Raw genomic sequence first — 72,089 nt, forward strand, 5'->3', positions numbered from 1 at the left:
CAACTTTTCCTATTTCCAAATGTTTGACAAACATCTCTCCAGTTGAAAACTGATTTGAAACAGCTTCAAAATTAGTTTGGAGTAAAAAAACCACTGAAGATGATGGGATTTATACAAAGTTTAAATATAGATAAGCTATCCTAAAATTCAACTTTAAGGAAATTGAACAAAGTTAGGTCCCACCAAGAATTGAAATCAGATTACTGGATTCAAAGTCCAAAGTGCTCACCATTACACCATGGAACCCATTATTAGAGAGTCTTCCTCTACTCAATATTGCTGATCTTTGAAATACTGAATGTTCTCCTGTTTTAGGTACATTTTGCATTTTTGTGTTTGCTGATGCTTTTATGTTTGGCCGGTTAGCTCAGTTGGTTAGAGCGTGGTGCTAATAACGTCAAGGTCATGTGTTCGATCCCCATACGGGCCATGTGATTTTTTATTTTTGTCCTACAAGAAATGCCAAGAAGGGATTTTATCCAGCGGCAAAGTGCATGAAGTGTGGGATGAATGCATTGGCTACAGTTAGCAGCCCTTGAAACTTGCTAGAGAACATCATAGACACATACAAAACAGAGAATTTTTAAATCCATGTTAGGAATAAACAAAAATGTCATCCTTTGGCTGATGCAGCATTTCTCTATATGGCATACATAGAAAACTTTTTCTCAAATATAGCAATATGGCAAATCTAAGAAATGCTAAGGCAAATTAATCAATCAGGACATTTATTTGGTGATTGAATCTACTATGGGGACTAAGTTTTAAGACGAGAAGAAGAACAGACCTTTACTCTCATTAGTGCACACTGAAGAAGAAAATTCTTAAAACCAGAATATCTTAAAACCATAGCACAAGTGATGGATCACTGCATTCTTATTGCAACTTTTCCTATTTCCAAATGTTTGACAAACATCTCTCCAGTTGAAAACTGATTTGAAACAGCTTCAAAATTAGTTTGGAGTAAAAAAACCACTGAAGATGATGGGATTTATACAAAGTTTAAATATAGATAAGCTATCCTAAAATTCAACTTTAAGGAAATTGAACAAAGTTAGGTCCCACCAAGATTTGAAATCAGATTACTGGATTCAAAGTCCAAAGTGCTCACCATTACACCATGGAACCCATTATTAGAGAGTCTTCCTCTACTCAATATTGCTGATCTTTGAAATACTGAATGTTCTCCTGTTTTAGGTACATTTGGCATTTTTGTGTTTGCTGATGCTTTTATGTTTGGCCGGTTAGCTCAGTTGTTTAGAGCACGGTGCTAATAACACCAAGGTCATGTGTTCGATCCCCATACGGGCCATGTGATTTTTATTGTTGTCCTACAAGAAATGCCAAGAAGGGATTTTATCCAGCGGCAAAGTGCATGAAGTGTGGGATGAATGCATTGGCTACAGTTAGCAGCCCTTGAAACTTGCTAGAGAACATCATAGACACATACAAAACAGAGAATTTTTAAATCCATGTTAGGAATAAACAAAAATGTCATCCTTTGGCTGATGCAGCATTTCTCTATATGGCATACATAGAAAACTTTTTCTCAAATATAGCAATATGGCAAATCTAAGAAATGCTAAGGCAAATTAATCAATCAGGACATTTATTTGGTGATTGAATCTACTATGGGGGACTAAGTTTTAAGACGAGAAGAAGAACAGACCTTTACTCTCATTGGTGCACACTGAAGAAGAAAATTCTTAAAACCAGAATATCTTAAAACCATAGCACAAGTGATGGATCATTGCATTCTTATTGCAACTTTTCCTATTTCCAAATGTTTGACAAACATCTCTCCAGTTGAAAACTGATTTGAAACAGCTTCAAAATTAGTTTGGAGTAAAAAAACCACTGAAGATGATGGGATTTATACAAAGTTTAAATATAGATAAGCTATCCTAAAATTCAACTTTAAGGAAATTGAACAAAGTTAGGTCCCACCAAGAATTGAAATCAGATTACTGGATTCAAAGTCCAAAGTGCTCACCATTACACCATGGAACCCATTATTAGAGAGTCTTCCTCTATTCAATATTGCTGATCTTTGAAATACTGAATGTTCTCCTGTTTTAGGTACATTTGGCATTTTTGTGTTTGCTGATGTGTTTATGTTTGGCCGGTTAGCTCAGTTGGTTAGAGCGTGGTGCTAATAACGCCAAGGTCATGTGTTTGATCCCCATACGGGCCATGTGCTTTTTATTGTTGTCTTACAAGAAATGCCAAGAAGGGATTTTATCCAGCGGCAAAGTGCATGAAGTGTTGGATGAATGCATTGGCTACAGTTAGCAGCCCTTGAAACTTGCTAGAGAACATCATAGACACATACAAAACAGAGAATTTTTAAATCCATGTTAGGAATAAACAAAAATGTAATCCTTTGGCTGATGCAGCATTTCTCTATATGGCATACATAGAAAACTTTTTCTCAAATATAGCAATATGGCAAATCTAAGAAATGCTAAGGCAAATTAATCAATCAGGACATTTATTTGGTGATTGAATCTACTATGGGGGACTAAGTTTTAAGACGAGAAGAAGAACAGACCTTTACTCTCATTGGTGCACACTGAAGAAGAAAATTCTTAAAACCAGAATATCTTAAAACCATAGCACAAGTGATGGATCATTGCATTCTTATTGCAACTTTTCCTATTTCCAAATGTTTGACAAACATCTCTCCAGTTGAAAACTGATTTGAAACAGTTTCAAAATTAGTTTGGAGTAAAGAAACCACTGAAGATGATGGGATTTATTCAAAGTTTAAATATAGATAAGCTATCCTAAAATTCAACTTTAAGGAAATTGAACAAAGTTAGGTCCCACCAAGATTTGAAATCAGATTACTGGATTCAAAGTCCAAAGTGCTCACCATTACACCATGGAACCCATTATTAGAGAGTCTTCCTCTACTCAATATTGCTGATCTTTGAAATACTGAATGTTCTCCTGTTTTAGGTACATTTGGCATTTTTGTGTTTGCTGATGCCTTTATGTTTGGCCGGTTAGCTCAGTTGTTTAGAGCGCGGTGCTAATAACGCCAAGGTCATGTGTTCGATCCCCATACGGGCCATGTGATTTTTATTGTTGTCCTACAAGAAATGCCAAGAAGGGATTTTATCCAGCGGCAAAGTGCATGAAGTGTGGGATGAATGCATTGGCTACAGTTAGCAGCCCTTGAAACTTGCTAGAGAACATCATAGACACATACAAAACAGAGAATTTTTAAATCCATGTTAGGAATAAACAAAAATGTCATCCTTTGGCTGATGCAGCATTTCTCTATATGGCATACATAGAAAACTTTTTCTCAAATATAGCAATATGGCAAATCTAAGAAATGCTAAGGCAAATTAATCAATCAGGACATTTATTTTGGTGATTGAATCTACTATGGGGGACTAAGTTTTAAGACGAGAAGAAGAACAGACCTTTACTCTCATTGGTGCACACTGAAGAAGAAAATTCTTAAAACCAGAATATCTTAAAACCATAGCACAAGTGATGGATCATTGCATTCTTATTGCAACTTTTCCTATTTCCAAATGTTTGACAAACATCTCTCCAGTTGAAAACTGATTTGAAACAGTTTCAAAATTAGTTTGGAGTAAAGAAACCACTGAAGATGATGGGATTTATACAAAGTTTAAATATAGATAAGCTATCCTAAAATTCAACTTTAAGGAAATTGAACAAAGTTAGGTCCCACCAAGATTTGAAATCAGATTACTGGATTCAAAGTCCAAAGTGCTCACCATTACACCATGGAACCCATTATTAGAGAGTCTTCCTCTACTCAATATTGCTGATCTTTGAAATACTGAATGTTCTCCTGTTTTAGGTACATTTTGCATTTTTGTGTTTGCTGATGCTTTTATGTTTGGCCGGTTAGCTCAGTTGGTTAGAGCGTGGTGCTAATAACGTCAAGGTCATGTGTTCGATCCCCATACGGGCCATGTGATTTTTTATTTTTGTCCTACAAGAAATGCCAAGAAGGGATTTTATCCAGCGGCAAAGTGCATGAAGTGTGGGATGAATGCATTGGCTACAGTTAGCAGCCCTTGAAACTTGCTAGAGAACATCATAGACACATACAAAACAGAGAATTTTTAAATCCATGTTAGGAATAAACAAAAATGTCATCCTTTGGCTGATGCAGCATTTCTCTATATGGCATACATAGAAAACTTTTTCTCAAATATAGCAATATGGCAAATCTAAGAAATGCTAAGGCAAATTAATCAATCAGGACATTTATTTGGTGATTGAATCTACTATGGGGACTAAGTTTTAAGACGAGAAGAAGAACAGACCTTTACTCTCATTAGTGCACACTGAAGAAGAAAATTCTTAAAACCAGAATATCTTAAAACCATAGCACAAGTGATGGATCACTGCATTCTTATTGCAACTTTTCCTATTTCCAAATGTTTGACAAACATCTCTCCAGTTGAAAACTGATTTGAAACAGCTTCAAAATTAGTTTGGAGTAAAAAAACCACTGAAGATGATGGGATTTATACAAAGTTTAAATATAGATAAGCTATCCTAAAATTCAACTTTAAGGAAATTGAACAAAGTTAGGTCCCACCAAGATTTGAAATCAGATTACTGGATTCAAAGTCCAAAGTGCTCACCATTACACCATGGAACCCATTATTAGAGAGTCTTCCTCTACTCAATATTGCTGATCTTTGAAATACTGAATGTTCTCCTGTTTTAGGTACATTTGGCATTTTTGTGTTTGCTGATGCTTTTATGTTTGGCCGGTTAGCTCAGTTGTTTAGAGCACGGTGCTAATAACACCAAGGTCATGTGTTCGATCCCCATACGGGCCATGTGATTTTTATTGTTGTCCTACAAGAAATGCCAAGAAGGGATTTTATCCAGCGGCAAAGTGCATGAAGTGTGGGATGAATGCATTGGCTACAGTTAGCAGCCCTTGAAACTTGCTAGAGAACATCATAGACACATACAAAACAGAGAATTTTTAAATCCATGTTAGGAATAAACAAAAATGTCATCCTTTGGCTAATGCAGCATTTCTCTATATGGCATACATAGAAAACTTTTTCTCAAATATAGCAATATGGCAAATCTAAGAAATGCTAAGGCAAATTAATCAATCAGGACATTTATTTGGTGATTGAATCTACTATGGGGGACTAAGTTTTAAGACGAGAAGAAGAACAGACCTTTACTCTCATTGGTGCACACTGAAGAAGAAAATTCTTAAAACCAGAATATCTTAAAACCATAGCACAAGTGATGGATCATTGCATTCTTATTGCAACTTTTCCTATTTCCAAATGTTTGACAAACATCTCTCCAGTTGAAAACTGATTTGAAACAGCTTCAAAATTAGTTTGGAGTAAAAAAACCACTGAAGATGATGGGATTTATACAAAGTTTAAATATAGATAAGCTATCCTAAAATTCAACTTTAAGGAAATTGAACAAAGTTAGGTCCCACCAAGAATTGAAATCAGATTACTGGATTCAAAGTCCAAAGTGCTCACCATTACACCATGGAACCCATTATTAGAGAGTCTTCCTCTATTCAATATTGCTGATCTTTGAAATACTGAATGTTCTCCTGTTTTAGGTACATTTGGCATTTTTGTGTTTGCTGATGTGTTTATGTTTGGCCGGTTAGCTCAGTTGGTTAGAGCGTGGTGCTAATAACGCCAAGGTCATGTGTTTGATCCCCATACGGGCCATGTGCTTTTTATTGTTGTCTTACAAGAAATGCCAAGAAGGGATTTTATCCAGCGGCAAAGTGCATGAAGTGTTGGATGAATGCATTGGCTACAGTTAGCAGCCCTTGAAACTTGCTAGAGAACATCATAGACACATACAAAACAGAGAATTTTTAAATCCATGTTAGGAATAAACAAAAATGTCATCCTTTGGCTGATGCAGCATTTCTCTATATGGCATACATAGAAAACTTTTTCTCAAATATAGCAATATGGCAAATCTAAGAAATGCTAAGGCAAATTAATCAATCAGGACATTTATTTGGTGATTGAATCTACTATGGGGGACTAAGTTTTAAGACGAGAAGAAGAACAGACCTTTACTCTCATTGGTGCACACTGAAGAAGAAAATTCTTAAAACCAGAATATCTTAAAACCATAGCACAAGTGATGGATCATTGCATTCTTATTGCAACTTTTCCTATTTCCAAATGTTTGACAAACATCTCTCCAGTTGAAAACTGATTTGAAACAGTTTCAAAATTAGTTTGGAGTAAAGAAACCACTGAAGATGATGGGATTTATTCAAAGTTTAAATATAGATAAGCTATCCTAAAATTCAACTTTAAGGAAATTGAACAAAGTTAGGTCCCACCAAGATTTGAAATCAGATTACTGGATTCAAAGTCCAAAGTGCTCACCATTACACCATGGAACCCATTATTAGAGAGTCTTCCTCTACTCAATATTGCTGATCTTTGAAATACTGAATGTTCTCCTGTTTTAGGTACATTTGGCATTTTTGTGTTTGCTGATGCTTTTATGTTTGGCCGGTTAGCTCAGTTGTTTAGAGCGCGGTGCTAATAACGCCAAGGTCATGTGTTCGATCCCCATACGGGCCATGTGATTTTTATTGTTGTCCTACAAGAAATGCCAAGAAGGGATTTTATCCAGCGGCAAAGTGCATGAAGTGTGGGATGAATGCATTGGCTACAGTTAGCAGCCCTTGAAACTTGCTAGAGAACATCATAGACACATACAAAACAGAGAATTTTTAAATCCATGTTAGGAATAAACAAAAATGTCATCCTTTGGCTGATGCAGCATTTCTCTATATGGCATACATAGAAAACTTTTTCTCAAATATAGCAATATGGCAAATCTAAGAAATGCTAAGGCAAATTAATCAATCAGGACATTTATTTTGGTGATTGAATCTACTATGGGGGACTAAGTTTTAAGACGAGAAGAAGAACAGACCTTTACTCTCATTGGTGCACACTGAAGAAGAAAATTCTTAAAACCAGAATATCTTAAAACCATAGCACAAGTGATGGATCATTGCATTCTTATTGCAACTTTTCCTATTTCCAAATGTTTGACAAACATCTCTCCAGTTGAAAACTGATTTGAAACAGTTTCAAAATTAGTTTGGAGTAAAGAAACCACTGAAGATGATGGGATTTATACAAAGTTTAAATATAGATAAGCTATCCTAAAATTCAACTTTAAGGAAATTGAACAAAGTTAGGTCCCACCAAGATTTGAAATCAGATTACTGGATTCAAAGTCCAAAGTGCTCACCATTACACCATGGAACCCATTATTAGAGAGTCTTCCTCTACTCAATATTGCTGATCTTTGAAATACTGAATGTTCTCCTGTTTTAGGTACATTTGGCATTTTTGTGTTTGCTGATGCTTTTATGTTTGGCTGGTTAGCTCAGTTGGTTAGAGCGTGGTGCTAATAACGCCAAGGTCATGTGTACGATCCCCATATGGGCCATGTGCTTTTTCTTGTTGTCCTACAAGAAATGCCAAGAAGGGATTTTATCCAGCGGCAAAGTGCATTAAGTGTGGGATGAATGCATTGGCTACAGTTAGCAGCCCTTGAAACTTGCTAGAGAACATCATAGACACATACAAAACAGAGAATTTTTAAATCCATGTTAGGAATAAACAAAAATGTCATGCTTTGGCTGATGCAGCATTTCGCTATATGGCATACATAGAAAACTTTTCTCAAATATAGCAATATGGCAAATCTAAGAAATGCTAAGGCAAATTAATCAATCAGGACATTTATTTGGTGATTGAATCTACTATGGGGGACTAAGTTTTAAGAAGAGAAGAAGAACAGACCTTTACTCTCATTAGTGCACACTGAAGAAGAAAATTCTTAAAACCAGAATATCTTAAAACCACAGCACAAGTGATGGATCACTGCATTCTTATTGCAACTTTTCCTATTTCCAAATGTTTGACAAACATCTCTCCAGTTGAAAACTGATTTGAAACAGCTTCAAAATTAGTTTGGAGTAAAAAAACCACTGAAGATGATGGGATTTATACAAAGTTTAAATATAGATAAGCTATCCTAAAATTCAACTTTAAGGAAATTGAACAAAGTTAGGTCCCACCAAGAATTGAAATCAGATTACTGGATTCAAAGTCCAAAGTGCTCACCATTACACCATGGAACCCATTATTAGAGAGTCTTCCTCTATTCAATATTGCTGATCTTTGAAATACTGAATGTTCTCCTGTTTTAGGTACATTTGGCATTTTTGTGTTTGCTGATGTGTTTATGTTTGGCCGGTTAGCTCAGTTGGTTAGAGCGTGGTGCTAATAACGCCAAGGTCATGTGTTTGATCCCCATACGGGCCATGTGCTTTTTATTGTTGTCTTACAAGAAATGCCAAGAAGGGATTTTATCCAGCGGCAAAGTGCATGAAGTGTGGGATGAATGCATTGGCTACAGTTAGCAGCCCTTGAAACTTGCTAGAGAACATCATAGACACATACAAAACAGAGAATTTTTAAATCCATGTTAGGACTAAACAAAAATGTCATCCTTTGGCTGATGCAGCATTTCTCTATATGGCATACATAGAAAACTTTTTCTCAAATATAGCAATATGGCAAATCTAAGAAATGCTAAGGCAAATTAATCAATCAGGACATTTATTTGGTGATTGAATCTACTATGGGGGACTAAGTTTTAAGAAGAGAAGAAGAACAGACCTTTACTCTCATTAGTGCACACTGAAGAAGAAAATTCTTAAAACCAGAATATCTTAAAACCACAGCACAAGTGATGGATCACTGCATTCTTATTGCAACTTTTCCTATTTCCAAATGTTTGACAAACATCTCTCCAGTTGAAAACTGATTTGAAACAGTTTCAAAATTAGTTTGGAGTAAAGAAACCACTGAAGATGATGGGATTTATACAAAGTTTAAATATAGATAAGCTATCCTAAAATTCAACTTTAAGGAAATTGAACAAAGTTAGGTCCCACCAAGATTTGAAATCAGATTACTGGATTCAAAGTCCAAAGTGCTCACCATTACACCATGGAACCCATTATTAGAGAGTCTTCCTCTACTCAATATTGCTGATCTTTGAAATACTGAATGTTCTCCTGTTTTAGGTACATTTTGCATTTTTGTGTTTGCTGATGCTTTTATGTTTGGCCGGTTAGCTCAGTTGGTTAGAGCGTGGTGCTAATAACGTCAAGGTCATGTGTTTGATCCCCATACGGGCCATGTGATTTTTTATTTTTGTCCTACAAGAAATGCCAAGAAGGGATTTTATCCAGCGGCAAAGTGCATGAAGTGTGGGATGAATGCATTGGCTACAGTTAGCAGCCCTTGAAACTTGCTAGAGAACATCATAGACACATACAAAACAGAGAATTTTTAAATCCATGTTAGGAATAAACAAAAATGTCATCCTTTGGCTGATGCAGCATTTCTCTATATGGCATACATAGAAAACTTTTTCTCAAATATAGCAATATGGCAAATCTAAGAAATGCTAAGGCAAATTAATCAATCAGGACATTTATTTGGTGATTGAATCTACTATGGGGACTAAGTTTTAAGACGAGAAGAAGAACAGACCTTTACTCTCATTAGTGCACACTGAAGAAGAAAATTCTTAAAACCAGAATATCTTAAAACCATAGCACAAGTGATGGATCACTGCATTCTTATTGCAACTTTTCCTATTTCCAAATGTTTGACAAACATCTCTCCAGTTGAAAACTGATTTGAAACAGCTTCAAAATTAGTTTGGAGTAAAAAAACCACTGAAGATGATGGGATTTATACAAAGTTTAAATATAGATAAGCTATCCTAAAATTCAACTTTAAGGAAATTGAACAAAGTTAGGTCCCACCAAGATTTGAAATCAGATTACTGGATTCAAAGTCCAAAGTGCTCACCATTACACCATGGAACCCATTATTAGAGAGTCTTCCTCTACTCAATATTGCTGATCTTTGAAATACTGAATGTTCTCCTGTTTTAGGTACATTTGGCATTTTTGTGTTTGCTGATGCTTTTATGTTTGGCCGGTTAGCTCAGTTGTTTAGAGCACGGTGCTAATAACACCAAGGTCATGTGTTCGATCCCCATGCGGGCCATGTGATTTTTATTGTTGTCCTACAAGAAATGCCAAGAAGGGATTTTATCCAGCGGCAAAGTGCATGAAGTGTGGGATGAATGCATTGGCTACAGTTAGCAGCCCTTGAAACTTGCTAGAGAACATCATAGACACATACAAAACAGAGAATTTTTAAATCCATGTTAGGAATAAACAAAAATGTCATCCTTTGGCTGATGCAGCATTTCTCTATATGGCATACATAGAAAACTTTTTCTCAAATATAGCAATATGGCAAATCTAAGAAATGCTAAGGCAAATTAATCAATCAGGACATTTATTTGGTGATTGAATCTACTATGGGGGACTAAGTTTTAAGACGAGAAGAAGAACAGACCTTTACTCTCATTGGTGCACACTGAAGAAGAAAATTCTTAAAACCAGAATATCTTAAAACCATAGCACAAGTGATGGATCATTGCATTCTTATTGCAACTTTTCCTATTTCCAAATGTTTGACAAACATCTCTCCAGTTGAAAACTGATTTGAAACAGTTTCAAAATTAGTTTGGAGTAAAGAAACCACTGAAGATGATGGGATTTATTCAAAGTTTAAATATAGATAAGCTATCCTAAAATTCAACTTTAAGGAAATTGAACAAAGTTAGGTCCCACCAAGATTTGAAATCAGATTACTGGATTCAAAGTCCAAAGTGCTCACCATTACACCATGGAACCCATTATTAGAGAGTCTTCCTCTACTCAATATTGCTGATCTTTGAAATACTGAATGTTCTCCTGTTTTAGGTACATTTGGCATTTTTGTGTTTGCTGATGCTTTTATGTTTGGCCGGTTAGCTCAGTTGTTTAGAGCGCGGTGCTAATAACGCCAAGGTCATGTGTTCGATCCCCATACGGGCCATGTGATTTTTATTGTTGTCCTACAAGAAATGCCAAGAAGGGATTTTATCCAGCGGCAAAGTGCATGAAGTGTGGGATGAATGCATTGGCTACAGTTAGCAGCCCTTGAAACTTGCTAGAGAACATCATAGACACATACAAAACAGAGAATTTTTAAATCCATGTTAGGAATAAACAAAAATGTCATCCTTTGGCTGATGCAGCATTTCTCTATATGGCATACATAGAAAACTTTTTCTCAAATATAGCAATATGGCAAATCTAAGAAATGCTAAGGCAAATTAATCAATCAGGACATTTATTTGGTGATTGAATCTACTATGGGGGACTAAGTTTTAAGACGAGAAGAAGAACAGACCTTTACTCTCATTGGTGCACACTGAAGAAGAAAATTCTTAAAACCAGAATATCTTAAAACCATAGCACAAGTGATGGATCATTGCATTCTTATTGCAACTTTTCCTATTTCCAAATGTTTGACAAACATCTCTCCAGTTGAAAACTGATTTGAAACAGTTTCAAAATTAGTTTGGAGTAAAGAAACCACTGAAGATGATGGGATTTATACAAAGTTTAAATATAGATAAGCTATCCTAAAATTCAACTTTAAGGAAATTGAACAAAGTTAGGTCCCACCAAGATTTGAAATCAGATTACTGGATTCAAAGTCCAAAGTGCTCACCATTACACCATGGAACCCATTATTAGAGAGTCTTCCTCTACTCAATATTGCTGATCTTTGAAATACTGAATGTTCTCCTGTTTTAGGTACATTTGGCATTTTTGTGTTTGCTGATGCATTTATGTTTGGCTGGTTAGCTCAGTTGGTTAGAGCGTGGTGCTAATAACGCCAAGGTCATGTGTACGATCCCCATATGGGCCATGTGCTTTTTCTTGTTGTCCTACAAGAAATGCCAAGAAGGGATTTTATCCAGCGGCAAAGTGCATTAAGTGTGGGATGAATGCATTGGCTACAGTTAGCAGCCCTTGAAACTTGCTAGAGAACATCATAGACACATACAAAACAGAGAATTTTTAAATCCATGTTAGGACTAAACAAAAATGTCATCCTTTGGCTGATGCAGCATTTCTCTATATGGCATACATAGAAAACTTTTTCTCGAATATAGCAATATGGCAAATCTAAGAAATGCTAAGGCAAATTAATCAATCAGGACATTTATTTGGTGATTGAATCTACTATGGGGGACTAAGTTTTAAGACGAGAAGAAGAACAGACCTTTACTCTCATTGGTGCACACTGAAGAAGAAAATTCTTAAAACCAGAATATCTTAAAACCATAGCACAAGTGATGGATCATTGCATTCTTATTGCAACTTTTCCTATTTCCAAATGTTTGACAAACATCTCTCCAGTTGAAAACTGATTTGAAACAGTTTCAAAATTAGTTTGGAGTAAAGAAACCACTGAAGATGATGGGATTTATACAAAGTTTAAATATAGATAAGCTATCCTAAAATTCAACTTTAAGGAAATTGAACAAAGTTAGGTCCCACCAAGATTTGAAATCAGATTACTGGATTCAAAGTCCAAAGTGCTCACCATTACACCATGGAACCCATTATTAGAGAGTCTTCCTCTACTCAATATTGCTGATCTTTGAAATACTGAATGTTCTCCTGTTTTAGGTACATTTGGCATTTTTGTGTTTGCTGATGCTTTTATGTTTGGCTGGTTAGCTCAGTTGGTTAGAGCGTGGTGCTAATAACGCCAAGGTCATGTGTACGATCCCCGTATGTGCCATGTGCTTTTTCTTGTTGTCCTACAAGAAATGCCAAGAAGGGATTTTATCCAGCGGCAAAGTGCATTAAGTGTGGGATGAATGCATTGGCTACAGTTAGCAGCCCTTGAAACTTGCTAGAGAACATCATAGACACATACAAAACAGAGAATTTTTAAATCCATGTTAGGAATAAACAAAAATGTCATGCTTTGGCTGATGCAGCATTTCGCTATATGGCATACATAGAAAACTTTTCTCAAATATAGCAATATGGCAAATCTAAGAAATGCTAAGGCAAATTAATCAATCAGGACATTTATTTGGTGATTGAATCTACTATGGGGGACTAAGTTTTAAGAAGAGAAGAAGAACAGACCTTTACTCTCATTAGTGCACACTGAAGAAGAAAATTCTTAAAACCAGAATATCTTAAAACCACAGCACAAGTGATGGATCATTGCATTCTTATTGCAACTTTACCTATTTCCAAATGTTTGACAAACATCTCTCCAGTTGAAAACTGATTTGAAACAGCTTCAAAATTAGTTTGGAGTAAAAAAACCACTGAAGATGATGGGATTTATACAAAGTTTAAATATAGATAAGCTATCCTAAAATTCAACTTTAAGGAAATTGAACAAAGTTAGGTCCCACCAAGAATTGAAATCAGATTACTGGATTCAAAGTCCAAAGTGCTCACCATTACACCATGGAACCCATTATTAGAGAGTCTTCCTCTATTCAATATTGCTGATCTTTGAAATACTGAATGTTCTCCTGTTTTAGGTACATTTGGCATTTTTGTGTTTGCTGATGTGTTTATGTTTGGCCGGTTAGCTCAGTTGGTTAGAGCGTGGTGCTAATAACACCAAGGTCATGTGTTTGATCCCCATACGGGCCATGTGCTTTTTATTGTTGTCTTACAAGAAATGCCAAGAAGGGATTTTATCCAGCGGCAAAGTGCATGAAGTGTGGGATGAATGCATTGGCTACAGTTAGCAGCCCTTGAAACTTGCTAGAGAACATCATAGACACATACAAAACAGAGAATTTTTAAATCCATGTTAGGACTAAACAAAAATGTCATCCTTTGGCTGATGCAGCATTTCTCTATATGGCATACATAGAAAACTTTTTCTCAAATATAGCAATATGGCAAATCTAAGAAATGCTAAGGCAAATTAATCAATCAGGACATTTATTTGGTGATTGAATCTACTATGGGGGACTAAGTTTTAAGAAGAGAAGAAGAACAGACCTTTACTCTCATTAGTGCACACTGAAGAAGAAAATTCTTAAAACCAGAATATCTTAAAACCACAGCACAAGTGATGGATCACTGCATTCTTATTGCAACTTTTCCTATTTCCAAATGTTTGACAAACATCTCTCCAGTTGAAAACTGATTTGAAACAGTTTCAAAATTAGTTTGGAGTAAAGAAACCACTGAAGATGATGGGATTTATACAAAGTTTAAATATAGATAAGCTATCCTAAAATTCAACTTTAAGGAAATTGAACAAAGTTAGGTCCCACCAAGATTTGAAATCAGATTACTGGATTCAAAGTCCAAAGTGCTCACCATTACACCATGGAACCCATTATTAGAGAGTCTTCCTCTACTCAATATTGCTGATCTTTGAAATACTGAATGTTCTCCTGTTTTAGGTACATTTGGCATTTTTGTGTTTGCTGATGCTTTTATGTTTGGCTGGTTAGCTCAGTTGGTTAGAGCGTGGTGCTAATAACGCCAAGGTCATGTGTACGATCCCCATATGGGCCATGTGCTTTTTCTTGTTGTCCTACAAGAAATGCCAAGAAGGGATTTTATCCAGCGGCAAAGCGCATTAAGTGTGGGATGAATGCATTGGCTACAGTTAGCAGCCCTTGAAACTTGCTAGAGAACATCATAGACACATACAAAACAGAGAATTTTTAAATCCATGTTAGGAATAAACAAAAATGTCATGCTTTGGCTTATGTAGCATTTCGCTATATGGCATACATAGAAAACTTTTCTCAAATATAGCAATATGGCAAATCTAAGAAATGCTAAGGCAAATTAATCAATCAGGACATTTATTTGGTGATTGAATCTACAATGGGGGACTAAGTTTTAAGAAGAGAAGAAGAACAGACCTTTACTCTCATTAGTGCACACTGAAGAAGAAAATTCTTAAAACCAGAATATCTTAAAACCACAGCACAAGTGATGGATCACTGCATTCTTATTGCAACTTTTCCTATTTCCAAATGTTTGACAAACATCTCTCCAGTTGAAAACTGATTTGAAACAGCTTCAAAATTAGTTTGGAGTAAAAAAACCACTGAAGATGATGGGATTTATACAAAGTTTAAATATAGATAAGCTATCCTAAAATTCAACTTTAAGGAAATTGAACAAAGTTAGGTCCCACCAAGAATTGAAATCAGATTACTGGATTCAAAGTCCAAAGTGCTCACCATTACACCATGGAACCCATTATTAGAGAGTCTTCCTCTATTCAATATTGCTGATCTTTGAAATACTGAATGTTCTCCTGTTTTAGGTACATTTGGCATTTTTGTGTTTGCTGATGTGTTTATGTTTGGCCGGTTAGCTCAGTTGGTTAGAGCGTGGTGCTAATAACGCCAAGGTCATGTGTTTGATCCCCATACGGGCCATGTGCTTTTTATTGTTGTCTTACAAGAAATGCCAAGAAGGGATTTTATCCAGCGGCAAAGTGCATGAAGTGTGGGATGAATGCATTGGCTACAGTTAGCAGCCCTTGAAACTTGCTAGAGAACATCATAGACACATACAAAACAGAGAATTTTTAAATCCATGTTAGGACTAAACAAAAATGTCATCCTTTGGCTGATGCAGCATTTCTCTATATGGCATACATAGAAAACTTTTTCTCAAATATAGCAATATGGCAAATCTAAGAAATGCTAAGGCAAATTAATCAATCAGGACATTTATTTGGTGATTGAATCTACTATGGGGGACTAAGTTTTAAGAAGAGAAGAAGAACAGACCTTTACTCTCATTAGTGCACACTGAAGAAGAAAATTCTTAAAACCAGAATATCTTAAAACCACAGCACAAGTGATGGATCACTGCATTCTTATTGCAACTTTTCCTATTTCCAAATGTTTGACAAACATCTCTCCAGTTGAAAACTGATTTGAAACAGCTTCAAAATTAGTTTGGAGTAAAAAAACCACTTAAGATGATGGGATTTATACAAAGTTTAAATATAGATAAGCTATCCTAAAATTCAACTTTAAGGAAATTGAACAAAGTTAGGTCCCACCAAGATTTGAAATCAGATTACTGGATTCAAAGTCCAAAGTGCTCACCATTACACCATGGAACCCATTATTAGAGAGTCTTCCTCTACTCAATATTGCTGATCTTTGAAATACTGAATGTTCTCCTGTTTTAGGTACATTTTGCATTTTTGTGTTTGCTGATGCTTTTATGTTTGGCCGGTTAGCTCAGTTGGTTAGAGCGTGGTGCTAATAACGTCAAGGTCATGTGTTCGATCCCCATACGGGCCATGTGATTTTTTATTTTTGTCCTACAAGAAATGCCAAGAAGGGATTTTATCCAGCGGCAAAGTGCATGAAGTGTGGGATGAATGCATTGGCTACAGTTAGCAGCCCTTGAAACTTGCTAGAGAACATCATAGACACATACAAAACAGAGAATTTTTAAATCCATGTTAGGAATAAACAAAAATGTCATCCTTTGGCTGATGCAGCATTTCTCTATATGGCATACATAGAAAACTTTTTCTCAAATATAGCAATATGGCAAATCTAAGAAATGCAAAGGCAAATTATTCAATCAGGACATTTATTTGGTGATTGAATCTACTATGGGGGACTAAGTTTTAAGACGAGAAGAAGAACAGACCTTTACTCTCATTAGTGCACACTGAAGAAGAAAATTCTTAAAACCAGAATATCTTAAAACCATAGCACAAGTGATGGATCACTGCAATCTTATTGCAACTTTTCCTATTTCCAAATGTTTGACAAACATCTCTCCAGTTGAAAACTGATTTGAAACAGCTTCAAAATTAGTTTGGAGTAAAAAAACCACTGAAGATGATGGGATTTATACAAAGTTTAAATATAGATAAGCTATCCTAAAATTCAACTTTAAGGAAATTGAACAAAGTTAGGTCCCACCAAGATTTGAAATCAGATTACTGGATTCAAAGTCCAAAGTGCTCACCATTACACCATGGAACCCATTATTAGAGAGTCTTCCTCTACTCAATATTGCTGATCTTTGAAATACTGAATGTTCTCCTGTTTTAGGTACATTTGGCATTTTTGTGTTTGCTGATGCTTTTATGTTTGGCCGGTTAGCTCAGTTGGTTAGAGCGTGGTGCTAATAACACCAAGGTCATGTGTTCGATCCCCATACGGGCCATGTGATTTTTATTGTTGTCCTACAAGAAATGCCAAGAAGGGATTTTATCCAGCGGCAAAGTGCATGAAGTGTGGGATGAATGCATTGGCTACAGTTAGCAGCCCTTGAAACTTGCTAGAGAACATCATAGACACATACAAAACAGGGAATTTTTAAATCCATGTTAGGAATAAACAAAAATGTCATCCTTTGGCTGATGCAGCATTTCTCTATATGGCATACATAGAAAACTTTTTCTCAAATATAGCAATATGGCAAATCTAAGAAATGCTAAGGCAATTTAATCAATCAGGACATTTATTTGGTGATTGAATCTACTATGGGGGACTAAGTTTTAAGACGAGAAGAAGAACAGACCTTTACTCTCATTAGTGCACACTGAAGAAGAAAATTCTTAAAACCAGAATATCTTAAAACCATAGCACAAGTGATGGATCACTGCATTCTTATTGCAACTTTTCCTATTTCCAAATGTTTGACAAACATCTCTCCAGTTGAAAACTGATTTGAAACAGCTTCAAAATTAGTTTGGAGTAAAAAAAACACTGAAGATGATGGGATTTATACAAAGTTTAAATATAGATAAGCTATCCTAAAATTCAACTTTAAGGAAATTGAACAAAGTTAGGTCCCACCAAGATTTGAAATCAGATTACTGGATTCAAAGTCCAAAGTGCTAACCATTACACCATGGAACCCATTATTAGAGAGTCTTCCTCTACTCAATATTGCTGATCTTTGAAATACTGAATGTTCTCCTGTTTTAGGTACATTTGGCAATTTTGTGTTTGCTGATGCTTTTATGTTTGGCCGGTTAGCTCAGTTGGTTAGAGTGTGGTGCTAATAACACCAAGGTCATGTGTTCGATCCCCATACGGGCCATGTGATTTTTATTGTTGTCCTACAAGAAATGCCAAGAAGGGATTTTATCCAGCGGCAAAGTGCATGAAGTGTGGGATGAATGCATTGGCTACAGTTAGCAGCCCTTGAAACTTGCTAGAGAACATCATAGACACATACAAAACAGAGAATTTTTAAATCCATGTTAGGAATAAACAAAAATGTCATCCTTTGGCTGATGCAGCATTTCTCTATATGGCATACATAGAAAACTTTTTCTCAAATATAGCAATATGGCAAATCTAAGAAATGCTAAGGCAAATTAATCAATCAGGACATTTATTTGGTGATTGAATCTACTATGGGGGACTAAGTTTTAAGAAGAGAAGAAGAACAGACCTTTACTCTCATTAGTGCACACTGAAGAAGAAAATTCTTAAAACCAGAATATCTTAAAACCACAGCACAAGTGATGGATCACTGCATTCTTATTGCAACTTTTCCTATTTCCAAATGTTTGACAAACATCTCTCCAGTTGAAAACTGATTTGAAACAGCTTCAAAATTAGTTTGGAGTAAAAAAACCACTGAAGATGATGGGATTTATACAAAGTTTAAATATAGATAAGCTATCCTAAAATTCAACTTTAAGGAAATTGAACAAAGTTAGGTCCCACCAAGAATTGAAATCAGATTACTGGATTCAAAGTCCAAAGTGCTCACCATTACACCATGGAACCCATTATTAGAGAGTCTTCCTCTATTCAATATTGCTGATCTTTGAAATACTGAATGTTCTCCTGTTTTAGGTACATTTGGCATTTTTGTGTTTGCTGATGTGTTTATGTTTGGCCGGTTAGCTCAGTTGGTTAGAGCGTGGTGCTAATAACGCCAAGGTCATGTGTTTGATCCCCATACGGGCCATGTGCTTTTTCTTGTTGTCCTACAAGAAATGCCAAGAAGGGATTTTATCCAGCTGCAAAGTGCATGAAGTGTGGGATGAATGCATTGGCTACAGTTAGCAGCCCTTGAAACTTGCTAGAGAACATCATAGACACATACAAAACAGAGAATTTTTAAATCCATGTTAGGACTAAACAAAAATGTCATCCTTTGGCTGATGCAGCATTTCTCTATATGGCATACATAGAAAACTTTTTCTCAAATATAGCAATATGGCAAATCTAAGAAATGCTAAGGCAAATTAATCAATCAGGACATTTATTTGGTGATTGAATCTACTATGGGGGACTAAGTTTTAAGAAGAGAAGAAGAACAGACCTTTACTCTCATTAGTGCACACTGAAGAAGAAAATTCTTAAAACCAGAATATCTTAAAACCACAGCACAAGTGATGGATCACTGCATTCTTATTGCAACTTTTCCTATTTCCAAATGTTTGACAAACATCTCTCCAGTTGAAAACTGATTTGAAACAGTTTCAAAATTAGTTTGGAGTAAAGAAACCACTGAAGATGATGGGATTTATACAAAGTTTAAATATAGATAAGCTATCCTAAAATTCAACTTTAAGGAAATTGAACAAAGTTAGGTCCCACCAAGATTTGAAATCAGATTACTGGATTCAAAGTCCAAAGTGCTCACCATTACACCATGGAACCCATTATTAGAGAGTCTTCCTCTACTCAATATTGCTGATCTTTGAAATACTGAATGTTCTCCTGTTTTAGGTACATTTGGCATTTTTGTGTTTGCTGATGCTTTTATGTTTGGCCGGTTAGCTCAGTTGGTTAGAGCGTGGTGCTAATAACACCAAGGTCATGTGTTCGATCCCCATACGGGCCATGTGATTTTTATTGTTGTCCTACAAGAAATGCCAAGAAGGGATTTTATCCAGCGGCAAAGTGCATGAAGTGTGGGATGAATGCATTGGCTACAGTTAGCAGCCCTTGAAACTTGCTAGAGAACATCATAGACACATACAAAACAGGGAATTTTTAAATCCATGTTAGGAATAAACAAAAATGTCATCCTTTGGCTGATGCAGCATTTCTCTATATGGCATACATAGAAAACTTTTTCTCAAATATAGCAATATGGCAAATCTAAGAAATGCTAAGGCAATTTAATCAATCAGGACATTTATTTGGTGATTGAATCTACTATGGGGGACTAAGTTTTAAGACGAGAAGAAGAACAGACCTTTACTCTCATTAGTGCACACTGAAGAAGAAAATTCTTAAAACCAGAATATCTTAAAACCATAGCACAAGTGATGGATCACTGCATTCTTATTGCAACTTTTCCTATTTCCAAATGTTTGACAAACATCTCTCCAGTTGAAAACTGATTTGAAACAGCTTCAAAATTAGTTTGGAGTAAAAAAACCACTGAAGATGATGGGATTTATACAAAGTTTAAATATAGATAAGCTATCCTAAAATTCAACTTTAAGGAAATTGAACAAAGTTAGGTCCCACCAAGATTTGAAATCAGATTACTGGATTCAAAGTCCAAAGTGCTCACCATTACACCATGGAACCCATTATTAGAGAGTCTTCCTCTACTCAATATTGCTGATCTTTGAAATACTGAATGTTCTCCTGTTTTAGGTACATTTGGCATTTTTGTGTTTGCTGATGCTTTTATGTTTGGCCGGTTAGCTCAGTTGGTTAGAGCGTGGTGCTAATAACACCAAGGTCATGTGTTCGATCCCCATACGGGCCATGTGATTTTTATTGTTGTCCTACAAGAAATGCCAAGAAGGGATTTTATCCAGCGGCAAAGTGCATGAAGTGTGGGATGAATGCATTGGCTACAGTTAGCAGCCCTTGAAACTTGCTAGAGAACATCATAGACACATAAAAAACAGAGAATTTTTAAATCCATGTTAGGAATAAACAAAAATGTCATCCTTTGGCTGATGCAGCATTTCTCTATATGGCATACATAGAAAACTTTTTCTCAAATATAGCAATATGGCAAATCTAAGAAATGCTAAGGCAAATTAATCAATCAGGACATTTATTTGGTGATTGAATCTACTATGGGGGACTAAGTTTTAAGACGAGAAGAAGAACAGACCTTTACTCTCATTGGTGCACACTGAAGAAGAAAATTCTTAAAACCAGAATATCTTAAAACCATAGCACAAGTGATGGATCATTGCATTCTTATTGCAACTTTTCCTATTTCCAAATGTTTGACAAACATCTCTCCAGTTGAAAACTGATTTGAAATAGTTTCAAAATTAGTTTGGAGTAAAGAAACCACTGAAGATGATGGGATTTATTCAAAGTTTAAATATAGATAAGCTATCCTAAAATTCAACTTTAAGGAAATTGAACAAAGTTAGGTCCCACCAAGATTTGAAATCAGATTACTGGATTCAAAGTCCAAAGTGCTCACCATTACACCATGGAACCCATTATTAGAGAGTCTTCCTCTACTCAATATTGCTGATCTTTGAAATACTGAATGTTCTCCTGTTTTAGGTACATTTGGCATTTTTGTGTTTGCTGATGCTTTTATGTTTGGCTGGTTAGCTCAGTTGGTTAGAGCGTGGTGCTAATAACACCAAGGTCATGTGTACGATCCCCATATGGGCCATGTGCTTTTTCTTGTTGTCCTACAAGAAATGCCAAGAAGGGATTTTATCCAGCGGCAAAGTGCATTAAGTGTGGGATGAATGCATTGGCTACAGTTAGCAGCCCTTGAAACTTGCTAGAGAACATCATAGACACATACAAAACAGAGAATTTTTAAATCCATGTTAGGAATAAACAAAAATGTCATGCTTTGGCTGATGCAGCATTTCGCTATATGGCATACATAGAAAACTTTTCTCAAATATAGCAATATGGCAAATCTAAGAAATGCTAAGGCAAATTAATCAATCAGGACATTTATTTGGTGATTGAATCTACTATGGGGGACTAAGTTTTAAGAAGAGAAGAAGAACAGACCTTTACTCTCATTAGTGCACACTGAAGAAGAAAATTCTTAAAACCAGAATATCTTAAAACCACAGCACAAGTGATGGATCATTGCATTCTTATTGCAACTTTTCCTATTTCCAAATGTTTGACAAACATCTCTCCAGTTGAAAACTGATTTGAAACAGCTTCAAAATTAGTTTGGAGTAAAAAAACCACTGAAGATGATGGGATTTATACAAAGTTTAAATATAGATAAGCTATCCTAAAATTCAACTTTAAGGAAATTGAACAAAGTTAGGTCCCACCAAGAATTGAAATCAGATTACTGGATTCAAAGTCCAAAGTGCTCACCATTACACCATGGAACCCATTATTAGAGAGTCTTCCTCTATTCAATATTGCTGATCTTTGAAATACTGAATGTTCTCCTGTTTTAGGTACATTTGGCATTTTTGTGTTTGCTGATGTGTTTATGTTTGGCCGGTTAGCTCAGTTGGTTAGAGCGTGGTGCTAATAATGCCAAGGTCATGTGTTTGATCCCCATACGGGCCATGTGCTTTTTATTGTTGTCTTACAAGAAATGCCAAGAAGGGATTTTATCCAGCGGCAAAGTGCATGAAGTGTGGGATGAATGCATTGGCTACAGTTAGCAGCCCTTGAAACTTGCTAGAGAACATCATAGACAAATACAAAACAGAGAATTTTTAAATCCATGTTAGGACTAAACAAAAATGTCATCCTTTGGCTGATGCAGCATTTCTCTATATGGCATACATAGAAAACTTTTTCTCAAATATAGCAATATGGCAAATCTAAGAAATGCTAAGGCAAATTAATCAATCAGGACATTTATTTGGTGATTGAATCTACTATGGGGGACTAAGTTTTAAGAAGAGAAGAAGAACAGACCTTTACTCTCATTAGTGCACACTGAAGAAGAAAATTCTTAAAACCAGAATATCTTAAAACCACAGCACAAGTGATGGATCACTGCATTCTTATTGCAACTTTTCCTATTTCCAAATGTTTGACAAACATCTCTCCAGTTGAAAACTGATTTGAAACAGTTTCAAAATTAGTTTGGAGTAAAGAAACCACTGAAGATGATGGGATTTATACAAAGTTTAAATATAGATAAGCTATCCTAAAATTCAACTTTAAGGAAATTGAACAAAGTTAGGTCCCACCAAGATTTGAAATCAGATTACTGGATTCAAAGTCCAAAGTGCTCACCATTACACCATGGAACCCATTATTAGAGAGTCTTCCTCTACTCAATATTGCTGATCTTTGAAATACTGAATGTTCTCCTGTTTTAGGTACATTTGGCATTTTTGTGTTTGCTGATGCTTTTATGTTTGGCTGGTTAGCTCAGTTGGTTAGAGCGTGGTGCTAATAACGCCAAGGTCATGTGTACGATCCCCATATGGGCCATGTGCTTTTTCTTGTTGTCCTACAAGAAATGCCAAGAAGGGATTTTATCCAGCGGCAAAGTGCATTAAGTGTGGGATGAATGCATTGGCTACAGTTAGCAGCCCTTGAAACTTGCTAGAGAACATCATAGACACATACAAAACAGAGAATTTTTAAATCCATGTTAGGAATAAACAAAAATGTTATGCTTTGGCTGATGCAGCATTTCGCTATATGGCATACATAGAAAACTTTTCTCAAATATAGCAATATGGCAAATCTAAGAAATGCTAAGGCAAATTAATCAATCAGGACATTTATTTGGTGATTGAATCTACTATGGGGGACTAAGTTTTAAGAAGAGAAGAAGAACAGACCTTTACTCTCATTAGTGCACACTGAAGAAGAAAATTCTTAAAACCAGAATATCTTAAAACCTCAGCACAAGTGATGGATCATTGCATTCTTATTGCAACTTTTCCTATTTCCAAATGTTTGACAAACATCTCTCCAGTTGAAAACTGATTTGAAACAGTTTCAAAATTAGTTTGGAGTAAAGAAACCACTGAAGATGATGGGATTTATACAAAGTTTAAATATAGATAAGCTATCCTAAAATTCAACTTTAAGGAAATTGAACAAAGTTAGGTCCCACCAAGATTTGAAATCAGATTACTGGATTCAAAGTCCAAAGTGCTCACCATTACACCATGGAACCCATTATTAGAGAGTCTTCCTCTACTCAATATTGCTGATCTTTGAAATACTGAATGTTCTCCTGTTTTAGGTACATTTGGCATTTTTGTGTTTGCTGATGCTTTTATGTTTGGCCGGTTAGCTCAGTTGGTTAGAGTGTGGTGCTAATAACACCAAGGTCATGTGTTCGATCCCCATACGGGCCATGTGATTTTTATTGTTGTCCTACAAGAAATGCCAAGAAGGGATTTTATCCAGCGGCAAAGTGCATGAAGTGTGGGATGAATGCATTGGCTACAGTTAGCAGCCCTTGAAACTTGCTAGAGAACATCATAGACACATACAAAACAGAGAATTTTTAAATCCATGTTAGGAATAAACAAAAATGTCATCCTTTGGCTGATGCAGCATTTCTCTATATGGCATACATAGAAAACTTTTTCTCAAATATAGCAATATGGCAAATCTAAGAAATGCTAAGGCAAATTAATCAATCAGGACATTTATTTGGTGATTGAATCTACTATGGGGGACTAAGTTTTAAGACGAGAAGAAGAACAGACCTTTACTCTCATTGGTGCACACTGAAGAAGAAAATTCTTAAAACCAGAATATCTTAAAACCATAGCACAAGTGATGGATCATTGCATTCTTATTGCAACTTTTCCTATTTCCAAATGTTTGACAAACATCTCTCCAGTTGAAAACTGATTTGAAACAGTTTCAAAATTAGTTTGGAGTAAAGAAACCACTGAAGATGATGGGATTTATACAAAGTTTAAATATAGATAAGCTATCCTAAAATTCAACTTTAAGGAAATTGAACAAAGTTAGGTCCCACCAAGATTTGAAATCAGATTACTGGATTCAAAGTCCAAAGTGCTCACCATTACACCATGGAACCCATTATTAGAGAGTCTTCCTCTACTCAATATTGCTGATCTTTGAAATACTGAATGTTCTCCTGTTTTAGGTACATTTGGCATTTTTGTGTTTGCTGATGCTTTTATGTTTGGCTGGTTAGCTCAGTTGGTTAGAGTGTGGTGCTAATAACACCAAGGTCATGTGTACGATCCCCATATGGGCCATGTGCTTTTTCTTGTTGTCCTACAAGAAATGCCAAGAAGGGATTTTATCCAGCGGCAAAGTGCATTAAGTGTGGGATGAATGCATTGGCTACAGTTAGCAGCCCTTGAAACTTGCTAGAGAACATCATAGACACATACAAAACAGAGAATTTTTAAGTTCATGTTAGGAATAAACAAAAATGTCATGCTTTGGCTGATGCAGCATTTCGCTATATGGCATACATAGAAAACTTTTCTCAAATATAGCAATATGGCAAATCTAAGAAATGCTAAGGCAAATTAATCAATCAGGACATTTATTTGGTGATTGAATCTACTATGGGGGACTAAGTTTTAAGAAGAGAAGAAGAACAGACCTTTACTCTCATTAGTGCACACTGAAGAAGAAAATTCTTAAAACCAGAATATCTTAAAACCACAGCACAAGTGATGGATCACTGCATTCTTATTGCAACTTTTCCTATTTCCAAATGTTTGACAAACATCTCTCCAGTTGAAAACTGATTTGAAACAGCTTCAAAATTAGTTTGGAGTAAAAAAACCACTGAAGATGATGGGATTTATACAAAGTTTAAATATAGATAAGCTATCCTAAAATTCAACTTTAAGGAAATTGAACAAAGTTAGGTCCCACCAAGAATTGAAATCAGATTACTGGATTCAAAGTCCAAAGTGCTCACCATTACACCATGGAACCCATTATTAGAGAGTCTTCCTCTATTCAATATTGCTGATCTTTGAAATACTGAATGTTCTCCTGTTTTAGGTACATTTGGCATTTTTGTGTTTGCTGATGTGTTTATGTTTGGCCGGTTAGCTCAGTTGGTTAGAGCGTGGTGCTAATAACGCCAAGGTCATGTGTTTGATCCCCATACGGGCCATGTGCTTTTTATTGTTGTCTTACAAGAAATGCCAAGAAGGGATTTTATCCAGCGGCAAAGTGCATGAAGTGTGGGATGAATGCATTGGCTACAGTTAGCAGCCCTTGAAACTTGCTAGAGAACATCATAGACACATACAAAACAGAGAATTTTTAAATCCATGTTAGGACTAAACAAAAATGTCATCCTTTGGCTGATGCAGCATTTCTCTATATGGCATACATAGAAAACTTTTTCTCAAATATAGCAATATGGCAAATCTAAGAAATGCTAAGGCAAATTAATCAATCAGGACATTTATTTGGTGATTGAATCTACTATGGGGGACTAAGTTTTAAGAAGAGAAGAAGAACAGACCTTTACTCTCATTAGTGCACACTGAAGAAGAAAATTCTTAAAACCAGAATATCTTAAAACCACAGCACAAGTGATGGATCACTGCATTCTTATTGCAACTTTTCCTATTTCCAAATGTTTGACAAACATCTCTCCAGTTGAAAACTGATTTGAAACAGCTTCAAAATTAGTTTGGAGTAAAAAAACCACTGAAGATGATGGGATTTATACAAAGTTTAAATATAGATAAGCTATCCTAAAATTCAACTTTAAGGAAATTGAACAAAGTTAGGTCCCACCAAGAATTGAAATCAGATTACTGGATTCAAAGTCCAAAGTGCTCACCATTACACCATGGAACCCATTATTAGAGAGTCTTCCTCTATTCAATATTGCTGATCTTTGAAATACTGAATGTTCTCCTGTTTTAGGTACATTTGGCATTTTTGTGTTTGCTGATGTGTTTATGTTTGGCCGGTTAGCTCAGTTGGTTAGAGCGTGGTGCTAATAACGCCAAGGTCATGTGTTTGATCCCCATACGGGCCATGTGCTTTTTATTGTTGTCTTACAAGAAATGCCAAGAAGGGATTTTATCCAGCGGCAAAGTGCATGAAGTGTGGGATGAATGCATTGGCTACAGTTAGCAGCCCTTGAAACTTGCTAGAGAACATCATAGACACATACAAAACAGAGAATTTTTAAATCCATGTTAGGACTAAACAAAAATGTCATCCTTTGGCTGATGCAGCATTTCTCTATATGGCATACATAGAAAACTTTTTCTCAAATATAGCAATATGGCAAATCTAAGAAATGCTAAGGCAAATTAATCAATCAGGACATTTATTTGGTGATTGAATCTACTATGGGGGACTAAGTTTTAAGAAGAGAAGAAGAACAGACCTTTACTCTCATTAGTGCACACTGAAGAAGAAAATTCTTAAAACCAGAATATCTTAAAACCACAGCACAAGTGATGGATCACTGCATTCTTATTGCAACTTTTCCTATTTCCAAATGTTTGACAAACATCTCTCCAGTTGAAAACTGATTTGAAACAGTTTCAAAATTAGTTTGGAGTAAAGAAACCACTGAAGATGATGGGATTTATACAAAGTTTAAATATAGATAAGCTATCCTAAAATTCAACTTTAAGGAAATTGAACAAAGTTAGGTCCCACCAAGATTTGAAATCAGATTACTGGATTCAAAGTCCAAAGTGCTCACCATTACACCATGGAACCCATTATTAGAGAGTCTTCCTCTACTCAATATTGCTGATCTTTGAAATACTGAATGTTCTCCTGTTTTAGGTACATTTGGCATTTTTGTGTTTGCTGATGCTTTTATGTTTGGCCGGTTAGCTCAGTTGGTTAGAGCGTGGTGCTAATAACACCAAGGTCATGTGTTCGATCCCCATACGGGCCATGTGATTTTTATTGTTGTCCTACAAGAAATGCCAAGAAGGGATTTTATCCAGCGGCAAAGTGCATGAAGTGTGGGATGAATGCATTGGCTACAGTTAGCAGCCCTTGAAACTTGCTAGAGAACATCATAGACACATACAAAACAGGGAATTTTTAAATCCATGTTAGGAATAAACAAAAATGTCATCCTTTGGCTGATGCAGCATTTCTCTATATGGCATACATAGAAAACTTTTTCTCAAATATAGCAATATGGCAAATCTAAGAAATGCTAAGGCAATTTAATCAATCAGGACATTTATTTGGTGATTGAATCTACTATGGGGGACTAAGTTTTAAGACGAGAAGAAGAACAGACCTTTACTCTCATTAGTGCACACTGAAGAAGAAAATTCTTAAAACCAGAATATCTTAAAACCATAGCACAAGTGATGGATCACTGCATTCTTATTGCAACTTTTCCTATTTCCAAATGTTTGACAAACATCTCTCCAGTTGAAAACTGATTTGAAACAGCTTCAAAATTAGTTTGGAGTAAAAAAACCACTGAAGATGATGGGATTTATACAAAGTTTAAATATAGATAAGCTATCCTAAAATTCAACTTTAAGGAAATTGAACAAAGTTAGGTCCCACCAAGATTTGAAATCAGATTACTGGATTCAAAGTCCAAAGTGCTCACCATTACACCATGGAACCCATTATTAGAGAGTCTTCCTCTACTCAATATTGCTGATCTTTGAAATACTGAATGTTCTCCTGTTTTAGGTACATTTGGCATTTTTGTGTTTGCTGATGCTTTTATGTTTGGCCGGTTAGCTCAGTTGGTTAGAGCGTGGTGCTAATAACACCAAGGTCATGTGTTCGATCCCCATACGGGCCATGTGATTTTTATTGTTGTCCTACAAGAAATGCCAAGAAGGGATTTTATCCAGCGGCAAAGTGCATTAAGTGTGGGATGAATGCATTGGCTACAGTTAGCAGCCCTTGAAACTTGCTAGAGAACATCATAGACACATACAAAACAGAGAATTTTTAAATCCATGTTAGGAATAAACAAAAATGTCATGCTTTGGCTGATGCAGCATTTCGCTATATGGCATACATAGAAAACTTTTCTCAAATATAGCAATATGGCAAATCTAAGAAATGCTAAGGCAAATTAATCAATCAGGACATTTATTTGGTGATTGAATCTACTATGGGGGACTAAGTTTTAAGAAGAGAAGAAGAACAGACCTTTACTCTCATTAGTGCACACTGAAGAAGAAAATTCTTAAAACCAGAATATCTTAAAACCATAGCACAAGTGATGGATCATTGCATTCTTATTGCAACTTTTCCTATTTCCAAATGTTTGACAAACATCTCTCCAGTTGAAAACTGATTTGAAACAGTTTCAAAATTAGTTTGGAGTAAAGAAACCACTGAAGATGATGGGATTTATTCAAAGTTTAAATATAGATAAGCTATCCTAAAATTCAACTTTAAGGAAATTGAACAAAGTTAGGTCCCACCAAGATTTGAAATCAGATTACTGGATTCAAAGTCCAAAGTGCTCACCATTACACCATGGAACCCATTATTAGAGAGTCTTCCTCTACTCAATATTGCTGATCTTTGAAATACTGAATGTTCTCCTGTTTTAGGTACATTTGGCATTTTTGTGTTTGCTGATGCTTTTATGTTTGGCTGGTTAGCTCAGTTGGTTAGAGCGTGGTGCTAATAACACCAAGGTCATGTGTACGATCCCCATATGGGCCATGTGCTTTTTCTTGTTGTCCTACAAGAAATGCCAAGAAGGGATTTTATCCAGCGGCAAAGTGCACTAAGTGTGGGATGAATGCATTGGCTACAGTTAGCAGCCCTTGAAACTTGCTAGAGAACATCATAGACACATACAAAACAGAGAATTTTTAAATCCATGTTAGGAATAAACAAAAATGTCATGCTTTGGCTGATGCAGCATTTCGCTATATGGCATACATAGAAAACTTTTCTCAAATATAGCAATATGGCAAATCTAAGAAATGCTAAGGCAAATTAATCAATCAGGACATTTATTTGGTGATTGAATCTACTATGGGGGACTAAGTTTTAAGAAGAGAAGAAGAACAGACCTTTACTCTCATTAGTGCACACTGAAGAAGAAAATTCTTAAAACCAGAATATCTTAAAACCACAGCACAAGTGATGGATCACTGCATTCTTATTGCAACTTTTCCTATTTCCAAATGTTTGACAAACATCTCTCCAGTTGAAAACTGATTTGAAACAGCTTCAAAATTAGTTTGGAGTAAAAAAACCACTGAAGATGATGGGATTTATACAAAGTTTAAATATAGATAAGCTATCCTAAAATTCAACTTTAAGGAAATTGAACAAAGTTAGGTCCCACCAAGAATTGAAATCAGATTACTGGATTCAAAGTCCAAAGTGCTCACCATTACACCATGGAACCCATTATTAGAGAGTCTTCCTCTATTCAATATTGCTGATCTTTGAAATACTGAATGTTCTCCTGTTTTAGGTACATTTGGCATTTTTGTGTTTGCTGATGTGTTTATGTTTGGCCGGTTAGCTCAGTCGGTTAGAGCGTGGTGCTAATAATGCCAAGGTCATGTGTTTGATCCCCATACGGGCCATGTGCTTTTTATTGTTGTCTTACAAGAAATGCCAAGAAGGGATTTTACCCAGCGGCAAAGTGCATGAAGTGTGGGATGAATGCATTGGCTACAGTTAGCAGCCCTTGAAACTTGCTAGAGAACATCATAGACACATACAAAACAGAGAATTTTTAAATCCATGTTAGGACTAAACAAAAATGTCATCCTTTGGCTGATGCAGCATTTCTCTATATGGCATACATAGAAAACTTTTTCTCAAATATAGCAATATGGCAAATCTAAGAAATGCTAAGGCAAATTAATCAATCAGGACATTTATTTGGTGATTGAATCTACTATGGGGGACTAAGTTTTAAGAAGAGAAGAAGAACAGACCTTTACTCTCATTAGTGCACACTGAAGAAGAAAATTCTTAAAACCAGAATATCTTAAAACCACAGCACAAGTGATGGATCACTGCATTCTTATTGCAACTTTTCCTATTTCCAAATGTTTGACAAACATCTCTCCAGTTGAAAACTGATTTGAAACAGTTTCAAAATTAGTTTGGAGTAAAGAAACCACTGAAGATGATGGGATTTATACAAAGTTTAAATATAGATAAGCTATCCTAAAATTCAACTTTAAGGAAATTGAACAAAGTTAGGTCCCACCAAGATTTGAAATCAGATTACTGGATTCAAAGTCCAAAGTGCTCACCATTACACCATGGAACCCATTATTAGAGAGTCTTCCTCTACTCAATATTGCTGATCTTTGAAATACTGAATGTTCTCCTGTTTTAGGTACATTTGGCATTTTTGTGTTTGCTGATGCTTTTATGTTTGGCTGGTTAGCTCAGTTGGTTAGAGCGTGGTGCTAATAACGCCAAGGTCATGTGTACGATCCCCATATGGGCCATGTGCTTTTTCTTGTTGTCCTACAAGAAATGCCAAGAAGGGATTTTATCCAGCGGCAAAGTGCATTAAGTGTGGGATGAATGCATTGGCTACAGTTAGCAGCCCTTGAAACTTGCTAGAGAACATCATAGACACATACAAAACAGAGAATTTTTAAATCCATGTTAGGAATAAACAAAAATGTCATGCTTTGGCTGATGCAGCATTTCGCTATATGGCATACATAGAAAACTTTTCTCAAATATAGCAATATGGCAAATCTAAGAAATGCTAAGGCAAATTAATCAATCAGGACATTTATTTGGTGATTGAATCTACTATGGGGGACTAAGTTTTAAGAAGAGAAGAAGAACAGACCTTTACTCTCATTAGTGCACACTGAAGAAGAAAATTCTTAAAACCAGAATATCTTAAAACCTCAGCACAAGTGATGGATCATTGCATTCTGATTGCAACTTTTCCTATTTCCAAATGTTTGACAAACATCTCTCCAGTTGAAAACTGATTTGAAACAGTTTCAAAATTAGTTTGGAGTAAAGAAACCACTGAAGATGATGGGATTTATACAAAGTTTAAATATAGATAAGCTATCCTAAAATTCAACTTTAAGGAAATTGAACAAAGTTAGGTCCCACCAAGATTTGAAATCAGATTACTGGATTCGAAGTCCAAAGTGCTCACCATTACACCATAGAACCCATTATTAGAGAGTCTTCCTCTACTCAATATTGCTGATCTTTGAAATACTGAATGTTCTCCTGTTTTAGGTACATTTGGCATTTATGAGTTTGCAGATGTTTTTATGTTTGGCCGGTTAGCTCAGTTGGTTAGAGCGTGGTGCTAATAACGCCAAGGTCATGTGTTCGATCCCCATACGGGCCATGTGCTTTTTCTTGTTGTCCTACAAGAAATGCCAAGAAGGGATTTTATCCAGCGGCAAAGTGCATGAAGTGTGGGATGAATGCATTGGCTACAGTTAGCAGCCCTTGAAACTTGCTAGAGAACATCATAGACACATACAAAACAGAGAATTTTTAAATCCATGTTAGGAATAAACAAAAATGTCATCCTTTGGCTGATGCAGCATTTCTCTATATGGCATACATAGAAAACTTTTTCTCAAATATAGCAATATGGCAAATCTAAGAAATGCTAAGGCAAATTAATCAATCAGGACATTTATTTGGTGATTGAATCTACTATGGGGGACTAAGTTTTAAGACGAGAAGAAGAACAGACCTTTACTCTCATTGGTGCACACTGAAGAAGAAAATTCTTAAAACCAGAATATCTTAAAACCATAGCACAAGTGATGGATCATTGCATTCTTATTGCAACTTTTCCTATTTCCAAATGTTTGACAAACATCTCTCCAGTTGAAAACTGATTTGAAACAGTTTCAAAATTAGTTTGGAGTAAAGAAACCACTGAAGATGATGGGATTTATACAAAGTTTAAATATAGATAAGCTATCCTAAAATTCAACTTTAAGGAAATTGAACAAAGTTAGGTCCCACCAAGATTTGAAATCAGATTACTGGATTCAAAGTCCAAAGTGCTCACCATTACACCATGGAACCCATTATTAGAGAGTCTTCCTCTACTCAATATTGCTGATCTTTGAAATACTGAATGTTCTCCTGTCTTAGGTACATTTGGCATTTATGAGTTTGCAGATGTTTTTATGTTTGGCCGGTTAGCTCAGTTGGTTAGAGCGTGGTGCTAATAACGCCAAGGTCATGTGTTCGATCCCCATACGGGCCATGTGCTTTTTCTTGTTGTCCTACAAGAAATGCCAAGAAGGGATTTTATCCAGCGGCAAAGTGCATTAAGTGTGGGATGAATGCATTGGCTACAGTTAGCAGCCCTTGAAACTTGCTAGAGAACATCATAGACACATACAAAACAGATAATTTTTAAATCCATGTTAGGAATAAACAAAAATGTCATCCTTTGGCTGATGCAGCATTTCTCTATATGGCATACATAGAAAACTTTTCTCAAATATAGCAATATGGCAAATCTAAGAAATGCTAAGGCAAATTAATCAATCAGGACATTTATTTGGTGATTGAATCTACTATGGGGGACTAAGTTTTAAGACGAGAAGAAGAACAGACCTTTACTCTCATTGGTGCACACTGAAGAAGAAAATTCTTAAAACCAGAATATCTTAAAACCATAGCACAAGTGATGGATCATTGCATTCTTATTGCAACTTTTCCTATTTCCAAATGTTTGACAAACATCTCTCCAGTTGAAAACTGATTTGAAACAGTTTCAAAATTAGTTTGGAGTAAAGAAACCACTGAAGATGATGGGATTTATACAAAGTTTAAATATAGATAAGCTATCCTAAAATTCAACTTTAAGGAAATTGAACAAAGTTAGGTCCCACCAAGATTTGAAATCAGATTACTGGATTCAAAGTCCAAAGTGCTCACCATTACACCATGGAACCCATTATTAGAGAGTCTTCCTCTACTCAATATTGCTGATCTTTGAAATACTGAATGTTCTCCTGTTTTAGGTACATTTGGCATTTTTGTGTTTGCTGATGCTTTTATGTTTGGCTGGTTAGCTCAGTTGGTTAGAGCGTGGTGCTAATAACGCCAAGGTCATGTGTACGATCCCCATATGGGCCATGTGCTTTTTCTTGTTGTCCTACAAGAAATGCCAAGAAGGGATTTTATCCAGCGGCAAAGTGCATTAAGTGTGGGATGAATGCATTGGCTACAGTTAGCAGCCCTTGAAACTTGCTAGAGAACATCATAGACACATACAAAACAGAGAATTTTTAAATCCATGTTAGGAATAAACAAAAATGTCATGCTTTGGCTGATGCAGCATTTCGCTATATGGCATACATAGAAAACTTTTCTCAAATATAGCAATATGGCAAATCTAAGAAATGCTAAGGCAAATTAATCAATCAGGACATTTATTTGGTGATTGAATCTACTATGGGGGACTAAGTTTTAAGAAGAGAAGAAGAACAGACCTTTACTCTCATTAGTGCACACTGAAGAAGAAAATTCTTAAAACCAGAATATCTTAAAACCACAGCACAAGTGATGGATCACTGCATTCTTATTGCAACTTTTCCTATTTCCAAATGTTTGACAAACATCTCTCCAGTTGAAAACTGATTTGAAACAGCTTCAAAATTAGTTTGGAGTAAAAAAACCACTGAAGATGATGGGATTTATACAAAGTTTAAATATAGATAAGCTATCCTAAAATTCAACTTTAAGGAAATTGAACAAAGTTAGGTCCCACCAAGAATTGAAATCAGATTACTGGATTCAAAGTCCAAAGTGCTCACCATTACACCATGGAACCCATTATTAGAGAGTCTTCCTCTATTCAATATTGCTGATCTTTGAAATACTGAATGTTCTCCTGTTTTAGGTACATTTGGCATTTTTGTGTTTGCTGATGTGTTTATGTTTGGCCGGTTAGCTCAGTTGGTTAGAGCGTGGTGCTAATAACGCCAAGGTCATGTGTTTGATCCCCATACGGGCCATGTGCTTTTTATTGTTGTCTTACAAGAAATGCCAAGAAGGGATTTTATCCAGCGGCAAAGTGCATGCAGTGTGGGATGAATGCATTGGCTACAGTTAGCAGCCCTTGAAACTTGCTAGAGAACATCATAGACACATACAAAACAGAGAATTTTTAAATCCATGTTAGGACTAAACAAAAATGTCATCCTTTGGCTGATGCAGCATTTCTCTATATGGCATACATAGAAAACTTTTTCTCAAATATAGCAATATGGCAAATCTAAGAAATGCTAAGGCAAATTAATCAATCAGGACATTTATTTGGTGATTGAATCTACTATGGGGGACTAAGTTTTAAGACGAGAAGAAGAACAGACCTTTACTCTCATTGGTGCACACTGAAGAAGAAAATTCTTAAAACCAGAATATCTTAAAACCATAGCACAAGTGATGGATCATTGCATTCTTATTGCAACTTTTCCTATTTCCAAATGTTTGACAAACATCTCTCCAGTTGAAAACTGATTTGAAACAGTTTCAAAATTAGTTTGGAGTAAAGAAACCACTGAAGATGATGGGATTTATACAAAGTTTAAATATAGATAAGCTATCCTAAAATTCAACTTTAAGGAAATTGAACAAAGTTAGGTCCCACCAAGATTTGAAATCAGATTACTGGATTCAAAGTCCAAAGTGCTCACCATTACACCATGGAACCCATTATTAGAGAGTCTTCCTCTACTCAATATTGCTGATCTTTGAAATACTGAATGTTCTCCTGTTTTAGGTACATTTGGCATTTTTGTGTTTGCTGATGCTTTTATGTTTGGCTGGTTAGCTCAGTTGGTTAGAGCGTGGTGCTAATAACGCCAAGGTCATGTGTACGATCCCCATATGGGCCATGTGCTTTTTCTTGTTGTCCTACAAGAAATGCCAAGAAGGGATTTTATCCAGCGGCAAAGTGCATTAAGTGTGGGATGAATGAATTGGCTACAGTTAGCAGCCCTTGAAACTTGCTAGAGAACATCATAGACACATACAAAACAGATAATTTTTAAATCCATGTTAGGAATAAACAAAAATGTCATCCTTTGGCTGATGCAGCATTTCTCTATATGGCATACATAGAAAACTTTTCTCAAATATAGCAATATGGCAAATCTAAGAAATGCTAAGGCAAATTAATCAATCAGGACATTTATTTGGTGATTGAATCTACTATGGGGGACTAAGTTTTAAGACGAGAAGAAGAACAGACCTTTACTCTCATTGGTGCACACTGAAGAAGAAAATTCTTAAAACCAGAATATCTTAAAACCATAGCACAAGTGATGGATCATTGCATTCTTATTGCAACTTTTCCTATTTCCAAATGTTTGACAAACATCTCTCCAGTTGAAAACTGATTTGAAACAGTTTCAAAATTAGTTTGGAGTAAAGAAACCACTGAAGATGATGGGATTTATACAAAGTTTAAATATAGATAAGCTATCCTAAAATTCAACTTTAAGGAAATTGAACAAAGTTAGGTCCCACCAAGATTTGAAATCAGATTACTGGATTCAAAGTCCAAAGTGCTCACCATTACACCATGGAACCCATTATTAGAGAGTCTTCCTCTACTCAATATTGCTGATCTTTGAAATACTGAATGTTCTCCTGTTTTAGGTACATTTGGCATTTTTGTGTTTGCTGATGCTTTTATGTTTGGCTGGTTAGCTCAGTTGGTTAGAGCGTGGTGCTAATAACGCCAAGGTCATGTGTACGATCCCCATATGGGCCATGTGCTTTTTCTTGTTGTCCTACAAGAAATGCCAAGAAGGGATTTTATCCAGCGGCAAAGTGCATTAAGTGTGGGATGAATGCATTGGCTACAGTTAGCAGCCCTTGAAACTTGCTAGAGAACATCATAGACACATACAAAACAGATAATTTTTAAATCCATGTTAGGAATAAACAAAAATGTCATGCTTTGGCTGATGCAGCATTTCGCTATATGGCATACATAGAAAACTTTTCTCAAATATAGCAATATGGCAAATCTAAGAAATGCTAAGGCAAATTAATCAATCAGGACATTTATTTGGTAATTGAATCTACTATGGGGGACTAAGTTTTAAGAAGAGAAGAAGAACAGACCTTTACTCTCATTAGTGCACACTGAAGAAGAAAATTCTTAAAACCAGAATATCTTAAAACCACAGCACAAGTGATGGATCACTGCATTCTTATTGCAACTTTTCCTATTTCCAAATGTTTGACAAACATCTCTCCAGTTGAAAACTGATTTGAAACAGCTTCAAAATTAGTTTGGAGTAAAAAAACCACTGAAGATGATGGGATTTATACAAAGTTTAAATATAGATAAGCTATCCTAAAATTCAACTTTAAGGAAATTGAACAAAGTTAGGTCCCACCAAGAATTGAAATCAGATTACTGGATTCAAAGTCCAAAGTGCTCACCATTACACCATGGAACCCATTATTAGAGAGTCTTCCTCTATTCAATATTGCTGATCTTTGAAATACTGAATGTTCTCCTGTTTTAGGTACATTTGGCATTTTTGTGTTTGCTGATGTGTTTATGTTTGGCCGGTTAGCTCAGTTGGTTAGAGCGTGGTGCTAATAACGCCAAGGTCATGTGTTTGATCCCCATACGGGCCATGTGCTTTTTATTGTTGTCTTACAAGAAATGCCAAGAAGGGATTTTATCCAGCGGCAAAGTGCATGAAGTGTGGGATGAATGCATTGGCTACAGTTAGCAGCCCTTGAAACTTGCTAGAGAACATCATAGACACATACAAAACAGAGAATATTTAAATCCATGTTAGGACTAAACAAAAATGTCATCCTTTGGCTGATGCAGCATTTCTCTATATGGCATACATAGAAAACTTTTTCTCAAATATAGCAATATGGCAAATCTAAGAAATGCTAAGGCAAATTAATCAATCAGGACATTTATTTGGTGATTGAATCTACTATGGGGGACTAAGTTTTAAGAAGAGAAGAAGAACAGACCTTTACTCTCATTAGTGCACACTGAAGAAGAAAATTCTTAAAACCAGAATATCTTAAAACCACAGCACAAGTGATGGATCACTGCATTCTTATTGCAACTTTTCCTATTTCCAAATGTTTGACAAACATCTCTCCAGTTGAAAACTGATTTGAAACAGTTTCAAAATTAGTTTGGAGTAAAGAAACCACTGAAGATGATGTTATTTATACAAAGTTTAAATATAGATAAGCTATTCTAAAATTCAACTTTAAGGAAATTGAACAAAGTTAGGTCCCACCAAGATTTGAAATCAGATTACTGGATTCAAAGTCCAAAGTGCTCACCATTACACCATGGAACCCATTATTAGAGAGTCTTCCTCTACTCAATATTGCTGATCTTTGAAATACTGAATGTTCTCCTGTTTTAGGTACATTTGGCATTTTTGTGTTTGCTGATGCTTTTATGTTTGGCTGGTTAGCTCAGTTGGTTAGAGCGTGGTGCTAATAACACCAAGGTCATGTGTACGATCCCCATATGGGCCATGTGCTTTTTCTTGTTGTCCTACAAGAAATGCCAAGAAGGGATTTTATCCAGCGGCAAAGTGCACTAAGTGTGGGATGAATGCATTGGCTACAGTTAGCAGCCCTTGAAACTTGCTAGAGAACATCATAGACACATACAAAACAGAGAATTTTTAAATCCATGTTAGGAATAAACAAAAATGTCATGCTTTGGCTGATGCAGCATTTCGCTATATGGCATACATAGAAAACTTTTCTCAAATATAGCAATATGGCAAATCTAAGAAATGCTAAGGCAAATTAATCAATCAGGACATTTATTTGGTGATTGAATCTACTATGGGGGACTAAGTTTTAAGAAGAGAAGAAGAACAGACCTTTACTCTCATTAGTGCACACTGAAGAAGAAAATTCTTAAAACCAGAATATCTTAAAACCACAGCACAAGTGATGGATCACTGCATTCTTATTGCAACTTTTCCTATTTCCAAATGTTTGACAAACATCTCTCCAGTTGAAAACTGATTTGAAACAGCTTCAAAATTAGTTTGGAGTAAAAAAACCACTGAAGATGATGGGATTTATACAAAGTTTAAATATAGATAAGCTATCCTAAAATTCAACTTTAAGGAAATTGAACAAAGTTAGGTCCCACCAAGAATTGAAATCAGATTACTGGATTCAAAGTCCAAAGTGCTCACCATTACACCATGGAACCCATTATTAGAGAGTCTTCCTCTATTCAATATTGCTGATCTTTGAAATACTGAATGTTCTCCTGTTTTAGGTACATTTGGCATTTTTGTGTTTGCTGATGTGTTTATGTTTGGCCGGTTAGCTCAGTCGGTTAGAGCGTGGTGCTAATAATGCCAAGGTCATGTGTTTGATCCCCATACGGGCCATGTGGTTTTTATTGTTGTCTTACAAGAAATGCCAAGAAGGGATTTTATCCAGCGGCAAAGTGCATGAAGTGTGGGATGAATGCATTGGCTACAGTTAGCAGCCCTTGAAACTTGCTAGAGAACATCATAGACACATACAAAACAGAGAATTTTTAAATCCATGTTAGGACTAAACAAAAATGTCATCCTTTGGCTGATGCAGCATTTCTCTATATGGCATACATAGAAAACTTTTTCTCAAATATAGCAATATGGCAAATCTAAGAAATGCTAAGGCAAATTAATCAATCAGGACATTTATTTGGTGATTGAATCTACTATGGGGGACTAAGTTTTAAGAAGAGAAGAAGAACAGACCTTTACTCTCATTAGTGCACACTGAAGAAGAAAATTCTTAAAACCAGAATATCTTAAAACCACAGCACAAGTGATGGATCACTGCATTCTTATTGCAACTTTTCCTATTTCCAAATGTTTGACAAACATCTCTCCAGTTGAAAACTGATTTGAAACAGTTTCAAAATTAGTTTGGAGTAAAGAAACCACTGAAGATGATGGGATTTATACAAAGTTTAAATATAGATAAGCTATCCTAAAATTCAACTTTAAGGAAATTGAACAAAGTTAGGTCCCACCAAGATTTGAAATCAGATTACTGGATTCAAAGTCCAAAGTGCTCACCATTACACCATGGAACCCATTATTAGAGAGTCTTCCTCTACTCAATATTGCTGATCTTTGAAATACTGAATGTTCTCCTGTTTTAGGTACATTTGGCATTTTTGTGTTTGCTGATGCTTTTATGTTTGGCTGGTTAGCTCAGTTGGTTAGAGCGTGGTGCTAATAACGCCAAGGTCATGTGTACGATCCCCATATGGGCCATGTGCTTTTTCTTGTTGTCCTACAAGAAATGCCAAGAAGGGATTTTATCCAGCGGCAAAGTGCATTAAGTGTGGGATGAATGCATTGGCTACAGTTAGCAGCCCTTGAAACTTGCTAGAGAACATCATAGACACATACAAAACAGATAATTTTTAAATCCATGTTAGGAATAAACAAAAATGTCATGCTTTGGCTGATGCAGCATTTCGCTATATGGCATACATAGAAAACTTTTCTCAAATATAGCAATATGGCAAATCTAAGAAATGCTAAGGCAAATTAATCAATCAGGACATTTATTTGGTAATTGAATCTACTATGGGGGACTAAGTTTTAAGAAGAGAAGAAGAACAGACCTTTACTCTCATTAGTGCACACTGAAGAAGAAAATTCTTAAAACCAGAATATCTTAAAACCACAGCACAAGTGATGGATCACTGCATTCTTATTGCAACTTTTCCTATTTCCAAATGTTTGACAAACATCTCTCCAGTTGAAAACTGATTTGAAACAGCTTCAAAATTAGTTTGGAGTAAAAAAACCACTGAAGATGATGGGATTTATACAAAGTTTAAATATAGATAAGCTATCCTAAAATTCAACTTTAAGGAAATTGAACAAAGTTAGGTCCCACCAAGAATTGAAATCAGATTACTGGATTCAAAGTCCAAAGTGCTCACCATTACACCATGGAACCCATTATTAGAGAGTCTTCCTCTATTCAATATTGCTGATCTTTGAAATACTGAATGTTCTCCTGTTTTAGGTACATTTGGCATTTTTGTGTTTGCTGATGTGTTTATGTTTGGCCGGTTAGCTCAGTTGGTTAGAGCGTGGTGCTAATAACGCCAAGGTCATGTGTTTGATCCCCATACGGGCCATGTGCTTTTTATTGTTGTCTTACAAGAAATGCCAAGAAGGGATTTTATCCAGCGGCAAAGTGCATGAAGTGTGGGATGAATGCATTGGCTACAGTTAGCAGCCCTTGAAACTTGCTAGAGAACATCATAGACACATACAAAACAGAGAATTTTTAAATCCATGTTAGGAATAAACAAAAATGTCATCCTTTGGCTGATGCAGCATTTCTCTATATGGCATACATTGAAAACTTTTTCTCAAATATAGCAATATGGCAAATCTAAGAAATGCTAAGGCAAATTAATCAATCAGGACATTTATTTGGTGATTGAATCTACTATGGGGGCCTAAGTTATAAGAAGAGAAGAAGAACAGACCTTTACTCTCATTAGTGCACACTGAAGAAGAAAATTCTTAAAACCAGAATATCTTAAAACCACAGCACAAGTGATGGATCACTGCATTCTTATTGCAACTTTTCCTATTTCCAAATGTTTGACAAACATCTCTCCAGTTGAAAACTGATTTGAAACAGTTTCAAAATTAGTTTGGAGTAAAGAAACCACTGAAGATGATGTTATTTATACAAAGTTTAAATATAGATAAGCTATTCTAAAATTCAACTTTAAGGAAATTGAACAAAGTTAGGTCCCACCAAGATTTGAAATCAGATTACTGGATTCAAAGTCCAAAGTGCTCACCATTACACCATGGAACCCATTATTAGAGAGTCTTCCTCTACTCAATATTGCTGATCTTTGAAATACTGAATGTTCTCCTGTTTTAGGTACATTTGGCATTTTTGTGTTTGCTGATGCTTTTATGTTTGGCTGGTTAGCTCAGTTGGTTAGAGCGTGGTGCTAATAACACCAAGGTCATGTGTACGATCCCCATATGGGCCATGTGCTTTTTCTTGTTGTCCTACAAGAAATGCCAAGAAGGGATTTTATCCAGCGGCAAAGTGCACTAAGTGTGGGATGAATGCATTGGCTACAGTTAGCAGCCCTTGAAACTTGCTAGAGAACATCATAGACACATACAAAACAGAGAATTTTTAAATCCATGTTAGGAATAAACAAAAATGTCATGCTTTGGCTGATGCAGCATTTCGCTATATGGCATACATAGAAAACTTTTCTCAAATATAGCAATATGGCAAATCTAAGAAATGCTAAGGCAAATTAATCAATCAGGACATTTATTTGGTGATTGAATCTACTATGGGGGACTAAGTTTTAAGAAGAGAAGAAGAACAGACCTTTACTCTCATTAGTGCACACTGAAGAAGAAAATTCTTAAAACCAGAATATCTTAAAACCACAGCACAAGTGATGGATCACTGCATTCTTATTGCAACTTTTCCTATTTCCAAATGTTTGACAAACATCTCTCCAGTTGAAAACTGATTTGAAACAGCTTCAAAATTAGTTTGGAGTAAAAAAACCACTGAAGATGATGGGATTTATACAAAGTTTAAATATAGATAAGCTATCCTAAAATTCAACTTTAAGGAAATTGAACAAAGTTAGGTCCCACCAAGAATTGAAATCAGATTACTGGATTCAAAGTCCAAAGTGCTCACCATTACACCATGGAACCCATTATTAGAGAGTCTTCCTCTATTCAATATTGCTGATCTTTGAAATACTGAATGTTCTCCTGTTTTAGGTACATTTGGCATTTTTGTGTTTGCTGATGTGTTTATGTTTGGCCGGTTAGCTCAGTCGGTTAGAGCGTGGTGCTAATAATGCCAAGGTCATGTGTTTGATCCCCATACGGGCCATGTGCTTTTTATTGTTGTCTTACAAGAAATGCCAAGAAGGGATTTTATCCAGCGGCAAAGTGCATGAAGTGTGGGATGAATGCATTGGCTACAGTTAGCAGCCCTTGAAACTTGCTAGAGAACATCATAGACACATACAAAACAGAGAATTTTTAAATCCATGTTAGGACTAAACAAAAATGTCATCCTTTGGCTGATGCAGCATTTCTCTATATGGCATACATAGAAAACTTTTTCTCAAATATAGCAATATGGCAAATCTAAGAAATGCTAAGGCAAATTAATCAATCAGGACATTTATTTGGTGATTGAATCTACTATGGGGGACTAAGTTTTAAGAAGAGAAGAAGAACAGACCTTTACTCTCATTAGTGCACACTGAAGAAGAAAATTCTTAAAACCAGAATATCTTAAAACCACAGCACAAGTGATGGATCACTGCATTCTTATTGCAACTTTTCCTATTTCCAAATGTTTGACAAACATCTCTCCAGTTGAAAACTGATTTGAAACAGTTTCAAAATTAGTTTGGAGTAAAGAAACCACTGAAGATGATGGGATTTATACAAAGTTTAAATATAGATAAGCTATCCTAAAATTCAACTTTAAGGAAATTGAACAAAGTTAGGTCCCACCAAGATTTGAAATCAGATTACTGGATTCAAAGTCCAAAGTGCTCACCATTACACCATGGAACCCATTATTAGAGAGTCTTCCTCTACTCAATATTGCTGATCTTTGAAATACTGAATGTTCTCCTGTTTTAGGTACATTTGGCATTTTTGTGTTTGCTGATGCTTTTATGTTTGGCTGGTTAGCTCAGTTGGTTAGAGCGTGGTGCTAATAACGCCAAGGTCATGTGTACGATCCCCATATGGGCCATGTGCTTTTTCTTGTTGTCCTACAAGAAATGCCAAGAAGGGATTTTATCCAGCGGCAAAGTGCATTAAGTGTGGGATGAATGCATTGGCTACAGTTAGCAGCCCTTGAAACTTGCTAGAGAACATCATAGACACATACAAAACAGAGAATTTTTAAATCCATGTTAGGAATAAACAAAAATGTCATGCTTTGGCTGATGCAGCATTTCGCTATATGGCATACATAGAAAACTTTTCTCAAATATAGCAATATGGCAAATCTAAGAAATGCTAAGGCAAATTAATCAATCAGGACATTTATTTGGTGATTGAATCTACTATGGGGGACTAAGTTTTAAGAAGAGAAGAAGAACAGACCTTTACTCTCATTAGTGCACACTGAAGAAGAAAATTCTTAAAACCAGAATATCTTAAAACCTCAGCACAAGTGATGGATCATTGCATTCTTATTGCAACTTTTCCTATTTCCAAATGTTTGACAAACATCTCTCCAGTTGAAAACTGATTTGAAACAGTTTCAAAATTAGTTTGGAGTAAAGAAACCACTGAAGATGATGGGATTTATACAAAGTTTAAATATAGATAAGCTATCCTAAAATTCAACTTTAAGGAAATTGAACAAAGTTAGGTCCCACCAAGATTTGAAATCAGATTACTGGATTCGAAGTCCAAAGTGCTCACCATTACACCATAGAACCCATTATTAGAGAGTCTTCCTCTACTCAATATTGCTGATCTTTGAAATACTGAATGTTCTCCTGTTTTAGGTACATTTGGCATTTATGAGTTTGCAGATGTTTTTATGTTTGGCCGGTTAGCTCAGTTGGTTAGAGCGTGGTGCTAATAACGCCAAGGTCATGTGTTCGATCCCCATACGGGCCATGTGCTTTTTCTTGTTGTCCTACAAGAAATGCCAAGAAGGGATTTTATCCAGCGGCAAAGTGCATGAAGTGTGGGATGAATGCATTGGCTACAGTTAGCAGCCCTTGAAACTTGCTAGAGAACATCATAGACACATACAAAACAGAGAATTTTTAAATCCATGTTAGGAATAAACAAAAATGTCATCCTTTGGCTGATGCAGCATTTCTCTATATGGCATACATAGAAAACTTTTTCTCAAATATAGCAATATGGCAAATCTAAGAAATGCTAAGGCAAATTAATCAATCAGGACATTTATTTGGTGATTGAATCTACTATGGGGGACTAAGTTTTAAGACGAGAAGAAGAACAGACCTTTACTCTCATTGGTGCACACTGAAGAAGAAAATTCTTAAAACCAGAATATCTTAAAACCATAGCACAAGTGATGGATCATTGCATTCTTATTGCAACTTTTCCTATTTCCAAATGTTTGACAAACATCTCTCCAGTTGAAAACTGATTTGAAACAGTTTCAAAATTAGTTTGGAGTAAAGAAACCACTGAAGATGATGGGATTTATACAAAGTTTAAATATAGATAAGCTATCCTAAAATTCAACTTTAAGGAAATTGAACAAAGTTAGGTCCCACCAAGATTTGAAATCAGATTACTGGATTCAAAGTCCAAAGTGCTCACCATTACACCATGGAACCCATTATTAGAGAGTCTTCCTCTACTCAATATTGCTGATCTTTGAAATACTGAATGTTCTCCTGTCTTAGGTACATTTGGCATTTATGAGTTTGCAGATGTTTTTATGTTTGGCCGGTTAGCTCAGTTGGTTAGAGCGTGGTGCTAATAACGCCAAGGTCATGTGTTCGATCCCCATACGGGCCATGTGCTTTTTCTTGTTGTCCTACAAGAAATGCCAAGAAGGGATTTTATCCAGCGGCAAAGTGCATTAAGTGTGGGATGAATGCATTGGCTACAGTTAGCAGCCCTTGAAACTTGCTAGAGAACATCATAGACACATACAAAACAGATAATTTTTAAATCCATGTTAGGAATAAACAAAAATGTCATCCTTTGGCTGATGCAGCATTTCTCTATATGGCATACATAGAAAACTTTTCTCAAATATAGCAATATGGCAAATCTAAGAAATGCTAAGGCAAATTAATCAATCAGGACATTTATTTGGTGATTGAATCTACTATGGGGGACTAAGTTTTAAGACGAGAAGAAGAACAGACCTTTACTCTCATTGGTGCACACTGAAGAAGAAAATTCTTAAAACCAGAATATCTTAAAACCATAGCACAAGTGATGGATCATTGCATTCTTATTGCAACTTTTCCTATTTCCAAATGTTTGACAAACATCTCTCCAGTTGAAAACTGATTTGAAACAGTTTCAAAATTAGTTTGGAGTAAAGAAACCACTGAAGATGATGGGATTTATACAAAGTTTAAATATAGATAAGCTATCCTAAAATTCAACTTTAAGGAAATTGAACAAAGTTAGGTCCCACCAAGATTTGAAATCAGATTACTGGATTCAAAGTCCAAAGTGCTCACCATTACACCATGGAACCCATTATTAGAGAGTCTTCCTCTACTCAATATTGCTGATCTTTGAAATACTGAATGTTCTCCTGTTTTAGGTACATTTGGCATTTTTGTGTTTGCTGATGCTTTTATGTTTGGCTGGTTAGCTCAGTTGGTTAGAGCGTGGTGCTAATAACGCCAAGGTCATGTGTACGATCCCCATATGGGCCATGTGCTTTTTCTTGTTGTCCTACAAGAAATGCCAAGAAGGGATTTTATCCAGCGGCAAAGTGCATTAAGTGTGGGATGAATGCATTGGCTACAGTTAGCAGCCCTTGAAACTTGCTAGAGAACATCATAGACACATACAAAACAGATAATTTTTAAATCCATGTTAGGAATAAACAAAAATGTCATGCTTTGGCTGATGCAGCATTTCGCTATATGGCATACATAGAAAACTTTTCTCAAATATAGCAATATGGCAAATCTAAGAAATGCTAAGGCAAATTAATCAATCAGGACATTTATTTGGTGATTGAATCTACTATGGGGGACTAAGTTTTAAGAAGAGAAGAAGAACAGACCTTTACTCTCATTAGTGCACACTGAAGAAGAAAATTCTTAAAACCAGAATATCTTAAAACCACAGCACAAGTGATGGATCACTGCATTCTTATTGCAACTTTTCCTATTTCCAAATGTTTGACAAACATCTCTCCAGTTGAAAACTGATTTGAAACAGCTTCAAAATTAGTTTGGAGTAAAAAAACCACTGAAGATGATGGGATTTATACAAAGTTTAAATATAGATAAGCTATCCTAAAATTCAACTTTAAGGAAATTGAACAAAGTTAGGTCCCACCAAGAATTGAAATCAGATTACTGGATTCAAAGTCCAAAGTGCTCACCATTACACCATGGAACCCATTATTAGAGAGTCTTCCTCTATTCAATATTGCTGATCTTTGAAATACTGAATGTTCTCCTGTTTTAGGTACATTTGGCATTTTTGTGTTTGCTGATGTGTTTATGTTTGGCCGGTTAGCTCAGTTGGTTAGAGCGTGGTGCTAATAACGCCAAGGTCATGTGTTTGATCCCCATACGGGCCATGTGCTTTTTATTGTTGTCTTACAAGAAATGCCAAGAAGGGATTTTATCCAGCGGCAAAGTGCATGCAGTGTGGGATGAATGCATTGGCTACAGTTAGCAGCCCTTGAAACTTGCTAGAGAACATCATAGACACATACAAAACAGAGAATTTTTAAATCCATGTTAGGACTAAACAAAAATGTCATCCTTTGGCTGATGCAGCATTTCTCTATATGGCATACATAGAAAACTTTTTCTCAAATATAGCAATATGGCAAATCTAAGAAATGCTAAGGCAAATTAATCAATCAGGACATTTATTTGGTGATTGAATCTACTATGGGGGACTAAGTTTTAAGACGAGAAGAAGAACAGACCTTTACTCTCATTGGTGCACACTGAAGAAGAAAATTCTTAAAACCAGAATATCTTAAAACCATAGCACAAGTGATGGATCATTGCATTCTTATTGCAACTTTTCCTATTTCCAAATGTTTGACAAACATCTCTCCAGTTGAAAACTGATTTGAAACAGTTTCAAAATTAGTTTGGAGTAAAGAAACCACTGAAGATGATGGGATTTATACAAAGTTTAAATATAGATAAGCTATCCTAAAATTCAACTTTAAGGAAATTGAACAAAGTTAGGTCCCACCAAGATTTGAAATCAGATTACTGGATTCAAAGTCCAAAGTGCTCACCATTACACCATGGAACCCATTATTAGAGAGTCTTCCTCTACTCAATATTGCTGATCTTTGAAATACTGAATGTTCTCCTGTTTTAGGTACATTTGGCATTTTTGTGTTTGCTGATGCTTTTATGTTTGGCTGGTTAGCTCAGTTGGTTAGAGCGTGGTGCTAATAACGCCAAGGTCATGTGTACGATCCCCATATGGGCCATGTGCTTTTTCTTGTTGTCCTACAAGAAATGCCAAGAAGGGATTTTATCCAGCGGCAAAGTGCATTAAGTGTGGGATGAATGAATTGGCTACAGTTAGCAGCCCTTGAAACTTGCTAGAGAACATCATAGACACATACAAAACAGATAATTTTTAAATCCATGTTAGGAATAAACAAAAATGTCATCCTTTGGCTGATGCAGCATTTCTCTATATGGCATACATAGAAAACTTTTCTCAAATATAGCAATATGGCAAATCTAAGAAATGCTAAGGCAAATTAATCAATCAGGACATTTATTTGGTGATTGAATCTACTATGGGGGACTAAGTTTTAAGAAGAGAAGAAGAACAGACCTTTACTCTCATTAGTGCACACTGAAGAAGAAAATTCTTAAAACCAGAATATCTTAAAACCACAGCACAAGTGATGGATCACTGCATTCTTATTGCAACTTTTCCTATTTCCAAATGTTTGACAAACATCTCTCCAGTTGAAAACTGATTTGAAACAGTTTCAAAATTAGTTTGGAGTAAAGAAACCACTGAAGATGATGGGATTTATACAAAGTTTAAATATAGATAAGCTATCCTAAAATTCAACTTTAAGGAAATTGAACAAAGTTAGGTCCCACCAAGATTTGAAATCAGATTACTGGATTCAAAGTCCAAAGTGCTCACCATTACACCATGGAACCCATTATTAGAGAGTCTTCCTCTACTCAATATTGCTGATCTTTGAAATACTGAATGTTCTCCTGTTTTAGGTACATTTGGCATTTTTGTGTTTGCTGATGCTTTTATGTTTGGCTGGTTAGCTCAGTTGGTTAGAGCGTGGTGCTAATAACGCCAAGGTCATGTGTACGATCCCCATATGGGCCATGTGCTTTTTCTTGTTGTCCTACAAGAAATGCCAAGAAGGGATTTTATCCAGCGGCAAAGTGCATTAAGTGTGGGATGAATGCATTGGCTACAGTTAGCAGCCCTTGAAACTTGCTAGAGAACATCATAGACACATACAAAACAGAGAATTTTTAAATCCATGTTAGGAATAAACAAAAATGTCATGCTTTGGCTGATGCAGCATTTCGCTATATGGCATACATAGAAAACTTTTCTCAAATATAGCAATATGGCAAATCTAAGAAATGCTAAGGCAAATTAATCAATCAGGACATTTATTTGGTGATTGAATCTACTATGGGGGACTAAGTTTTAAGAAGAGAAGAAGAACAGACCTTTACTCTCATTAGTGCACACTGAAGAAGAAAATTCTTAAAACCAGAATATCTTAAAACCTCAGCACAAGTGATGGATCATTGCATTCTTATTGCAACTTTTCCTATTTCCAAATGTTTGACAAACATCTCTCCAGTTGAAAACTGATTTGAAACAGTTTCAAAATTAGTTTGGAGTAAAGAAACCACTGAAGATGATGGGATTTATACAAAGTTTAAATATAGATAAGCTATCCTAAAATTCAACTTTAAGGAAATTGAACAAAGTTAGGTCCCACCAAGATTTGAAATCAGATTACTGGATTCGAAGTCCAAAGTGCTCACCATTACACCATAGAACCCATTATTAGAGAGTCTTCCTCTACTCAATATTGCTGATCTTTGAAATACTGAATGTTCTCCTGTTTTAGGTACATTTGGCATTTATGAGTTTGCAGATGTTTTTATGTTTGGCCGGTTAGCTCAGTTGGTTAGAGCGTGGTGCTAATAACGCCAAGGTCATGTGTTCGATCCCCATACGGGCCATGTGCTTTTTCTTGTTGTCCTACAAGAAATGCCAAGAAGGGATTTTATCCAGCGGCAAAGTGCATGAAGTGTGGGATGAATGCATTGGCTACAGTTAGCAGCCCTTGAAACTTGCTAGAGAACATCATAGACACATACAAAACAGAGAATTTTTAAATCCATGTTAGGAATAAACAAAAATGTCATCCTTTGGCTGATGCAGCATTTCTCTATATGGCATACATAGAAAACTTTTTCTCAAATATAGCAATATGGCAAATCTAAGAAATGCTAAGGCAAATTAATCAATCAGGACATTTATTTGGTGATTGAATCTACTATGGGGGACTAAGTTTTAAGACGAGAAGAAGAACAGACCTTTACTCTCATTGGTGCACACTGAAGAAGAAAATTCTTAAAACCAGAATATCTTAAAACCATAGCACAAGTGATGGATCATTGCATTCTTATTGCAACTTTTCCTATTTCCAAATGTTTGACAAACATCTCTCCAGTTGAAAACTGATTTGAAACAGTTTCAAAATTAGTTTGGAGTAAAGAAACCACTGAAGATGATGGGATTTATACAAAGTTTAAATATAGATAAGCTATCCTAAAATTCAACTTTAAGGAAATTGAACAAAGTTAGGTCCCACCAAGATTTGAAATCAGATTACTGGATTCAAAGTCCAAAGTGCTCACCATTACACCATGGAACCCATTATTAGAGAGTCTTCCTCTACTCAATATTGCTGATCTTTGAAATACTGAATGTTCTCCTGTCTTAGGTACATTTGGCATTTATGAGTTTGCAGATGTTTTTATGTTTGGCCGGTTAGCTCAGTTGGTTAGAGCGTGGTGCTAATAACGCCAAGGTCATGTGTTCGATCCCCATACGGGCCATGTGCTTTTTCTTGTTGTCCTACAAGAAATGCCAAGAAGGGATTTTATCCAGCGGCAAAGTGCATTAAGTGTGGGATGAATGCATTGGCTACAGTTAGCAGCCCTTGAAACTTGCTAGAGAACATCATAGACACATACAAAACAGATAATTTTTAAATCCATGTTAGGAATAAACAAAAATGTCATCCTTTGGCTGATGCAGCATTTCTCTATATGGCATACATAGAAAACTTTTCTCAAATATAGCAATATGGCAAATCTAAGAAATGCTAAGGCAAATTAATCAATCAGGACATTTATTTGGTGATTGAATCTACTATGGGGGACTAAGTTTTAAGACGAGAAGAAGAACAGACCTTTACTCTCATTGGTGCACACTGAAGAAGAAAATTCTTAAAACCAGAATATCTTAAAACCATAGCACAAGTGATGGATCATTGCATTCTTATTGCAACTTTTCCTATTTCCAAATGTTTGACAAACATCTCTCCAGTTGAAAACTGATTTGAAACAGTTTCAAAATTAGTTTGGAGTAAAGAAACCACTGAAGATGATGGGATTTATACAAAGTTTAAATATAGATAAGCTATCCTAAAATTCAACTTTAAGGAAATTGAACAAAGTTAGGTCCCACCAAGATTTGAAATCAGATTACTGGATTCAAAGTCCAAAGTGCTCACCATTACACCATGGAACCCATTATTAGAGAGTCTTCCTCTACTCAATATTGCTGATCTTTGAAATACTGAATGTTCTCCTGTTTTAGGTACATTTGGCATTTTTGTGTTTGCTGATGCTTTTATGTTTGGCTGGTTAGCTCAGTTGGTTAGAGCGTGGTGCTAATAACGCCAAGGTCATGTGTACGATCCCCATATGGGCCATGTGCTTTTTCTTGTTGTCCTACAAGAAATGCCAAGAAGGGATTTTATCCAGCGGCAAAGTGCATTAAGTGTGGGATGAATGCATTGGCTACAGTTAGCAGCCCTTGAAACTTGCTAGAGAACATCATAGACACATACAAAACAGATAATTTTTAAATCCATGTTAGGAATAAACAAAAATGTCATGCTTTGGCTGATGCAGCATTTCGCTATATGGCATACATAGAAAACTTTTCTCAAATATAGCAATATGGCAAATCTAAGAAATGCTAAGGCAAATTAATCAATCAGGACATTTATTTGGTGATTGAATCTACTATGGGGGACTAAGTTTTAAGAAGAGAAGAAGAACAGACCTTTACTCTCATTAGTGCACACTGAAGAAGAAAATTCTTAAAACCAGAATATCTTAAAACCACAGCACAAGTGATGGATCACTGCATTCTTATTGCAACTTTTCCTATTTCCAAATGTTTGACAAACATCTCTCCAGTTGAAAACTGATTTGAAACAGCTTCAAAATTAGTTTGGAGTAAAAAAACCACTGAAGATGATGGGATTTATACAAAGTTTAAATATAGATAAGCTATCCTAAAATTCAACTTTAAGGAAATTGAACAAAGTTAGGTCCCACCAAGAATTGAAATCAGATTACTGGATTCAAAGTCCAAAGTGCTCACCATTACACCATGGAACCCATTATTAGAGAGTCTTCCTCTATTCAATATTGCTGATCTTTGAAATACTGAATGTTCTCCTGTTTTAGGTACATTTGGCATTTTTGTGTTTGCTGATGTGTTTATGTTTGGCCGGTTAGCTCAGTTGGTTAGAGCGTGGTGCTAATAACGCCAAGGTCATGTGTTTGATCCCCATACGGGCCATGTGCTTTTTATTGTTGTCTTACAAGAAATGCCAAGAAGGGATTTTATCCAGCGGCAAAGTGCATGCAGTGTGGGATGAATGCATTGGCTACAGTTAGCAGCCCTTGAAACTTGCTAGAGAACATCATAGACACATACAAAACAGAGAATTTTTAAATCCATGTTAGGACTAAACAAAAATGTCATCCTTTGGCTGATGCAGCATTTCTCTATATGGCATACATAGAAAACTTTTTCTCAAATATAGCAATATGGCAAATCTAAGAAATGCTAAGGCAAATTAATCAATCAGGACATTTATTTGGTGATTGAATCTACTATGGGGGACTAAGTTTTAAGACGAGAAGAAGAACAGACCTTTACTCTCATTGGTGCACACTGAAGAAGAAAATTCTTAAAACCAGAATATCTTAAAACCATAGCACAAGTGATGGATCATTGCATTCTTATTGCAACTTTTCCTATTTCCAAATGTTTGACAAACATCTCTCCAGTTGAAAACTGATTTGAAACAGTTTCAAAATTAGTTTGGAGTAAAGAAACCACTGAAGATGATGGGATTTATACAAAGTTTAAATATAGATAAGCTATCCTAAAATTCAACTTTAAGGAAATTGAACAAAGTTAGGTCCCACCAAGATTTGAAATCAGATTACTGGATTCAAAGTCCAAAGTGCTCACCATTACACCATGGAACCCATTATTAGAGAGTCTTCCTCTACTCAATATTGCTGATCTTTGAAATACTGAATGTTCTCCTGTTTTAGGTACATTTGGCATTTTTGTGTTTGCTGATGCTTTTATGTTTGGCTGGTTAGCTCAGTTGGTTAGAGCGTGGTGCTAATAACGCCAAGGTCATGTGTACGATCCCCATATGGGCCATGTGCTTTTTCTTGTTGTCCTACAAGAAATGCCAAGAAGGGATTTTATCCAGCGGCAAAGTGCATTAAGTGTGGGATGAATGAATTGGCTACAGTTAGCAGCCCTTGAAACTTGCTAGAGAACATCATAGACACATACAAAACAGATAATTTTTAAATCCATGTTAGGAATAAACAAAAATGTCATCCTTTGGCTGATGCAGCATTTCTCTATATGGCATACATAGAAAACTTTTCTCAAATATAGCAATATGGCAAATCTAAGAAATGCTAAGGCAAATTAATCAATCAGGACATTTATTTGGTGATTGAATCTACTATGGGGGACTAAGTTTTAAGACGAGAAGAAGAACAGACCTTTACTCTCATTGGTGCACACTGAAGAAGAAAATTCTTAAAACCAGAATATCTTAAAACCATAGCACAAGTGATGGATCATTGCATTCTTATTGCAACTTTTCCTATTTCCAAATGTTTGACAAACATCTCTCCAGTTGAAAACTGATTTGAAACAGTTTCAAAATTAGTTTGGAGTAAAGAAACCACTGAAGATGATGGGATTTATACAAAGTTTAAATATAGATAAGCTATCCTAAAATTCAACTTTAAGGAAATTGAACAAAGTTAGGTCCCACCAAGATTTGAAATCAGATTACTGGATTCAAAGTCCAAAGTGCTCACCATTACACCATGGAACCCATTATTAGAGAGTCTTCCTCTACTCAATATTGCTGATCTTTGAAATACTGAATGTTCTCCTGTTTTAGGTACATTTGGCATTTTTGTGTTTGCTGATGCTTTTATGTTTGGCTGGTTAGCTCAGTTGGTTAGAGCGTGGTGCTAATAACGCCAAGGTCATGTGTACGATCCCCATATGGGCCATGTGCTTTTTCTTGTTGTCCTACAAGAAATGCCAAGAAGGGATTTTATCCAGCGGCAAAGTGCATTAAGTGTGGGATGAATGCATTGGCTACAGTTAGCAGCCCTTGAAACTTGCTAGAGAACATCATAGACACATACAAAACAGATAATTTTTAAATCCATGTTAGGAATAAACAAAAATGTCATGCTTTGGCTGATGCAGCATTTCGCTATATGGCATACATAGAAAACTTTTCTCAAATATAGCAATATGGCAAATCTAAGAAATGCTAAGGCAAATTAATCAATCAGGACATTTATTTGGTAATTGAATCTACTATGGGGGACTAAGTTTTAAGAAGAGAAGAAGAACAGACCTTTACTCTCATTAGTGCACACTGAAGAAGAAAATTCTTAAAACCAGAATATCTTAAAACCACAGCACAAGTGATGGATCACTGCATTCTTATTGCAACTTTTCCTATTTCCAAATGTTTGACAAACATCTCTCCAGTTGAAAACTGATTTGAAACAGCTTCAAAATTAGTTTGGAGTAAAAAAACCACTGAAGATGATGGGATTTATACAAAGTTTAAATATAGATAAGCTATCCTAAAATTCAACTTTAAGGAAATTGAACAAAGTTAGGTCCCACCAAGAATTGAAATCAGATTACTGGATTCAAAGTCCAAAGTGCTCACCATTACACCATGGAACCCATTATTAGAGAGTCTTCCTCTATTCAATATTGCTGATCTTTGAAATACTGAATGTTCTCCTGTTTTAGGTACATTTGGCATTTTTGTGTTTGCTGATGTGTTTATGTTTGGCCGGTTAGCTCAGTTGGTTAGAGCGTGGTGCTAATAACGCCAAGGTCATGTGTTTGATCCCCATACGGGCCATGTGCTTTTTATTGTTGTCTTACAAGAAATGCCAAGAAGGGATTTTATCCAGCGGCAAAGTGCATGAAGTGTGGGATGAATGCATTGGCTACAGTTAGCAGCCCTTGAAACTTGCTAGAGAACATCATAGACACATACAAAACAGAGAATATTTAAATCCATGTTAGGACTAAACAAAAATGTCATCCTTTGGCTGATGCAGCATTTCTCTATATGGCATACATAGAAAACTTTTTCTCAAATATAGCAATATGGCAAATCTAAGAAATGCTAAGGCAAATTAATCAATCAGGACATTTATTTGGTGATTGAATCTACTATGGGGGACTAAGTTTTAAGAAGAGAAGAAGAACAGACCTTTACTCTCATTAGTGCACACTGAAGAAGAAAATTCTTAAAACCAGAATATCTTAAAACCACAGCACAAGTGATGGATCACTGCATTCTTATTGCAACTTTTCCTATTTCCAAATGTTTGACAAACATCTCTCCAGTTGAAAACTGATTTGAAACAGTTTCAAAATTAGTTTGGAGTAAAGAAACCACTGAAGATGATGTTATTTATACAAAGTTTAAATATAGATAAGCTATTCTAAAATTCAACTTTAAGGAAATTGAACAAAGTTAGGTCCCACCAAGATTTGAAATCAGATTACTGGATTCAAAGTCCAAAGTGCTCACCATTACACCATGGAACCCATTATTAGAAAGTCTTCCTCTACTCAATATTGCTGATCTTTGAAATACTGAATGTTCTCCTGTTTTAGGTACATTTGGCATTTTTGTGTTTGCTGATGCTTTTATGTTTGGCTGGTTAGCTCAGTTGGTTAGAGCGTGGTGCTAATAACGCCAAGGTCATGTGTACGATCCCCATATGGGCCATGTGCTTTTTCTTGTTGTCCTACAAGAAATGCCAAGAAGGGATTTTATCCAGCGGCAAAGTGCATTAAGTGTGGGATGAATGCATTGGCTACAGTTAGCAGCCCTTGAAACTTGCTAGAGAACATCATAGACACATACAAAACAGAGAATTTTTAAATCCATGTTAGGAATAAACAAAAATGTCATGCTTTGGCTGATGCAGCATTTCGCTATATGGCATACATAGAAAACTTTTCTCAAATATAGCAATATGGCAAATCTAAGAAATGCTAAGGCAAATTAATCAATCAGGACATTTATTTGGTGATTGAATCTACTATGGGGGACTAAGTTTTAAGAAGAGAAGAAGAACAGACCTTTACTCTCATTAGTGCACACTGAAGAAGAAAATTCTTAAAACCAGAATATCTTAAAACCACAGCACAAGTGATGGATCACTGCATTCTTATTGCAACTTTTCCTATTTCCAAATGTTTGACAAACATCTCTCCAGTTGAAAACTGATTTGAAACAGCTTCAAAATTAGTTTGGAGTAAAAAAACCACTGAAGATGATGGGATTTATACAAAGTTTAAATATAGATAAGCTATCCTAAAATTCAACTTTAAGGAAATTGAACAAAGTTAGGTCCCACCAAGAATTGAAATCAGATTACTGGATTCAAAGTCCAAAGTGCTCACCATTACACCATGGAACCCATTATTAGAGAGTCTTCCTCTATTCAATATTGCTGATCTTTGAAATACTGAATGTTCTCCTGTTTTAGGTACATTTGGCATTTTTGTGTTTGCTGATGTGTTTATGTTTGGCCGGTTAGCTCAGTTGGTTAGAGCATGGTGCTAATAACGCCAAGGTCATGTGTTTGATTCCCATACGGGCCATGTGCTTTTTATTGTTGTCTTACAAGAAATGCCAAGAAGGGATTTTATCCAGCGGCAAAGTGCATGAAGTGTGGGATGAATGCATTGGCTACAGTTAGCAGCCCTTGAAACTTGCTAGAGAACATCATAGACACATACAAAACAGAGAATTTTTAAATCCATGTTAGGACTAAACAAAAATGTCATCCTTTGGCTGATGCAGCATTTCTCTATATGGCATACATAGAAAACTTTTTCTCAAATATAGCAATATGGCAAATCTAAGAAATGCTAAGGCAAATTAATCAATCATGACATTTATTTGGTGATTGAATCTACTATGGGGGACTAAGTTTTAAGAAGAGAAGAAGAACAGACCTTTACTCTCATTAGTGCACACTGAAGAAGAAAATTCTTAAAACCAGAATATCTTAAAACCACAGCACAAGTGATGGATCACTGCATTCTTATTGCAACTTTTCCTATTTCCAAATGTTTGACAAACATCTCTCCAGTTGAAAACTGATTTGAAACAGTTTCAAAATTAGTTTGGAGTAAAAAAACCACTTAAGATGATGGGATTTATACAAAGTTTAAATATAGATAAGCTATCCTAAAATTCAACTTTAAGGAAATTGAACAAAGTTAGGTCCCACCAAGATTTGAAATCAGATTACTGGATTCAAAGTCCAAAGTGCTCACCATTACACCATGGAACCCATTATTAGAGAGTCTTCCTCTACTCAATATTGCTGATCTTTGAAATACTGAATGTTCTCCTGTTTTAGGTACATTTTGCATTTTTGTGTTTGCTGATGCTTTTATGTTTGGCCGGTTAGCTCAGTTGGTTAGAGCGTGGTGCTAATAATGTCAAGGTCATGTGTTTGATCCCCATACGGGCCATGTGATTTTTTATTTTTGTCCTACAAGAAATGCCAAGAAGGGATTTTATCCAGCGGCAAAGTGCATGAAGTGTGGGATGAATGCATTGGCTACAGTTAGCAGCCCTTGAAACTTGCTAGAGAACATCATAGACACATACAAAACAGAGAATTTTTAAATCCATGTTAGGAATAAACAAAAATGTCATCCTTTGGCTGATGCAGCATTTCTCTATATGGCATACATAGAAAACTTTTTCTCAAATATAGCAATATGGCAAATCTAAGAAATGCTAAGGCAAATTAATCAATCAGGACATTTATTTGGTGATTGAATCTACTATGGGGGACTAAGTTTTAAGACGAGAAGAAGAACAGACCTTTACTCTCATTAGTGCACACTGAAGAAGAAAATTCTTAAAACCAGAATATCTTAAAACCATAGCACAAGTGATGGATCACTGCATTCTTATTGCAACTTTTCCTATTTCCAAATGTTTGACAAACATCTCTCCAGTTGAAAACTGATTTGAAACAGCTTCAAAATTAGTTTGGAGTAAAAAAACCACTGAAGATGATGGGATTTATACAAAGTTTAAATATAGATAAGCTATCCTAAAATTCAACTTTAAGGAAATTGAACAAAGTTAGGTCCCACCAAGATTTGAAATCAGATTACTGGATTCAAAGTCCAAAGTGCTCACCATTACACCATGGAACCCATTATTAGAGAGTCTTCCTCTACTCAATATTGCTGATCTTTGAAATACTGAATGTTCTCCTGTTTTAGGTACATTTTGCATTTTTGTGTTTGCTGATGTGTTTATGTTTGGCCGGTTAGCTCAGTTGGTTAGAGTGTGGTGCTAATAACGTCAAGGTCATGTGTTTGATCCCCATACGGGCCATGTGATTTTTTATTTTTGTCCTACAAGAAATGCCAAGAAGGGATTTTATCCAGCGGCAAAGTGCATGAAGTGTGGGATGAATGCATTGGCTACAGTTAGCAGCCCTTGAAACTTGCTAGAGAACATCATAGACACATACAAAACAGAGAATTTTTAAATCCATGTTAGGACTAAACAAAAATGTCATCCTTTGGCTGATGCAGCATTTCGCTATATGGCATACATAGAAAACTTTTCTCAAATATAGCAATATGGCAAATCTAAGAAATGCTAAGGCAAATTAATCAATCAGGACATTTATTTGGTGATTGAATCTACTATGGGGGACTAAGTTTTAAGAAGAGAAGAAGAACAGACCTTTACTCTCATTAGTGCACACTGAAGAAGAAAATTCTTAAAACCAGAATATCTTAAAACCACAGCACAAGTGATGGATCACTGCATTCTTATTGCAACTTTTCCTATTTCCAAATGTTTGACAAACATCTCTCCAGTTGAAAACTGATTTGAAACAGTTTCAAAATTAGTTTGGAGTAAAGAAACCACTGAAGATGATGTTATTTATACAAAGTTTAAATATAGATAAGCTATTCTAAAATTCAACTTTAAGGAAATTGAACAAAGTTAGGTCCCACTAAGATTTGAAATCAGATTACTGGATTCAAAGTCCAAAGTGCTCACCATTACACCATGGAACCCATTATTAGAAAGTCTTCCTCTACTCAATATTGCTGATCTTTGAAATACTGAATGTTCTCCTGTTTTAGGTACATTTGGCTTTTTTGTGTTTGCTGATGCTTTTATGTTTGGCTGGTTAGCTCAGTTGGTTAGAGCGTGGTGCTAATAACGCCAAGGTCATGTGTACGATCCCCATATGGGCCATGTGCTTTTTCTTGTTGTCCTACAAGAAATGCCAAGAAGGGATTTTATCCAGCGGCAAAGTGCATTAAGTGTGGGATGAATGCATTGGCTACAGTTAGCAGCCCTTGAAACTTGCTAGAGAACATCATAGACACATACAAAACAGATAATTTTTAAATCCATGTTAGGAATAAACAAAAATGTCATGCTTTGGCTGATGCAGCATTTCGCTATATGGCATACATAGAAAACTTTTCTCAAATATAGCTATATGGCAAATCTAAGAAATGCTAAGGCAAATTAATCAATCAGGACATTTATTTGGTGATTTAATCTACTATGGGGGACTAAGTTTTAAGAAGAGAAGAAGAACAGACCTTTACTCTCATTAGTGCACACTGAAGAAGAAAATTCTTAAAACCAGAATATCTTAAAACCACAGCACAAGTGATGGATCACTGCATTCTTATTGCAACTTTTCCTATTTCCAAATGTTTGACAAACATCTCTCCAGTTGAAAACTGATTTGAAACAGCTTCAAAATTAGTTTGGAGTAAAAAAACCACTGAAGATGATGGGATTTATACAAAGTTTAAATATAGATAAGCTATCCTAAAATTCAACTTTAAGGAAATTGAACAAAGTTAGGTCCCACCAAGAATTGAAATCAGATGACTGGATTCAAAGTCCAAAGTGCTCACCATTACACCATGGAACCCATTATTAGAGAGTCTTCCTCTATTCAATATTGCTGATCTTTGAAATACTGAATGTTCTCCTGTTTTAGGTACATTTGGCATTTTTGTGTTTGCTGATGTGTTTATGTTTGGCCGGTTAGCTCAGTTGGTTAGAGCATGGTGCTAATAACGCCAAGGTCATGTGTTTGATTCCCATACGGGCCATGTGCTTTTTATTGTTGTCTTACAAGAAATGCCAAGAAGGGATTTTATCCAGCGGCAAAGTGCATGAAGTGTGGGATGAATGCATTGGCTACAGTTAGCAGCCCTTGAAACTTGCTAGAGAACATCAAAGACACATACAAAACAGAGAATTTTTAAATCCATGTTAGGACTAAACAAAAATGTCATCCTTTGGCTGATGCAGCATTTCTCTATATGGCATACATAGAAAACTTTTTCTCAAATATAGCAATATGGCAAATCTAAGAAATGCTAAGGCAAATTAATCAATCATGACATTTATTTGGTGATTGAATCTACTATGGGGGACTAAGTTTTAAGAAGAGAAGAAGAACAGACCTTTACTCTCATTAGTGCACACTGAAGAAGAAAATTCTTAAAACCAGAATATCTTAAAACCACAGCACAAGTGATGGATCACTGCATTCTTATTGCAACTTTTCCTATTTCCAAATGTTTGACAAACATCTCTCCAGTTGAAAACTGATTTGAAACAGTTTCAAAATTAGTTTGGAGTAAAAAAACCACTTAAGATGATGGGATTTATACAAAGTTTAAATATAGATAAGCTATCCTAAAATTCAACTTTAAGGAAATTGAACAAAGTTAGGTCCCACCAAGATTTGAAATCAGATTACTGGATTCAAAGTCCAAAGTGCTCACCATTACACCATGGAACCCATTATTAGAGAGTCTTCCTCTACTCAATATTGCTGATCTTTGAAATACTGAATGTTCTCCTGTTTTAGGTACATTTTGCATTTTTGTGTTTGCTGATGCTTTTATGTTTGGCCGGTTAGCTCAGTTGGTTAGAGCGTGGTGCTAATAATGTCAAGGTCATGTGTTTGATCCCCATACGGGCCATGTGATTTTTTATTTTTGTCCTACAAGAAATGCCAAGAAGGGATTTTATCCAGCGGCAAAGTGCATGAAGTGTGGGATGAATGCATTGGCTACAGTTAGCAGCCCTTGAAACTTGCTAGAGAACATCATAGACACATACAAAACAGAGAATTTTTAAATCCATGTTAGGAATAAACAAAAATGTCATCCTTTGGCTGATGCAGCATTTCTCTATATGGCATACATAGAAAACTTTTTCTCAAATATAGCAATATGGCAAATCTAAGAAATGCTAAGGCAAATTAATCAATCAGGACATTTATTTGGTGATTGAATCTACTATGGGGGACTAAGTTTTAAGACGAGAAGAAGAACAGACCTTTACTCTCATTAGTGCACACTGAAGAAGAAAATTCTTAAAACCAGAATATCTTAAAACCATAGCACAAGTGATGGATCACTGCATTCTTATTGCAACTTTTCCTATTTCCAAATGTTTGACAAACATCTCTCCAGTTGAAAACTGATTTGAAACAGCTTCAAAATTAGTTTGGAGTAAAAAAACCACTGAAGATGATGGGATTTATACAAAGTTTAAATATAGATAAGCTATCCTAAAATTCAACTTTAAGGAAATTGAACAAAGTTAGGTCCCACCAAGATTTGAAATCAGATTACTGGATTCAAAGTCCAAAGTGCTCATCATTACACCATGGAACCCATTATTAGAGAGTCTTCCTCTACTCAATATTGCTGATCTTTGAAATACTGAATGTTCTCCTGTTTTAGGTACATTTTGCATTTTTGTGTTTGCTGATGCTTTTATGTTTGGCCGGTTAGCTCAGTTGGTTAGAGCGTGGTGCTAATAACGTCAAGGTCATGTGTTTGATCCCCATACGGGCCATGTGATTTTTTATTTTTGTCCTACAAGAAATGCCAAGAAGGGATTTTATCCAGCGGCAAAGTGCATGAAGTGTGGGATGAATGCATTGGCTACAGTTAGCAGCCCTTGAAACTTGCTAGAGAACATCATAGACACATACAAAACAGAGAATTTTTAAATCCATGTTAGGACTAAACAAAAATGTCATCCTTTGGCTGATGCAGCATTTCTCTATATGGCATACATAGAAAACTTTTTCTCAAATATAGCAATATGGCAAATCTAAGAAATGCTAAGGCAAATTAATCAATCAGGACATTTATTTGGTGATTGAATCTACTATGGGGGACTAAGTTTTAAGAAGAGAAGAAGAACAGACCTTTACTCTCATTAGTGCACACTGAAGAAGAAAATTCTTAAAACCAGAATATCTTAAAACCACAGCACAAGTGATGGATCACTGCATTCTTATTGCAACTTTTCCTATTTCCAAATGTTTGACAAACATCTCTCCAGTTGAAAACTGATTTGAAACAGTTTCAAAATTAGTTTGGAGTAAAAAAACCACTTAAGATGATGGGATTTATACAAAGTTTAAATATAGATAAGCTATCCTAAAATTCAACTTTAAGGAAATTGAACAAAGTTAGGTCCCACCAAGATTTGAAATCAGATTACTGGATTCAAAGTCCAAAGTGCTCACCATTACACCATGGAACCCATTATTAGAGAGTCTTCCTCTACTCAATATTGCTGATCTTTGAAATACTGAATGTTCTCCTGTTTTAGGTACATTTTGCATTTTTGTGTTTGCTGATGCTTTTATGTTTGGCCGGTTAGCTCAGTTGGTTAGAGCGTGGTGCTAATAACGTCAAGGTCATGTGTTTGATCCCCATACGGGCCATGTGATTTTTTATTTTTGTCCTACAAGAAATGCCAAGAAGGGATTTTATCCAGCGGCAAAGTGCATGAAGTGTGGGATGAATGCATTGGCTACAGTTAGCAGCCCTTGAAACTTGCTAGAGAACATCATAGACACATACAAAACAGAGAATTTTTAAATCCATGTTAGGAATAAACAAAAATGTCATCCTTTGGCTGATGCAGCATTTCTCTATATGGCATACATAGAAAACTTTTTCTCAAATATAGCAATATGGCAAATCTAAGAAATGCTAAGGCAAATTAATCAATCAGGACATTTATTTGGTGATTGAATCTACTATGGGGGACTAAGTTTTAAGACGAGAAGAAGAACAGACCTTTACTCTCATTAGTGCACACTGAAGAAGAAAATTCTTAAAACCAGAATATCTTAAAACCATAGCACAAGTGATGGATCACTGCATTCTTATTGCAACTTTTCCTATTTCCAAATGTTTGACAAACATCTCTCCAGTTGAAAACTGATTTGAAACAGCTTCAAAATTAGTTTGGAGTAAAAAAACCACTGAAGATGATGGGATTTATACAAAGTTTAAATATAGATAAGCTATCCTAAAATTCAACTTTAAGGAAATTGAACAAAGTTAGGTCCCACCAAGATTTGAAATCAGATTACTGGATTCAAAGTCCAAAGTGCTCACCATTACACCATGGAACCCATTATTAGAGAGTCTTCCTCTACTCAATATTGCTGATCTTTGAAATACTGAATGTTCTCCTGTTTTAGGTACATTTGGCATTTTTGTGTTTGCTGATGCTTTTATGTTTGGCCGGTTAGCTCAGTTGGTTAGAGCGTGGTGCTAATAACACCAAGGTCATGTGTTCGATCCCCATACGGGCCATGTGAATTTTATTGTTGTCCTACAAGAAATGCCAAGAAGGGATTTTATCCAGCGGCAAAGTGCATGAAGTGTGGGATGAATGCATTGGCTACAGTTAGCAGCCCTTGAAACTTGCTAGAGAACATCATAGACACATACAAAACAGGGAATTTTTAAATCCATGTTAGGAATAAACAAAAATGTCATCCTTTGGCTGATGCAGCATTTCTCTATATGGCATACATAGAAAACTTTTTCTCAAATATAGCAATATGGCAAATCTAAGAAATGCTAAGACAATTTAATCAATCAGGACATTTATTTGGTGATTGAATCTACTATGGGGGACTAAGTTTTAAGACGAGAAGAAGAACAGACCTTTACTCTCATTAGTGCACACTGAAGAAGAAAATTCTTAAAACCAGAATATCTTAAAACCATAGCACAAGTGATGGATCACTGCATTCTTATTGCAACTTTTCCTATTTCCAAATGTTTGACAAACATCTCTCCAGTTGAAAACTGATTTGAAACAGCTTCAAAATTAGTTTGGAGTAAAAAAACCACTGAAGATGATGGGATTTATACAAAGTTTAAATATAGATAAGCTATCCTAAAATTCAACTTTAAGGAAATTGAACAAAGTTAGGTCCCACCAAGATTTGAAATCAGATTACTGGATTCAAAGTCCAAAGTGCTCACCATTACACCATGGAACCCATTATTAGAGAGTCTTCCTCTACTCAATATTGCTGATCTTTGAAATACTGAATGTTCTCCTGTTTTAGGTACATTTGGCATTTTTGTGTTTGCTGATGCTTTTATGTTTGGCCGGTTAGCTCAGTTGGTTAGAGCGTGGTGCTAATAACACCAAGGTCATGTGTTCGATCCCCATACGGGCCATGTGATTTTTATTGTTGTCCTACAAGAAATGCCAAGAAGGGATTTTATCCAGCGGCAAAGTGCATGAAGTGTGGGATGAATGCATTGGCTACAGTTAGCAGCCCTTGAAACTTGCTAGAGAACATCATAGACACATACAAAACAGAGAATTTTTAAATCCATGTTAGGAATAAACAAAAATGTCATCCTTTGGCTGATGCAGCATTTCTCTATATGGCATACATAGAAAACTTTTTCTCAAATATAGCAATATGGCAAATCTAAGAAATGCTAAGGCAAATTAATCAATCAGGACATTTATTTGGTGATTGAATCTACTATGGGGGACTAAGTTTTAAGACGAGAAGAAGAACAGACCTTTACTCTCATTGGTGCACACTGAAGAAGAAAATTCTTAAAACCAGAATATCTTAAAACCATAGCACAAGTGATGGATCATTGCATTCTTATTGCAACTTTTCCTATTTCCAAATGTTTGACAAACATCTCTCCAGTTGAAAACTGATTTGAAACAGTTTCAAAATTAGTTTGGAGTAAAGAAACCACTGAAGATGATGGGATTTATTCAAAGTTTAAATATAGATAAGCTATCCTAAAATTCAACTTTAAGGAAATTGAACAAAGTTAGGTCCCACCAAGATTTGAAATCAGATTACTGGATTCAAAGTCCAAAGTGCTCACCATTACACCATGGAACCCATTATTAGAGAGTCTTCCTCTACTCAATATTGCTGATCTTTGAAATACTGAATGTTCTCCTGTTTTAGGTACATTTGGCATTTATGAGTTTGCAGATGTTTTTATGTTTGGCCGGTTAGCTCAGTTGGTTAGAGCGTGGTGCTAATAACGCCAAGGTCATGTGTTCGATCCCCATACGGGCCATGTGCTTTTTCTTGTTGTCCTACAAGAAATGCCAAGAAGGGATTTTATCCAGCGGCAAAGTGCATGAAGTGTGGGATGAATGCATTGGCTACAGTTAGCAGCCTTTGAAACTTGCTAGAGAACATCATAGACACATACAAAACAGAGAATTTTTATCCATGTTAGGAATAAACAAAAATGTCATCGTTTGGCTGATGCAGCATTTCTCTATATGGCATACATAGAAAACTTTTTCTCAAATATAGCAATATGGCAAATCTAAGAAATGCTAAGGCAAATTAATCAATCAGGACATTTATTTGGTGATTGAATCTACTATGGGGGACTAAGTTTTAAGACGAGAAGAAGAACAGACCTTTACTCTCATTGGTGCACACTGAAGAAGAAAATTCTTAAAACCAGAATATCTTAAAACCATAGCACAAGTGATGGATCATTGCATTCTTATTGCAACTTTTCCTATTTCCAAATGTTTGACAAACATCTCTCCAGTTGAAAACTGATTTGAAACAGTTTCAAAATTAGTTTGGAGTAAAGAAACCACTGAAGATGATGGGATTTATACAAAGTTTAAATATAGATAAGCTATCCTAAAATTCAACTTTAAGGAAATTGAACAAAGTTAGGTCCCACCAAGATTTGAAATCAGATTACTGGATTCAAAGTCCAAAGTGCTCACCATTACACCATGGAACCCATTAATAGAGAGTCTTCCTCTACTCAATATTGCTGATCTTTGAAATACTGAATGTTCTCCTGTTTTAGGTACATTTGGCATTTTTGTGTTTGCTGATGCTTTTATGTTTGGCTGGTTAGCTCAGTTGGTTAGAGCGTGGTGCTAATAACGCCAAGGTCATGTGTACGATCCCCATATGGGCCATGTGCTTTTTCTTGTTGTCCTACAAGAAATGCCAAGAAGGGATTTTATCCAGCGGCAAAGTGCATTAAGTGTGGGATGAATGCATTGGCTACAGTTAGCAGCCCTTGAAACTTGCTAGAGAACATCATAGACACATACAAAACAGAGAATTTTTAAATCCATGTTAGGAATAAACAAAAATGTCATCCTTTGGCTGATGCAGCATTTCGCTATATGGCATACATAGAAAACTTTTCTCAAATATAGCAATATGGCAAATCTAAGAAATGCTAAGGCAAATTAATCAATCAGGGCATTTATTTGGTGATTGAATCTACTATGGGGGACTAAGTTTTAAGAAGAGAAGAAGAACAGACCTTTACTCTCATTAGTGCACACTGAAGAAGAAAATTCTTAAAACCAGAATATCTTAAAACCACAGCACAAGTGATGGATCACTGCATTCTTATTGCAACTTTTCCTATTTCCAAATGTTTGACAAACATCTCTCCAGTTGAAAACTGATTTGAAACAGCTTCAAAATTAGTTTGGAGTAAAAAAACCACTGAAGATGATGGGATTTATACAAAGTTTAAATATAGATAAGCTATCCTAAAATTCAACTTTAAGGAAATTGAACAAAGTTAGGTCCCACCAAGATTTGAAATCAGATTACTGGATTCAAAGTCCAAAGTGCTCACCATTACACCATGGAACCCATTATTAGAGAGTCTTCCTCTACTCAATATTGCTGATCTTTGAAATACTGAATGTTCTCCTGTTTTAGGTACATTTGGCATTTTTGTGTTTGCTGATGCTTTTATGTTTGGCTGGTTAGCTCAGACGGTTAGAGCATGGTGCTATCATTGCCAAGGTCATGTGTTCGAACCCCATACAGGCCATGTGCTTTTTCTTGTTGTCCTATAAGAAATGCCAAGAAGGGATTTTATCCAGCGGCAAAGTGCATGAAGTGTGTGATGAATGCATTGGCTACAGTTAGCAGCCCTTGAAACTTGCTAGAGAACATCATAGACACATACAAAACAGAGAATTTTTAAATCCATGTTAGGAATAAACAAAAATGTCATCCTTTGGCTGATGCAGCATTTCTCTATATGGCATACATAGAAAACTTTTTCTCAAATATAGCAATATGGCAAATCTAAGAAATGCTAAGGCAAATTAATCAATCAGGACATTTATTTGGTGATTGAATCTACTATGGGGGACTAAGTTTTAAGACGAGAAGAAGAACAGACCTTTACTCTCATTAGTGCACACTGAAGAAGAAAATTCTTAAAACCAGAATATCTTAAAACCATAGCACAAGTGATGGATCACTGCATTCTTATTGCAACTTTTCCTATTTCCAAATGTTTGACAAACATCTCTCCAGTTGAAAACTGATTTGAAACAGCTTCAAAATTAGTTTGGAGTAAAAAAACCACTGAAGATGATGGGATTGATACAAAGTTTAATATAGATAAGCTATCCTAAAATTCAACTTTAAGGAAATAGAACAAAGTTAGGTCCCACCAAGATTTGAAATCAGATTACTGGATTTAAAGTCCAAAGTGCTCACCATTACACCATGGAACCCATAATTAGAGAGTCTTCCTCTACTCAATATTGCTGATCTTTGAAATACTGAATGTTCTCCTGTTTTAGGTACATTTGGCATTTTTGTGTTTGCTGATGCTTTTATGTTTTACCGGTTAGCTCAGTTGGTTAGAGCATGGTGCTAATAACGCCAAGGTCATGTGTTCGATCCCCATACGGGCCGTGTGCTTTTTCTTGTTGTCCTACAAGAAATGCCAAGAAGGGATTTTATCCAGCGGCAAAGTGCATGAAGTGTGGGATGAATGCATTGGCTACAGTTAGCAGCCCTTGAAACTTGCTAGAGAACATCATAGACACATACAAAACAGAGAATTTTTAAATCCATGTTAGGAATAAACAAAAATGTCATCCTTTGGCTGATGCAGCATTTCTCTATATGGCATACATTGAAAACTTTTTCTCAAATATAGCAATATGGCAAATCTAAGAAATGCTAAGGCAAATTAATCAATCAGGACATTTATTTGGTGATTGAATCTACTATGGGGAACTAAGTTTTAAGAAGAGAAGAAGAACAGACCTTTACTCTCTTTAGTGCACACTGAAGAAGAAAATTCTTAAAACCAGAATATCTTAAAACCATAGCACAAGTGATGGATCACTGCATTCTTATTGCAACTTTTCCTATTTCCAAATGTTTGACAAACATCTCTCCAGTTGAAAACTGATTTGAAACAGCTTCAAAATTAGTTTGGAGTAAAAAAACCACTGAAGATGATGGGATTTATACAAAGTTTAAATATAGATAAGCTATCCTAAAATTCAACTTTAAGGAAATTGAACAAAGTTAGGTCCCACCAAGATTTGAAATCAGATTACTGGATTCAAAGTCCAAAGTGCTCACCATTACACCATGGAACCCATTATTAGAGAGTCTTCCTCTACTCAATATTGCTGATCTTTGAAAAACTGAATGTTCTCCTGTTTTAGGTACATTTGGCATTTTTGTGTTTGCTGATGCTTTTATGTTTGGCCGGTTAGCTCAGTTGGTTAGAGCGTGGTGCTAATAACGTCAAGGTCATGTGTTTGATCCCCATACGGGCCATGTGATTTTTTATTTTTGTCCTACAAGAAATGCCAAGAAGGGATTTTATCCAGCGGCAAAGTGCATGAAGTGTGGGATGAATGCATTGGCTACAGTTAGCAGCCCTTGAAACTTGCTAGAGAACATCATAGACACATACAAAACAGAGAATTTTTAAATCCATGTTAGGAATAAACAAAAATGTCATCCTTTGGCTGATGCAGCATTTCTCTATATGGCATACATAGAAAACTTTTTCTCAAATATAGCAATATGGCAAATCTAAGAAATGCTAAGGCAAATTAATCAATCAGGACATTTATTTGGTGATTGAATCTACTATGGGGGACTAAGTTTTAAGACGAGAAGAAGAACAGACCTTTACTCTCATTAGTGCACACTGAAGAAGAAAATTCTTAAAACCAGAATATCTTAAAACCATAGCACAAGTGATGGATCACTGCATTCTTATTGCAACTTTTCCTATTTCCAAATGTTTGACAAACATCTCTCCAGTTGAAAACTGATTTGAAACAGCTTCAAAATTAGTTTGGAGTAAAAAAACCACTGAAGATGATGGGATTTATACAAAGTTTAAATATAGATAAGCTATCCTAAAATTCAACTTTAAGGAAATTGAACAAAGTTAGGTCCCACCAAGATTTGAAATCAGATTACTGGATTCAAAGTCCAAAGTGCTCACCATTACACCATGGAACCCATTATTAGAGAGTCTTCCTCTACTCAATATTGCTGATCTTTGAAATACTGAATGTTCTCCTGTTTTAGGTACATTTGGCATTTTTGTGTTTGCTGATGCTTTTATGTTTGGCCGGTTAGCTCAGTTGGTTAGAGCATGGTGCTAATAACACCAAGGTCATGTGTTCGATCCCCATACGGGCCATGTGAATTTTATTGTTGTCCTACAAGAAATGCCAAGAAGGGATTTTATCCAGCGGCAAAGTGCATGAAGTGTGGGATGAATGCATTGGCTACAGTTGGCAGCCCTTGAAACTTGCTAGAGAACATCATAGACACATACAAAACAGGGAATTTTTAAATCCATGTTAGGAATAAACAAAAATGTCATCCTTTGGCTGATGCAGCATTTCTCTATATGGCATACATAGAAAACTTTTTCTCAAATATAGCAATATGGCAAATCTAAGAAATGCTAAGACAATTTAATCAATCAGGACATTTATTTGGTGATTGAATCTACTATGGGGGACTAAGTTTTAAGACGAGAAGAAGAACAGACCTTTACTCTCATTAGTGCACACTGAAGAAGAAAATTCTTAAAACCAGAATATCTTAAAACCATAGCACAAGTGATGGATCACTGCATTCTTATTGCAACTTTTCCTATTTCCAAATGTTTGACAAACATCTCTCCAGTTGAAAACTGATTTGAAACAGCTTCAAAATTAGTTTGGAGTAAAAAAACCACTGAAGATGATGGGATTTATACAAAGTTTAAATATAGATAAGCTATCCTAAAATTCAACTTTAAGGAAATTGAACAAAGTTAGGTCCCACCAAGATTTGAAATCAGATTACTGGATTCAAAGTCCAAAGTGCTCACCATTACACCATGGAACCCATTATTAGAGAGTCTTCCTCTACTCAATATTGCTGATCTTTGAAATACTGAATGTTCTCCTGTTTTAGGTACATTTGGCATTTTTGTGTTTGCTGATGCTTTTATGTTTGGCCGGTTAGCTCAGTTGGTTAGAGCGTGGTGCTAATAACACCAAGGTCATGTGTTCGATCCCCATACGGGCCATGTGATTTTTATTGTTGTCCTACAAGAAATGCCAAGAAGGGATTTTATCCAGCGGCAAAGTGCATGAAGTGTGGGATGAATGCATTGGCTACAGTTAGCAGCCCTTGAAACTTGCTAGAGAACATCATAGACACATACAAAACAGAGAATTTTTAAATCCATGTTAGGAATAAACAAAAATGTCATCCTTTGGCTGATGCAGCATTTCTCTATATGGCATACATAGAAAACTTTTTCTCAAATATAGCAATATGGCAAATCTAAGAAATGCTAAGGCAAATTAATCAATCAGGACATTTATTTGGTGATTGAATCTACTATGGGGGACTAAGTTTTAAGACGAGAAGAAGAACAGACCTTTACTCTCATTGGTGCACACTGAAGAAGAAAATTCTTAAAACCAGAATATCTTAAAACCATAGCACAAGTGATGGATCATTGCATTCTTATTGCAACTTTTCCTATTTCCAAATGTTTGACAAACATCTCTCCAGTTGAAAACTGATTTGAAACAGTTTCAAAATTAGTTTGGAGTAAAGAAACCACTGAAGATGATGGGATTTATTCAAAGTTTAAATATAGATAAGCTATCCTAAAATTCAACTTTAAGGAAATTGAACAAAGTTAGGTCCCACCAAGATTTGAAATCAGATTACTGGATTCAAAGTCCAAAGTGCTCACCATTACACCATGGAACCCATTATTAGAGAGTCTTCCTCTACTCAATATTGCTGATCTTTGAAATACTGAATGTTCTCCTGTTTTAGGTACATTTGGCATTTTTGTGTTTGCTGATGCTTTTATGTTTGGCCGGTTAGCTCTGTTGTTTAGAGCGCGGTGCTAATAACGCCAAGGTCATGTGTTCGATCCCCATACGGGCCATGTGATTTTTATTGTTGTCCTACAAGAAATGCCAAGAAGGGATTTTATCCAGCGGCAAAGTGCATGAAGTGTGGGATGAATGCATTGGCTACAGTTAGCAGCCCTTGAAACTTGCTAGAGAACATCATAGACACATACAAAACAGAGAATTTTTAAATCCATGTTAGGAATAAACAAAAATGTCATCCTTTGGCTGATGCAGCATTTCTCTATATGGCATACATAGAAAACTTTTTCTCA

General features: G+C 35.8%; 8 non-coding genes across 8 annotated transcripts; all 8 read left to right on the forward strand.

Annotated features, from left to right (window-relative positions):
- Positions 1-32,102: 32,102 nt before the first annotated feature.
- Positions 32,103-32,176, forward strand: TRNAI-AAU (transfer RNA isoleucine (anticodon AAU)). The gene has a single exon. It is a non-coding gene; the product is annotated as a tRNA-Ile (tRNA).
- Positions 32,177-32,984: 808 nt separating this feature from the next.
- Positions 32,985-33,058, forward strand: TRNAI-AAU (transfer RNA isoleucine (anticodon AAU)). The gene has a single exon. It is a non-coding gene; the product is annotated as a tRNA-Ile (tRNA).
- An 11,384-nt stretch (positions 33,059-44,442) lies between these two features.
- Positions 44,443-44,516, forward strand: TRNAI-AAU (transfer RNA isoleucine (anticodon AAU)). Its single transcript has one exon. It is a non-coding gene; the product is annotated as a tRNA-Ile (tRNA).
- Positions 44,517-45,324: 808 nt separating this feature from the next.
- On the forward strand, positions 45,325-45,398 carry TRNAI-AAU (transfer RNA isoleucine (anticodon AAU)). Its single transcript has one exon. It is a non-coding gene; the product is annotated as a tRNA-Ile (tRNA).
- Positions 45,399-49,730: 4,332 nt separating this feature from the next.
- Positions 49,731-49,804, forward strand: TRNAI-AAU (transfer RNA isoleucine (anticodon AAU)). Its single transcript has one exon. It is a non-coding gene; the product is annotated as a tRNA-Ile (tRNA).
- Positions 49,805-50,612: 808 nt separating this feature from the next.
- Positions 50,613-50,686, forward strand: TRNAI-AAU (transfer RNA isoleucine (anticodon AAU)). Its single transcript has one exon. It is a non-coding gene; the product is annotated as a tRNA-Ile (tRNA).
- A 14,918-nt stretch (positions 50,687-65,604) lies between these two features.
- Positions 65,605-65,678, forward strand: TRNAI-AAU (transfer RNA isoleucine (anticodon AAU)). The gene has a single exon. It is a non-coding gene; the product is annotated as a tRNA-Ile (tRNA).
- A 1,687-nt stretch (positions 65,679-67,365) lies between these two features.
- Positions 67,366-67,439, forward strand: TRNAD-AUC (transfer RNA aspartic acid (anticodon AUC)). Its single transcript has one exon. It is a non-coding gene; the product is annotated as a tRNA-Asp (tRNA).
- Positions 67,440-72,089: the final 4,650 nt, after the last annotated feature.

The sequence above is a fragment of the Taudactylus pleione genome, unplaced genomic scaffold (assembly GCF_031769625.1).
Source record: "Taudactylus pleione unplaced genomic scaffold, aTauple2 ptg000085l, whole genome shotgun sequence".
Classification (NCBI taxonomy): Eukaryota; Metazoa; Chordata; class Amphibia; order Anura; family Myobatrachidae; genus Taudactylus; species Taudactylus pleione.